We start from the raw sequence: 72089 nt of genomic DNA on the forward strand, positions 1-72089 counted from the left end.
GGTGACAAACTTCACACAGCTATACTACATGGAGAACCTTCCTAGCATGTATAATCCACTCCCTCGCTACAATATTGATGAGAATGAATCCAACCTTAGCCTTTTCCAAGGGCAACTCGGCAGGTCAAGTGGATCGACCAATAAGAGGTTGGAAAATGAAGAGTGGCGCATGATCATGCTATATATGTTCCACAACCTACCCGAGGTGAAGTCATTCATTGAGTAAGTTCTCAAAGAACTTGTTTAAATACGCTGTCACTATTCTTAAAGAACTTGTTTAAATACGCTGTCACTATTCTCGTGTGCACATGGAATTTATTCATGTATCCTGGCATCAACCAAGGGATCCTACCCCACGGCAAACCGACACCCTTCTTTCATGGGGTCCAGGAGCAGGGAGGCCCGATTTTATTTCTTGGTTCAAAACAAAGGTATTGTCTAATTTACCTCGTACCTAGTTCGAGATTCTGAGTCTCGCGTACTTAGTCCGGCAATCTTTTCTTCTTGCGCTTGTAGGCCCAAACCGATGCAACTATGAGTAAGGAGTTGAGACAGATTGCAAATGGCTTCGACAGTAAGGTGAAAGCTTATTCAGGTTATGATGTGAATGGATATCGCTTTCACACAAGAAGCTACGAGCGAGCTCGGCCCCATCAAAAAACCACAAACAACGGAGTTTGTACTCCCGGCACTGATGGCCTCGAGTATCATGGCATAATTGAAGATATCTATGAACTTGAATTTTATGGTTCGAAACCTCTTCATCTCGTCATGTTCAAATACCACTGGTTCAATCCTCGACTAACGAAATGGAGCCCTAATATTGGTCAAGTCGAGATTCGACACGATTCCATCTATCAAGGAAAAGATGTCTTTATTGTGGTGGATCAGGCCATGCAGGTTTATTATTTGTCATACGCATGCCAAGGCAACAAGGCTCTTCAGGGTTGGTCTATTGTGCACCAAGTATCGCCACATGGTAGACTAGCTGCCCCAAACGATGAAGATTACAACTTCAACCCAAACACATATGATGAAGAGTTCTATCAAGAAGATGGCCTACAAGGGAGGTTGGTGATAGACTTAACCAAGGCGATTGGAATGGAAGTAGACAATGAAAGGGTTGATGACGAGGAGAAGGAGATGAGGTGCAAAATGCCAAGGACATAGAAATGCTTGAGCGATTACATTTAGATGATGACGATGAAGGCAACATTGAACCTTCGGACAGTCTTGTTTATTTGGACAATTTTGATAGTGATGACGAGACATATGATCCAGATAATCCCAATAATAATGATTACTTCTAATACATGTAATACTATGTTATTTTGTAATCGTGTTTTGTTTATTTACTTAGCATCTATTTCTAATACATGTAATGATGTCTTGTTTGTTTCTTTTTAATTGCAGGTGATTGAACAAAGATGGCGAGCGACAGTGGGCCAAGGAACGTGAACTCGAGGTACTAGAGGGCACGTCAGGACACAGATGCCAGAGAGAACGCATCGGACGGGAGGAGGCAGAGGGCCAGGAGCAGCGGCAGCGGGAGCGGCAGTAGGAGGGGCCGGCCTCCTCTAGTCAGGCCGCGTGACATGCCGGAGGAGCGCCGTACCACGGACTCCTCGGAGGACGAGCATGTTCTGGCGACGGACGAGGTTCGGGCGACGGACAGCAAGGGAGAGGCACAGGAGGGCGGCGAGGCCAGAAGTAGTTCCACTGCCTCTACTGCGGCTAGCCCCTACTTGCGAGGTCCCTCAAAACTCCCTGGGCCTCCGCTTCTAATGGAGACGGGGATCCCGATCTTCCGTCAGGTTCAAGATAAACAACGATTTATTCGGAGAGCGACACACCGATCCGGCTTTAGATCACAAAGACCCAAACCCTGCAACCTTAGCACCACGTCTCCTCTGGTTATCAACCGTGTCACAATCCGGTTGACCTCGCCAAGAAGGTTAATCCCTGCTGCGAATCGAAGAACACAAGCAAGAACAAGTCGGTGGATACGAACAGCCTATCATTGTAAACACAAAAATAAGAAACAAACGGTGAAAGTTATCCCTACCAAATGACTACGTGGTTGCAGTGGTGTCACTTTTCACAACAAGTGGAAGCATCTTACCAAGCTCTTACAAAGTTCTTACCAACGCAAGCAGTGGCGGTACAACCGGTGGCTGGTTCGTGATACCTATGAGGCAGTGGTACCAAGATTGCAAGGGTCTTTTTCTGTACCGATCTGAAGTATATGTGGAGCTTGGGAGGCACGAAAAAGAACAAATATATATATGTGGCACGCAAGTCAGTGACAGACAACAATATTGAATAAATGTCCAGAGCACTTGTCCTAGTTGCTGGCCTATACGTGTTCCTATCACCAGTTGTGATAAACAAGAGAGGAAACAAGGATGAAAGGAAACAAATATTAAAGGTAGCAACGGATATGAAAAAGGCAAAAGGTACCACAAACAATAGAGCTATTGAGTGTTCCTTATGTGCTCCTTTTCGATATCTTCTATTCTCTTTTACTATTTTTTTTCTTTTATTTTTTTTGTCCATTCTTTTTTTCTTGCTTTTGCTCTTTTGATATTTTTTTCTCAGCAAGGAGCACACAAGAATAAACCACAAAAAATTTGAGCTCAATTGAATAAAAGATGTGGCCTATAGAAAATTAGGACTGTGCTCTAAAAAGCATACCAAAACTTGTGGGCCCAGAAACTTAATTTTCCTAATCGAATTTCGCAAATCTAATTTTTGCGAACCTAGCATTGCTAGGATAAAATAGATCTAAAATTTTCTGGCATTCTCCGTAGATATAAAATTTGTCCTGTTTCGAGTTCGGATGCAAAAGTTATGACTGTTTTAAGGAAGCTGCTCGAATCAGAGATTTAGTGGACACAAGATGCAAACCGATGGTGATACGGAATAGCGGCGGGTGGAGGTATCAACACAAACTAGAAAAGAACACAATCTAAACCAGCAACAAAACTTTGACCTAGGACACAAACTCAACAAAGCGAACTCTAAAACTGAATCATGCAAAGGCTATGGCGCGGAAGGTTTAGGATAGGAAATAAAAGTATGGCACTAGACTATAGGACGAATGCGAAACTCTCAAACTAGGGAATAAAAGTGAACCTGGCGGTATACCTTAGCTCTAATTACCACTTAATGGAGACGGGGATCCCGATCTTCCGTCAGGTTCAAGATAAACAACGATTTGTTCGGAGAGCGACACACCGATCCGGCTTCAGATCACAAAGACCCAAACTCTGCAACCTTAGCACCACGTCTCCTCTGGTTATCAACCGTGTCACAATCCGGTTGACCTCGCCAAGAAGGCTAATCCCTGCTACGAATCGAAGAATACAAGCAAGAACAAGATAAAACACAACTCAATTGAAGTGACAATTGCAGATGAATGATTAAGCACTCGAAGTTAGGGTCTTGCAAACCGATAACGGCGACTGTTCAATGATAGATTGATCCAAAACAAAACCCAAACCCTAAAGTAGGTGGTGGCTACTGATTATATAGCCTAAGGGACGTCCAAGGATCCCTCTTCACGTCCTAAAGGTGTCCCAACACGTTACAAGGCCCAACGGCCCAAAAGAAGGTGTTGCAGCACCCTAACAGATTCTGGATGCTGACTTGTTTCGATGATTCCCGTTGATTCCGAAGAGCTTTTGATGTGAAACCACTTGGATTGGCTTCCTTATCAAATTATCTTTCCATCCATATATGGATCATCGAAAACGGAGTTCGGATGCGTCTTGGGTGTCCATTTTATTGCAGACTGGTCCTGATGGCCGAGGCAGACTCGAAGTCAGATTGGACTGGGCCTCTGGCTTGGCTTGGACGTCCTTGCTGGCCTCCTAAGGTGGTGGCCAAGGAGAAGGACGTCCAAGGCCATCTCTTAGGTGTTCTCCATCTTCTTGGGGCGTGCTCCAACTTAGGCCTGGGTCCCAAGGATATCTAACAAGCCCATGACGACAGTGTAGCTCCCGCCAAAAATAGCGATAGAATTTATTGGTTATTTGGAGCCCTTGCCGACGTGATATTGAGATGGAACCAGATCTATTTGAAAGCTTATCAAACAAGCTTTCCATCAAGTGCTCATTGACCTCAATCGCACTCCAGATGGATGAGTTACGGCCTTCCCAATGAGGCACTGTCGGGCTGCCGACGAACCAAAAGTTCAACTTTGATGAACTTCCATTATGAAACACATTTGAACCTACAATCAAATAGTGACATGTACATGTGGAACCAAGTGAATTATAACCAAAGCCACTATGCAAATATAGGAATGAGCGCACCTTATAATCATTGTTCGTATCCGAAGGTGCCATGTCCTCATCAGCTTCCTCCCCTATGCCTAGTGATCCGCCCCCAGGGGGACAGGTAACTAACTTTAGATTTAATCACAGCTACTTCATATAACCTATTGAAAATTGTCAGAGAAACTAATAATGTTTGTTAATGACTTGTGCAGGCACTGGGAAGTTGTGTCGCCTGGTGACTCACGCAACCCCAACCACATCTTGGGCCTTGTGTGCAGGCACTATTACCCCGGCATTGTCACGCACAAGGGGACTGTGGGGCCGGCCAAATCGTGGGACCACTACAAATATGCCCCCGACGCAGATTATGAAGACAAGCAGGAGCGGGTCAGGAGAGAGTTCTAGGTAAGTCTCGTTCGCACAACTTTGATCAATACATTGCATTCATTTAACACTTTTTGATATAATGAATTGATACATTGTGTCTGTCTGCAGACTTTTTTCAGGTGTGAAGAGGGACAGGAGGAGAGGGCGGAGAAGAACTTGGTGAAAAGTGCCAGGAAACGCATCAGCGACATGCACTACGAGGAGTGCCTTACTTGCATCATCAAGTACTACGCCACGCAACTTGGTTAGAAAGTCAGCAAGACACAGGCAAGACAGATGCCTCTTACTCGGGAACAGTACATTGAGGTAAATGAAGAAGAAGAATACTGATTCGTTTTAAGATTAAGTAGCTTTCATTTGGTCGTCTTACATCTCAAATTATTTATGACATGTAGATGATTCCATGGTGGTGCAAGTCCTTTGCCGACTGCTGGGAGATGATCGTGGATAGGTGGTTCACAGAGGGTTATATCCAGGAACACGAAGTCCATCGGGAGCGGGCTTTGCAGGCGATAGGCCCCACACACCACCAAGGCAGCCGCAGCCTCGGCGCGTACAAGCAAGCTTGGGTACGTGAATTTATTTTTAGTATTCTAACGCTCCATTCTACATGTTTCTTCTAATCATCTTGTTGTCTTTCTCGCAGTCGGCGTCGTATGGTGGCCAGCCTTTATCCACGTTCATGGCGTATGGACTGGCCCATAAGGGAAAGGCGACTTCCGTTGTCACCTTCAGCCCGGATGACCCACCCGAGTCGTACAGCAACCCGAGCGCCCACACCCGCATCAGCTCCTACGCGTCGGATGCAAGGTTGGTCCAGGGGCCAGACTGGGATCTGAGCACCGATGACATTGATGGCACGACTGTCATGAGGATCGGACAGGGCAAGAAGCATGGGCGGTACTAGCTTGGTGATGGCACCCTCGAGTCCGGCTCTGTTCCCTCTCTCTCCCAGATCTGAGCAAGTACCCCGAGCGGAGGCCCGGCCATACGCCAACGGCCGTCTCCTTCACAGCAGCGGGTCGACGCACTCCAGGTTAGTCCCGTTTAACTCTTCGTACATTGATCTTTACATAACTTAGTTACCTTTACATTACTAAAACATTTGATTGAAATGTTGCAGGCCGATAACGAGAGGATGGCTCAGGAGCTGCGGGACCTGGCGGCGAGGACCGAGGTGGCCGAGCGAGAAAGACAAGCCGAGCGGGCCGAGCGGGAGAGACAGGCCAAGCAGTTGGCGGAGATTACGATGTTCCTGCAGAACTTTGGGCAAGTGAACGGTGTACCTGTGCCGATGTTCGCTCCAGCGCCGCCGCCAGTTGTAGCTAGTTCAGTGAGTATGAATCCATATTGCTTCGACTAGTGCTTTCATTAGATGACCCACTCTAAGCGCCTGAATCTCTTGTCCTTTATGCAGCCTCCGTCGGCGGGTTCGAATGACCCATCTCAGGCGCAAGCAGGCGGTGCCGAGTTTCCTTCACCAGGCACTCAGTTTCCTCCCCACCTTCAGTTTGTATCTCTTTTTCATCGCTTGATGGACATGTGATGCACTGTGATCCACTATCGACTTGTTTCGATGGTAATTGGACCTATTATGTTTGTGATGTCGTGTATGTGAGGTATTGTATTCGCGATGTGATATATATGTGTGGGATTGAGTTTGTGATGAGATGGATGTGATATATATGTGCTATATTGTCTTTGTGATGCTTCAGATGTGATATATATCTTTTATATGCTGTGTTTGTGATTATAGAATCAAAAAACAAAATAAAAAAATTAATTTTTGAGGCTTTGCCGGGTGCCCTGGCCTTGGCACTCGGCAAAGCTGGGAATTATGAAAGGAATTCCCAGCTTTGCTGAGTGCCAGGTCCAGGGCACCCGGCAAAGTTTTTTCAAAAAAAAAATTCTTTGCCGGGTGCCCCATGACCTGGCACCCCGCAAAGAAATTACGAAAAAAATAAAAAACTCTTTGTCGGGTGCCCCCTCGGTGCGACACCCGGCAAAGAAATTATAAAAAAAATAAAAAAATCTTTGCCGGGTGCCTCCCCGGCACGGCACCTAGCAAAGAAAATTTGAAAAAAAAATTAAATTTTTTTTTGCCAGGTGCCTCTGACATGGTACCCGGCAAAGCAAGGGATGACAGAGCCGGCGCCGTAACGACCACTTTTCTTTGCCGGGTGCCGGGTTTGCACTCGGCAAAGTCTTTGTCGGGTGCCTGATAAAAAGCACCCGGCAAAGAAATCTTTACCGACTAACTTTTTACCGGAGACTCTTTGCCGAGTACAAAGTAGCCGGGTGCATTCGACACCCGGCAAAGCGCCTGAATCCAGTAGTGACTACTATGCTGCGCTAGCACACATATTTTTTTTTTTGAAAGCACGGGGGAGTCTCCCGGATACTCTTAAGAAAGAAGGTGAGACGCCGCGCGGGAGCCAGCGCTCGAACCGTGGGCGGGCAGCCTGAGCCCCTGCTCAGCTGACCAACCGAGCCCCCGCTCGGTTCTCTAGCACACATAATATGAGCCACGAGTACAATGAGTGAAACCTTGCTGTTGTAGACACGTGGACAAGCACATTTGACCCGATCGATCAGTAAGCGAACAGATTGAGTAGAGATTGAATTATTGAGTTCATGTTATTCTAAATATATAATGTCCATTATTTGTTGTATGTATGGACCTATCGCAATCATGCGTGATACACATCACCCATCAACGTCGCTAGCTAGCGTAATGAAGTTAGCTCTGTCCCCTGGGTATGATGTTTGCCTATATATAATATCTTGTGAACCCCTCGACGACTCTCATCTGTTTGAGGTGAGAGTTTTAACCGCGTGAATTTTATATGTTATTACAACAAGCTTCATGTTTTTTAATGTATTTTATGTTAGCCTATACGTACGGAAGTTTCTGCACATTGTGCTATCGAGGACTGCGGTGAACTCGCATGTAGTAGTCTGTGGTCCCTTACTTGATCGAAATGAACACGAATTGTACGTGTTGCTCTTTTTTATGTATCGACTTGTTTAAAAACAAGATAATGATAATAATACTAATCTAATTTGAAATTTGTGTACACATCTTTTAATTTCCTTTTGACATATATGTGTCCACACCTAAAATAAGCTCAATAATTAAATGAGAGTATGTATATTTCTTGTAGCTAGCAAGAGGTCAATTCAAGCAAAACTCTGTTGCTCTATAACACTAGTAGAGAAACGACCTTCGATCTCGCCTTGAAATTTGGCTTTAGTCCCGGTATTTTTCGTGCTCGGGACTAGAGAGACCTTTAGTCCCGGTTTGTAGCTCAACTGGGACTAAAGGTCCCTGCCCAACGGCTACTGCGGCAGGCTTTTGCTGCAGGGGACCTTTAGTCCCGGTTGAAGCTACCAACCGGGACTAAAGATTAACTTTTACTCCCGGTTGGTCCCTCCGACCGGGAGTAAAAGTCTACTCCCAGCTGGAGGCTCCGTCCGGGACTATTAGATACCTTTAGTCTCGGTTTCTGTCTCCGACCGGGACTAAAGGTCCCTCAACTCGGTTAAATAGTGGACGGGCCACTCACATCCATCCCGGCCTGACAAAAACAGCGCAGCGCATCCCTCAATCCCCCCATCTCCCCATCTCCTCTCCCTCAATCGCGCAGCGCATCTCTCCTCTTCCTCCGTCTCTCCCTCCCTCCCCCACTCCTCTCCCTCCAGAGCGAGCAGCGGCCCCCTCCTCCCTCTCCTCCGGCGCGGCGGCGTTGGTGGCACGCCAGGTGCGGGGCGACCCCCAGCCCCCTCGTCCCTCTCCAGCGGATCTAGGCGCCGTGCGGCCCCAGGCCCCCTCCTCCCTTTCTACCGATGCGGCGGCGGAGGCACGCCGGGCGCGGGGCAAACCCCGGCCCCTTCCTCCCTCTCCACCAGATCTGGGCTACCTCACGGCGTCCCTCTCTCCCACGGCTCTTCAACAGCGCGCGGCTCCACCTAGGAGGGCGAGATCCAGTGGAGGACGGAGCCATCGGCGCAGGAGCTACAGACCTGCAAGCTGCGGGGATGCCGGATCCGATGGCGGGGAGGTCGGATCCGATGGTCGTAAGGCCTGATCTGGTGGCGGGAGACCGGACCCGGCGGCGAGCGACTGCAGCGGTGGTGCCCCGTGGATGGACTCGCTGGGAAATAGGTTTCTATATTCACTGTCTAGATTGGCACAATGTTCCCTAAATCTTATCCGAACTCTCAACGGTGAGACTTGATAGTACAATAGCTGTGTTTGGTTGGTGTGTTCTAGTTATGCTTGTCAGAAACTGCTTAGTCGTTGTATAACTCAAATATTTTGTGCCAATTTCTGAATCACTCCATCTGATTTGTCACTTTCGGTTCTTTCCACAATTGTCATGTGCATTCACAGCAAGGTCTGAGAATTGACCCATGTGATGGTGGTAGTGGCTTTTCACTCTGCCTGAAACAATTTGATCTATTTGAAGATTGCAGATACAAAGGAGTGAAATCAGATAGTTGATGCCATATCATGCAACACCGTTGAGAGTTCGCAAGTTTCACGGCGTATTCGAAAACCAAAACGAATTGATATCAATTAAAATAGAAACAAAAAAGAAAAAAAAAACTTTAGTCCTGGTTGGTAATACCGAAACCGGGACTAAAGGAGGAAGGGACCTTTAGTCCCGGATTCGTGCTCCCGGTTCCAAAACCGGGACTAAAGGGCTTTTCCAACCAGGGAACAAAAAAGCCTTGCTGCACCAGTGGAACAAGCAACACAAAGCGGAAGCCATCTCTTCGTTCTAGAATGATAAGCATATCTCTACCAGCAAAGAGCCATATAAAATAGATTTCGACTATTAATTTATATAATCTTACAATATATTGTTATTTACTACAGAATCAATATCATCTTAGAGACACTTATTAAGAATGAAGCCTTGCGTCCTAGTCATATATCTAGTTTGAATAATTAATAATTAAAAAGTATAAAATTTGACTTTTCTCTATATTTCGATGCGATTTCGTTCTAGGACGGGAACAATATTGCGTTCCGCGTACATCGTTGTTCTCGTGGACTCCAAAGTCCCCTCAAGAACTTAGCACAAATTCTAGAATACACTTTTTTTTCCTGAACGAATTCTTGAACACTTTTTTTCTGGTAGAACGGAACAATCACAAACGTAACGTCATATGGCCCCCACAAACCGTACAGAATAATCGCAGCTGCACAACGGGTCAAATGACTCGATTGCATAGCTTAATGTTTCGGCACGGCCGGGTATTTTGTAACTGTATAATGGAGAGGACATGGACAGCTTGCTTGTGACCCTGTGATATACTAATATATATACACTCCATAATTTAATAAATAAAGTATTATATAAGCCAATATAAGCAAAAAAGACAAAAGGGCGAACGCGATCGTTTGGACCTTTCTCTACGAGACAACAACCAGCTTGTTCGTTTGGTCGTATTTAGCTTATAAGTCATGGCTTATCAGTCAACGAACAATATTTTTCTTTCACACCAAATCAGCCGACAGTACTTTCAGTCATGACTTATAAGCCAAACAAGTCCAAACGACCAGGGCGAACGACCGTACCGGCCTACGTCACCTTTCACCTCATTTATTTACACGCGTGTGTATACTTTTTTTTTTGTTTGAGAGGTGCTCTCCGCGCTTGCCACGCGGTACACGCTGTGTATACTGATGTAATGAATGGTGGTTTTTGCCGCTGATTGCATAGAAGATAGAATTGTAGAAAGAACGAGTAAGCTACTAGCTTACTTTGTTAGGTAAGAAAAAAAAAACGAGAAAGTTTGTGGCTATATAGTAGCTGCAGCCTGTAGGTTACCCTAATAGTTTTTTTTAATAAAGACATGAGTTTAATGAGTTTGGTCCCTATGGTCCTTTTTTACTGAATGCTGATGACGGTGAGGTACTTATTGTGGCTTTGTTAATCTTAAAATGTGTCGGTTCAATTTTTCAAACGTGTTTATACTTCATAGGACCATTTCATAGAAATAGGGCCTAATACGTAATAGTGCGTAGGAGGAACAAAGAAGGTAGCCCACGTTGCGATATTAACTCTGGATAGTTGGTCTTATCGTTGATAGTCGCAGAGAGAACATATGTGCATACGAATAAAGTATGCATCCATGCATATAAGCGCCTTAGTTTTTACTATGACTAAAAAAAAGAGAGAGTCAGGTTATCTACAGGGTACGCATTGGATCAGGATATGATCACTGTTCCAAAAGGAGGAGTGTAGCTTGTTGTGTAATGCATGCCTTCTACTGAAAATTGTGACAATGGAAATCTTTGCTAGATATGGTTGGAGGTTTAGCAATCGATTAAGTTTATGATGAATTTCTTTTGTTTTATCTCAGCCGTTCTGTGAACACTATGTGGGCGACGAAATCTATCCCATAGTAAAAACTTTGTAATATTGTATGGTCACAAGCATCTCATGATGTTGAGACCGGTATGTTTTGTATTTGCTTGATGAAATAAACTTCCCTTTATCTTAAAAATAACGAACACCCTCGTCGTACAACTCGCCGCTGGCACCAATGACCAAACGGCTTAGAGCGACGATCAACGATACCGAAGGAAAAGAGAGACCGGAGACTTTGGCATCAGAATCAGATACTAGGTGGTTGGTGGCTTGGTGCACGTCACGTAACGTACGGAAGGAGACACTCGCAGTCGCGGTGTAGGAGTCCGTGGAGAACTGAGGCTGTGTTTAGTTCCCAGAAAGTTTCTCAAAAAATGCTACAGTAGTTATCACATTGAATCTTGCGATACGTGCATGGAGCATTAAATGTAGACGAAAAAAATTAATTACACAGTTTGGTTGGAAATCACGAGACGAACGTTTTGAATCTAATTAGTCCATGATTGAACACTAATTGCTAAATAAAAACAAAAATGCTACGGTAGCCAAATTCCTAAATTTCGCGAACTAAACCCACCCTGAAGAATTAAGCCCGGGCGTACGTACTCCTAGGTTGAACTGGTGGATCTCATCTCTTGCAGACGACATCGAAGACGGGCCAGAACAGAAGGTACGGTGGTCTCGGCTTTCGGCCGCGCGCGCCGTGGTCCGTGTTGGCTGCCAGTGCCATGGATGCTGGCCTGGCCCAGCTGGGGCCCGGGGCGGTGGCACACTTGCCCGCGCACCGAGGATTCGAGGATGTCACGCGCGTCGTGCGTGTCTCGATCATCATCTGATGTGATCCCACTCCCACCCCCGTGCGCGTACGGATCGAGCCTGACGCCGCAACGGAGACGGCAGACCCCCCGACCAGCCACCGTTGTTTCGTTAACACAAGTCTGTCTCTGTCTCTGTCTGTCTTGCTTCTTCTTCTTCTAGTACGTAGTTCCCCCCATCGGTCTGTTCTGGTTGGTCGATCGTAAATTTCGAATCAAAATAATATTTTTTTCTCACATTAAATCAGTCAGCACTAATAATCTACGGGCCGCATGGCGATGGCTTCGCTACTGGCTAGTCTAGTTTTGCTTGGCAGGAAGTAGGCAGTACTAGGACCAGTTCCGGTTGCAGTGGGAAGTGGAAGTGGAAGCCCACTCAAATCGCTGACGCGCAGCGGTTCCATATTTCCTTTCCCGACGACAACGTCTACTGATCCGTCCTCATCCATTGCACCTTACTTTGCGGGGGGACACTACGACCCATCACGTAGCCATACAATGCAGGTGTACTACATGTTATTAGTATTTTTTGTCCAGGCTCGCAAAGATCAACCATGCCTAATTTGACCGCACCATATCTGTCTTAAGTAAATGCTCCTTTCTAGATATTGATTGGCGAACAATCCCCCTACACACAAATGATAATTAACTAGTTCCTCCGAGAATTATAAGTCATTTTCACTTTTCTAGATATATAACTTTTGTCACACAACTAGATGTACATCATGTCTAGATACTCCTTACGTTTTTACATACATGTCGTAATAGGTTTATCCTAAGTCAAAAACATTTCTATCTTTGACCATCGATTTTTTTTTAAAAAAAATACATTCATGACATAAGATTCATGTTTAGATTCACTATGAAAATACTTCCATAATACATAATTCATAGGTTGTAAAACTTTAAGGATTTTTTTTTTGAAATAAATGGTCAAAGATAGTAATGTTTGACTTAGTACAAACCTAATGTGACATGTAAAAAAGAATAGAGTGAGTACATAGTATCTAACTACTTATGTATCTAGAAAAGCTAGATCAACTTATAATTTGGAATAGAGGGAGTACTTCCTCCATGGCTCCATTTCAAATTATAATCTATTTTTGTTTTTTAGCATATACTTTTTCACATTTGTGTGTCTGGGGGGGGGGGACGAAGGATGTTATATATACCTACTATGTATATATACATTGTAGAAACTATGTGATCCATCCATCCTGGAATCTAAGGTATCCAAGTAACTTAATGTGGTAAGATAAATGTCGCATATAATCCTCCCTGATTATCATACTCGGGTTGGCGATAGACATTAATATATACACATTTGAATATTGTCCCTTTTTAGTGTTTATTTTCCTAGGATACTTTATATTTTGATACAAATTTTGAACTCTTAATTTCTTATATATTAAGGACAGACGGAGTATATCTAAAAAAAATACAAACGACTTCTAGTCCGAAATGAATGGAACTAGTCCGTGTATGCTCAAGCTCAACCTACTCCAAGACAAAAATTGAAGTAGTTCATTGTAACCATTTTTCTTTTCTACCTACTCGCTTCGAGTTATTATATCTCATACATTCTTTTGTTTTTCTCCCCAACCAGCTAACCTACGCACATCCTATCGTGTTTACTTTAGTTTTGCATATTTTTAGTAGAATCATGGATCGTTCAGTTGGATAGAACACCCGAGCAAAGCTTTACGCACAAACAAAGACTAAACGTGCGTGAGTTTGCTACTTGCTAGCGCCTAGCCAAAGTTGCCACTGGTTTCCTCAATCCAAATGAAAAAAAAGTGCCCGGGTACTACTGGTTTTCAAAAAAAAAAAAAAAAAACTGGAAGGAATTATACATCTTTCTTTCACGACAGAATTGTACATCTTTAAGAACATACTACACAACCGTTCCAATTAATGATTTCATAAAATAAATAAATAAATAAATATACTACTAAAATGAAGGGCCAAAGTCCGATGACGATCCGGATCAGATCAGATGACGATGGCACACGTGCACTAAAAAGTTGCTACTATACTAGTAGTAAGTACTCCGTAGCTCGCAACGTGTTTATCCACCCCAAGCTGGAAGCTGCCTGAGATTAGCAGCAGCCGTGACTCTGATTGGAAGACGGTTCGTGGATGTGAACCACTGAGAGGCTCTCCGTGTCAGTGACAGGGACAACCAATATGCCACGCTTTGTCCTGATTCTATCAGGCTAGGATCACGTGAGGTGAGGAGAGGCAGCCGGAAATTAAGCATGGCGACTTGATTATGGACGATCTTTAGTTTCTGTCACCTTTCTCTTCTCCTAATTAAGGGCTCGTTGGCAGGACTAATTGTAAAATAGATGACTAAAGTTTGGTCCAATATTATTTGGATACCCATATGGACCACTAGATATAAGTTTGAGCTCTTTTACGGTGGTTGTGTAATAGATAAGCGTGGATATATTGCCTTACTTTTACCAGCGTTATCAAGAAGGAAGTGTCAAAATCATCTCAGGTACCGTGGTCACGAAGAGGCGCTCCACCCATTTAACGTCCACCAAACGAAACGAACAACCGTGAACGTCTCTGATGTTGACCCATCGCAAGAGGAGTCGTTAGTGGAAGCTAGATAGCAAGGGACATTGCACACGCCAGGAGTCTCATCCAGGAGGGTAGCTAGGAACGTTTAAGGATCTGTTTTGCAGAGCTGTCGGAGCAGCTTTCTAGCTGGATTTAGAAGGTACATAGTTTTTTTCACCGATAAGACTATGTTTGGATACAAAGTATTTTGAAAGTTTTAAAAAAATACCATGATTTTATAAAAATATTTTAGTTTTGGAGTGCCATGAAGTGTTTGGGTTCAACAAACTTTATGGTTTTGAATATCATGGTCTTGCTGAAATTGTAGTCTTTTTGGAGTTTTAAAAACTCTACTCTAGACCTCTTTTTTCTAAACCATGGTTTTGCACATCAATGATTCTAAAACTACAGTTTCTTCATACTATATTTTTTAATACTACACCATCCAAACAAGACCTAAATAATTTTATGTAATTATGTGAAGTGACTCTCTGAAATAAACTAGAAAAACTAGAAGCTGAAAAATAGCTTCTCATTAACTCCACATACATCATCATTATATATAGTTTAGGTGGCGTTTAAATCCAGCGCTAAAGTTTAGAGGTGTCACATCGGGTGTCACATGGGAGTGTTCGGATACTAATAATAAAACAAATTACAGAAGTCCTCGGAAATCCGCGAGACGAATTTATTAAGCCTAATTAATTCATCGCTAGCACATGTTACTGTAGTTTTATTGTAGCACCACGTTGTCAAATCATGGACTAGTTAGGCTTAAAAAATTCGTCTCACAGAGTAGTCGCAATCTGTGCAATTAGTTATTTTTATACTCTATATTTAATACTCTATACATGTGTCCAAACATACGATGTGATAAGGATTAAATCCTAGAGAATCATAGAAAAATATTTTAGCCAAATAATCCGTTTTCCGATGCTGGAGAAGCTCTGCCAAATACTAGGCCTTACTACCTTCGTCCTAAAAATAATGCAACTATGAGTTGCGTGTCACGAAAAGTGGTTCACCTTTGGCCAAGTTTTCAATGAATAATATTTATAGTTATGTCTTTGAATTAATTTATTATGAAAATATATTTCATAATTAATCTAATGATATTTATTTGGTATCATAAATATGGATACTTTTTGATCTATAATTAATTAAATTTAAAGTACTAAAATATGATACTGTGTTAGAATTACATTCTTTTAGGAACGAAGGTAGTAAGTTGCATGTTAACATCCACATTGCACGACTAGTCGTATTGCCTTAAAATTTTAACTCACAAGAAGGATGCCTAAATAAAAGAATATTGTAAAGGACGACTTAGAAAACAGCCAAACTGTACTAGACAATACGTTTGGCTTCACCGGTGTTTAAATAAAAGGAGTAAATAGAAGCTAATGCCATATACTCCCTCCGACCAAAATTAAATCAACTCTCAACATTATAAACTAATCCATAACATTTATGATATAAAATGAGTATATACTTTAAAAATATTTTTTTGTAGTGACATGCCATCAGTACTGATACTTTTAATTTATCTTGAGCCGGCACGAAGCGGTCGTGTTTGTTAAGTAGTGCACTCGCAATTTGTGTTCGAGATCTGCCCCTCAGGTTTTCGCACTAGGGTTTTCTTCATTTTCTTCGTAGTCTCAACCTCGGATGATCCATAATGGCTAGGGTGTCATACCCGTCAACGTTGAGTCTAGTGATATAGCCGTGCGTGTGTCTTTAGCTATCTATGCAGGTTTAACCTGTACACAGAATGTGTATAAGCGCGTGTGTGACACAAGTGTGTGTGTGAGGTGAGTTTAGATACTAAAGCTACATCGGGTAGCAGGGGAAAAAGAGAGAAGCTATAAAGGAGGCCGTTGCAACGCTTAACCGCACTCCAAGTCTACTTAGGCCTGGTTTAGTTCAAAAAAAATTTCACCTCAAACTATCACATCGAATCTTGCGGCACATGTATGGAGTATTAAATATAGACGAAAAAACTAATTGCACAGTTTGATTGGAAATCGCGAGACGAATGTTTTAAGACTAATTAGTCCACGATTAGCCATAAGTGCTACAGTACTAACATGCGCTAGTGATGAATTAATTAGGCTTAATAAATTCGTCTCGCAGTTTCCAGGTGAGCTATATAATTAGTTTTTTTTATTAGTATCTGAAAACCCCTTCCGATATCTCCGAAATATTCGATGTGACATCAAAAATTTTCATTTCATGAACTAAACATAGCCTTAAGCAAGAAACACGTGCACCAAAATCCTCTCCTCCTGTCAGGCGTCAGACCAGCCATCGCGCCGTCACCCGCAAGCAAGAGACCCAAGGGCCGAACGGACATTCCAATTATTCGCTGCTTTGCTCTCCTCCTCAAGACCAAAGCGAAAAGCCGCCGGGAAATTGACTCGCTGAATTTTGGCTAAAAAATATTATTACAGTTGAAATGTTACGAGAGAAAAGTATTCTTTTGGCTAAAAAAATAAAATAAATCGGATATTAGCTAAGGCCGAAGAACGGGATTGGAAAAAAAAAGAGCCGCGGGCCGCGCAGCAGCCCAAAAAAAAAAACCAGCGTCCGGCAAGGCTGGCCACCGCCGCCTGTCCCCTCCCAGCAGGCGTCCAGTACCGGCCACCCAGCTAGCCAGGTCTACCAAAACAGAAACGGGCAGGGGAGGCGAACGCGAACGCGAACGCAAGAGAGGCTGAGAAGACTACCGAGTACCGAGGGAGGCAGCCGCAAAAAGGCTGGCTGGCTCGCCAGCTTCCGCAAGACCAATTAAAAATTAAAATTTATTCTCGCGTGCGACGAAACCTCGAGACGCCGAGGCAGACAAGGGAAGAGGGGGTCAGGACAGAGAAAGAGGAGAGAGACCGAGGGCTAGCCTGGGAGGGAAGGAGGGAGGGAGCCCGCGTCCGAATCTCGCGATCCCCAATCCGGAGGCCTCGATTCGCCGATCCGGGCGCGGCAGGGGGAGAGATCCCGCCGATCGGGGAGCTCGTGCTGCTCCGATTCGAGCTCGCTCCCTGCTCTGCTCGCGCGGGGCGGCCGCCCTTCCTGCTGAGGTCGCCCGCCTCCGCGCCGGGCCGCCGGGAGCTGCTGTGTGCTGCCTGGTGGTAGAGGTAGGTGGTTAGGCGAGGCGAGGCGGGGTGCACCCGGGTGGATGCTGTCCGTGCGGCGGCGGCAGGAGGATGCGGGCGTCCGCGTAGCGGCAGCAGCGCAGGCGCAGCAGCCCCGTGGCGGACTCCGCATGGACGACGACGCCGAGCTCGAGGAGGGGGAGGCCTGCGGGGACGACACCGCCTTCGTCGACCCCGACGTCGCGCTCTCTTACATTGTGAGTCGCTCCCGTCGCGCGTCGCCCCACCTCCAGCAATGTCAGCGGCTATGTCTCTGCTTCCGGGCACGCTGCACTGATTATAGGTCATTTGCCTGCATCGTACGGTCGGGTAGACGCGCGTCCGATTTTGTGCTGTCGCTTGTTTCGTAGCTCCGATTATTATAGAAAGCGAATTAAGTGGTCTGTTTCGGTTTCTCCCTTGCTTCATGCGACCGGAGGAATGGTACTTTACCACCACAACTCCACAAGCAATTGCTTAGCTGGATCTCTTAGGAACCTGCTCGATCTGTTGTTTTGGCTGATAGGAATGGGGTACTACTGGAAGGAAGCAGGCAATTGCGTTGCTGGGTCATTTACTCTTTTCTTTCCTCACTTGGTTACTTGCCTGGAGGTTAGGATGCTAAATTAGTCAAGTAAGTACTATGGGTGACGCTGGTATAATGGAAATGGAAATGGAAAGAAAAACTGCTCTCTTGGTTTGTCCTGGCGTTTGTTAGGTACCCACTAGTGATTTGGCTGCTCTCTCTGTGAGATTACACTTAAGGTTTTTATTTTTGGAATGCGCCAGTTTTGAGTGTGGTATGGTGGGGGATCAGTCTTATCTCTCCTCCTGCCGTTTCTACTCCCTTCAACTACAATACCAAAGTCATACAACTAGTAGTACTATCCTACTTGGCTAAGTTTCTGCAAGTCGTGACAGTGGGATCGTGTGCTTCCTTGAGAGTGTCTTTTTTGCAGCGGTAGATCCTGCAACGCCTTTCGGTCTATGATGCTCCCATGCGTTACTGAGACCTGTCCTTGTTTTGAGCTCAAGTCAATCTTTATACACTTGTAACTCCAAACTTCTAACACGAAGTACATGCTGTATATGAAACTCTGTTGGTCCAGAAGAAAGGTTATGAGAAAGAAGATACATGAATGTTGTATACTTGACCAAATTTTGGTAATGGTAGCATGCTTTTTAGGCTATTTGAAAAATGACATATTCAGGTTAATTGAAGGGAGTAGCTGTAATTCTAGCCTTGTCTTATGCAGTTCACCGTCTTTAGGGTGACTCCAGCTTGAAAGGAAATCACAAGCAAGACAGCAATTTTGGTTTTAAGATTATATACTGTATACCGTACCACCAGTCAATTTTTCTGTAACATTTCTTTGTATCCTATGGTTTGCACGTTTTAGGACGAAAAACTTCAAGATGTACTTGGCCATTTTCAGAAAGACTTCGAAGGAGGCGTGTCTGCAGAGAATCTAGGTGGGGATATGTGAACAGTCCCTGTATCAGCTTGATTTGGGTTCATTATAGATAAACATTAAGCAGAACTTTAATCTTTGACAGGGTCGAAATTTGGTGGATATGGTTCATTTTTACCTACATACCAGCGCTCTCCTCTTCCTCAAACTAGAAGTCCACCTAAGGCAGCAAATGTTACCTCAAAATCTCCCTTTCAGCAGTCTAGTGAGGTGCCTAAGGTTCTGTTGGCTGTGATTATCTACTGTCGTAGAACAGTGTTATCATGAACATGCTCTCGTCTGGCATTGATGATGTAATGATTTGTAATGTAGGGCATGTCTCAAAAGCCTCCGGCTGTGGCTGTTTCATCTACCCCCCAAAGTAAAGGTCCTGTGGTGCCTTTTTCTGGTGATTCAATTAAAAAGGAAATACGCCCAACCACAAAGGCGGAAAGGGGTTCTGTCTTCCATGATTCGTACGGGCCATCGAAATCTAGTGACCAAAATAGACTTAAAGTCCGGATAAAAGTTGGCTCTGATAGTGTTTTGGCAAGAAATAATGCGGCTATCTACAGTGGTCTGGGCCTTGATATTTCTTCACCTTCATCCATCGAGGATAGCCCCGATGGCTGTGGGAGCCTGTCCCCTGAAGTTAACAATGTGCCACATGAATCTCCACAAACCATTCTTCAGGTAAATTATTCTGGTACAGCACAACTACACAAGGTCTTTATACTTCTATTTCATTGTCCATAGTAAAAGGGGGTTGATGACAAGTTTCATTTCAATGATCGAACAGATCATGACATGCTTTTCAGTTCCTGGAGGCTTCCTGTTATCCCCTCTACCAGCCAATATATTGCAATTGACAAAAAAGGTTGTGGCTTCGTCAAAGAAGTGGGAATCAAATGTGGACATAGAAAATATACAAGAACCACATGAAGGCCATGTGGCTAAAAAGGTGAAATCTGATGGTAAGAAAAAGAAGCTGATAGATGCAAAAACTTCAAAGAACAGAAATGATATTAGCGCAGTTATGAAAAAGGAGATTGATATAGAAACAGTAGCTGGTCAAAAGATCGTATCTGAAGCTCTCAACATATCATTGCTATCTGATCCCAGAGCTATGGATGCAAAAGGTGAGAATCGACTTGAAGAGGAGCCAGCAGAAAACAACTTGGGCGGAACTAGAGATGCTCGATTGAAAGAGCGGTCCACCAAGACTGACTCCATGACTATCAAAGTGGAACCTGTCAAAGCAGAGGCGATGGAATGCTTAGAGAACAGTAGTTTTGGCAGTTCAGAAATGGATCTTTCAGCAGCGAAAGGGGAACCAAAACCCAAGACAGAAAAGGGAGAGACAACTTTAGAAGAGAGGAATACAACTAATGATAAAGACCTAATACTGGATAGGAAGCAAGAAAAGAAAATAAAACCTGAGAGTAAATGTGATGCCTCTAACTTTGAAGGTAGCAATGTTATAAACGCAAGAGCCCCAGCTGTTTCCTGGAGCATGGGAAAAGTTTCTGGTAAAGAAACTTTACCTTCTGACACAAATGGGGAAAATAACTCCAAGAGTGAGGTCAAAAAAATTCAGAGAGAACAAAAGACCAACATTTCGATGTCTTCTGATTTCCTGGAAGATGAGAAACACATTCATTCTTCTGCTGCAGTTAAGGAGAGGAAAAGTGACATGCAATCCAAATCTAGCCATACTGGAAAGAAACCCAAAGCAAAATCACATAGAGATGTTAGGGACGACTTGCCCGAAGGATCTTATGGAAGCAAGGAACAGGACACATTGGAGAATGAAAGTGTCTTTGGAGATCCCCGACCAAAGGAAAAACCATGGAAATATGACAGCGAGAGGGATTCTGATGCACCTGGGATCTCGAGGAGGGAGATTTCTTCTAGTGTAAAGCATGACAAGCACTTGGCTTCTGAGGAGCAGAAGATGCATATACCTCCACCTGCCACTGTATCAACTGCAAATGCAGCTCCTACACATGCAGCCCCAGTTGTAATAGAGGAACATTGGGTGAGCTGTGACATATGCGATAAATGGCGTCTCCTACCTTATGAGATGAATCCTTCAAATCTACCTAAGAAGTGGAAATGTAGCATGCTACATTGGCTGTAAGTTTAAGTCCATTCATACTTTCCAGTTTCCACATCGTGGATGTTTTATGATTTTTAGATATTTTTCGCTCAATCTTCTTTTTGTGTTTTTTTCTGAGGGAAATCTTCTTTTTGTGCTTGTTTCTGTATGCTGTTCCTTGTTTCCTTTGTCTAACGTCAGTGTATGAACTAGGTAGCATGTAACCAGTGCCATCTTACCTGTCTGGGGTTGGTTGGTTTGATGCGTTTAAACCACTACAGTTTAGATATGAATTTTTGGAACACAGAAGACACATTCTGATAAAACATATGTTTAGAATTTTGATGATAGGTCTTACTGCATGAACTTTTGTGCTCAATTACATCGTCCTATCAAAGTCGTTATCAAATGACCCCCATTGCTATGTTCAATTTGACATCTTATCAGTTGTGCCGAACTTCATGAATTCTGATAATTATAAGCCTAGATATTTGTTTTCATATTTTTAATTTTGATATTTTATAGAGGTACTGATACCTTAAGTTTAAAGAGTTGACTACATGGGACTAAAGGCCAAAACAATCTTCACTTTCTTGTGTGTCTGGAGAGTATTTTATGCACACATACCAAGGAGTCATAGAATCTGAAACTTTATGGAATTGAACCATGTTTATCCCCTATAAAAATATCTGAACTGCTCTACATCTTTCATATCATTAAAAGCCTGGGTTGCCGCCTATATTTGGTTCCCTTCCGACTCAAATTTGGGTGTCTTTTTTCTTAAATGTTTTTTCATCAGGGCCTAGATAATTGGGAACTCTTAACTGCTACTCTTAAAGTTAGAAAGGTGACATGCTGGGATGTAAGAGCTACAAAATATTTCTCTATATTCATATGTGACGGACACTGATGATTCCTTGCTGAAATTATATTACTTGAAACTTTTACAGACCTGGGTTGAATAGGTGTGAGATTAGTGAAGAGGAGACTACGAATGCTCTGAATGCACTTTATGTCCCTGCCCCTGCAAATGGTATTCCTGCAGTTGGCCATCCTCATGTTGCTTCATCAGGACTAGTAACATCCAGCACTCCCAATATGAATGGACATATTGAGCAGAATAGAAAAAGAAAAAATGTTCTAAGTGATGGAAATTTTGTGGCTGAGGGTTCTCACCAAACACAGGGTTCAGGTCATCCAATGAGCAACCAACATGCTCCTAGTAAAAGTAAAACTTATAATGATGGTATCCAGTATCCAATTGAGAGAGATTCTGTAAGCAAATCAGTTGACCCAACAATTGAAAAGAAAAGGTCCAAGAGCAAGCATCACAGTAGCTATTCTGATGGAGGTTCTATACTATTTCTTCCTTATTATTTCAGTTTACCTAACCTACTATATGTCTTACCTCATTTTATACATGTATCTATGTTTCTTTGCTGACATATTTTCTTGACCAAACTTAGGAGATCTTGTTGAAAGATCTAAGAAGCATTCTAAAGTAAAAAGCAAGAGAGACTTGGATCGTGATGAATACAAAGCTTCTAAGAAAATTAGGAAAGAAGAGCGACGCCATTTTGATAGAGATCGGAACCTTGGATCCGATTTAGCTAGTGGAGATGTTCCTGATGAGGCCAAGGCTTTGCCTGTGAAGTCAGCAACCTCAAGGGGTTCAGGTGAAAGGAGTGATCTTTCTTCATCTAAGCAAAAAAGTGTCTCACGGCATAATCGTTTGGAAAATTCCAAGAAAGCAAGACAAGATGATGTAGTTGTTCCTGAAGACGAGAGCAAGGACTATTTTCACCAGTCAGATGTACAAAGATCAGATATGTCTAGTAAGAAGAGGATAGTGAAGGAATGGGAGGAGGGTCAGTACAATCCAGTAGCTCATGTAAGCAAAGGAGCTATCAAGGAAACCTATAGGGATCAGAGCTTAAAGGAAGCAAAGTTGAAGTCATTGAATTCTGAAGAACTGTTTTCTATGACGAGCTCCAAACCACCAAAAGCTCAACATGCTGATCAGGTTTTGTCTTGTGATGGGGGGCGTATGAACAATGAGTTAGTTGAGGATAACACCCTCTTTAGTGGCAAAAGAGGTCTGCCTGAACAAGAAAAGAGCCTTTCTGATCAGGCTTTGGACTTGGGTGAACCTGCTAGTGATGTCGCATATATTCAGAGTTCAGCTGTAACGTCAAGTTCTTCAAAGGCTTCATTCTCACAAAAAAAGAAGCAGACCACTCAAGCTGTGAAGACTTCGCCAATTGAGCCTCTTTCTTCATCACCACAGAGAAACTCCAACATTGACAAGGTCTCTGTCTCTCATAGTAGAATTTCAGGTAAGGATGGATCTCTGAATGCTAACTCAACCACTGCGCCGCCCATGGCAAAACAACTAAATACTGAAGTTGGCGTAGCAGGCAATGATCAGCGGTCTAATGAACCTGTTTCAGGTTGGTTCTTCCCGAAGAAAATCTGATAGAGATAATGGACAGGTTCAGTTAACTCAAGGTCATGCCTCTGATGGTATTCATCTTGAAAGGGGTTTGAATGAGGATCTGCAGCCTGAATCTGGGAGAAAAGGATTCCAATGTAAAGAGCTCCCATATTCCTAAAGGTTCTCACCATTTGCATTCTGGTGAAAAAAATAACTATAATACAGATGGCTCTCCTATGCAACCAGGAAAGCATCCTGTTGATCCAAAGACATCAGTCTTGGATAAAGGTGATTCAAGTATGCATGGAAATAACAAAAGCACAAGTTCTCTTCAGGATAGAAATGGATCAACTCATTGCCCACCAGATGGAAATCCTCTGCTCGGTTTACCATCTGGAAAAGAGAAATCATATCTCAAGAGCAACAAGCAAGATTCACAGAAGCCTAAACCCCAGATGGTCTGCTCACCTCAGAAAGAAAGCAAATTGGATTCCCATTCCACTCCATTAAAACCTAATGGGTCAAAATTGACTCCACAATCAAGACAATACAATGCTGAAAATGGAGGGCGACATGGCACTGCAAAACATGCAATTCCTAGTCCTGCTGATACTTCTAGTCCAGCTAGGAAGGACAATACGTCAACCGCATATGCTCTCAAAGAAGCCAGGGATTTAAAGCATAAGGCTAATCGTTTGAAGGTTGTTCTCTTTTGTTTTGCTCTTACAATTTGATGCCATGCCTGTACGACTACTTCGCTGTTATATTGGCTTTTATCTTGTAAGGTTCTCACCAATTTTCTCTGCAGGGAGAAGGAAAAGAGCTTGAAAGTACAAGACTCTACTTTGAGGCTGCCTTAAAATTTTTGCATGTTGCATCACTTTTGGAACCTCCTAGCTTTGATGGTTTGAAACAATGCGATGCAGCCCAGAGCATGTATTCAGATACTGCAAAACTTTGCAAGTAAGCTACTCTAATATATATATGATGTGTGTACCAGGCAATTCCATTTGCATAAGAAAGGAAACATGACCATAATATTAGAATCATGACTTCTCTTGTGACCTTATGTACATTTAAATGCTTGTTTAGAATTAGCAGCATGACTTGATGACATTAAAATATCAATACATTTGACTTGTTGATCTGTAACTCCATTCTGGACTATGCTTATATTTTCCTGTACATTGCTTCAAGAACCAGGTTGCACTGTGAATAAATGATTGGGAGTGTACCTCCCCAGGTTGTAAATAGCATTGTTGGGCCTTGAATTGAAGTGCTTCTGCATAGCCTGACTTGTATGGGTAGTACCACTTGATTAACTGAACGTGTTCAAAGTAAAGTTGATTAGCCCGGCAGCATTCACTGTGTAATTTACCTGATGGTTACAAGTAGATGCGTAAAATGATGCCTTAGTGGCAAATGTTGTTCAATTGGACTTAGGCCAAATTGGTATAATCATCATTGCTTGCCCCTAAAAAGTTTTAGATGATACTTTTATCAAATTATAATCTATACTTTTGGTTTTGTTTAACATTGCTCAAATTTGGTCGCAATATTAAGTGTCCATTTGATTTCCAGCTTTGTTGGTCATGCATATGAAAAATGCAAGAAGATGGCTGCTGCTGCTTTAGCATACAAGTGTGTTGAAGTTGCTTATCTGAAGGCTGCATACTACAAACACCCAATTGCAAGCAAGGATAGACAAGTGTTACAGGCAGTTGTACAGACTGCACCAGGTACATGATGTCTAAATGAGGAAATTTAGTGTTATATCCCATTGTGTGAATTCCAGTCCTTCAAATGTTCTTCGTATACTTAGATGATTTTCTGGTAAGGTGCTTCAAACCCGTTATATTAGTCATGCATTAAAAAAATCAGATTGTCATCAGTTTATTTAGGTCAACTCATATCAATGGAATTGTGGATATAATATGCAATTGTTGTAGCTAGGCAAGGACCGGATCTTTTTTAATATTTGATTTGATTTTTCATCCTGCATCAAAACTGGAATGCAGATGGATGCATTGTCTGAGTTGGCATGACATCCTTAAAACACATGTAGTACTAGTATAGTAGATCACGTCTGGTTATTTTGCTCTGTGTATTTTTTGAAAGCCCTTCTATTAACTCTCTGTATTTATTCAGCTATTATGATCAGAATTCAGTTCAAAATCATTTGAGTTTCTATAGATGAAGTGATAGACAAAGCTGAGCTTAATGTGGTGTTTTCTACTCATATATGATGTCCAATGTTTGCATCTCTACTAGGCGTGTTCTATAGCTTCCATTGCTCACAACCCTGCTACATGCACAAGTGAAAACGATGGTTTCCTAGCAGTCGTGAGTTTTCCTAGTGAAGTGTATGTCTTGCACGTAGTAGAAATCCTCTTTTCACCTCAGTAGCCTAGTCTTGATTGAAAAACTGTCAAAATGCTTAGAAAATATATTCTGTAGGTCATAGCTTCCTTTTCCTGCTAGGTGGCATCCACAAGTGGAAGAAGTGATAGTTTCCTCTCTGTCACTGAGTATTCCTAGTGAAGTGTATGTCGTGCACGTAACTGAAATCTTTTTTTTTTCTCCTCGTTAACCAGGTCCCTATTGAAAAAAGGTTCATGTTGTCATTTCATTGTTATTTCTTATCTGTTATAAAAATTTTCTGGTTGACACTGTATGGATCTTCCTTTCTCTCTCTTTCTTACTCTTGATCGTATTTTTTTGTAGGTGAATCACCATCATCTTCAGCCTCAGACATTGATAATTTAAATAATAATGGATTATCCAAGGGCTCTTCAAGCAAGGATGCTAATTCACCACAAGTGGCTGGAAATCATTTGTTGCTGGCCGCTCGAAATCAACCACACTTGATGCGGTTACTAGCTTATGTAAGTTGTTAGATATCTTGGTAGGCAGTCCAAACAATGTACCTGCTTACAACATGCCTTAGTTTTCATGATTTCAAAGATAGTTCATAATCTGTGGTGTGGACTATGCAATAAGGTAAAATGTTTTGTTAGTATCATATGCCTACTCATCATCTACTCTTATGATTTGTGTTCAATGGTGTGAGACTAGGGTGGTACCACTGCTATTTCACTGCTTGGGGTCCTTAATTTAGTGCTCCATGTTACTACCATGTTCATTGGATATAATGAATCGTCATCTGATTCTCGTACTTGCATGACAATTGTGTTATTTTGGATTTTCCTTTGCTGTAGTTAGATCACTCACTGACATCCTATGCAGTTTTATAGCTAACTACTACTACAACAACATAGTCTTTCAGTCCCAAGCAAGTTGGGGTAGGCTAGAGTTGAAACCCACCAAGAGCCTCAAGTCACGGTTCAGGCACTTCAATAGCCGCTTTCCAAGTACTCCTATTCTAAATATAGATCTCTAGGTATATCCCAAGCTTTCAAATATCTTTTTATTATCTCCCCTCATGTCAATTTCGGTCTTCCTCTACATCTCATATTATTAGCTTGGCTTAGGACTCCACAAAGCACTGGTGCCTCTGGAGGTCTTCTTTGGACATGGCCAAACCACCTCAACCGATGTTGGACAAGCTTTTCTTCAATTAATGCTATCCCTAGGCGATCACGTATATCATCGTTCCGAATTCGGTCCATTCTTGTGTGACCATAAATTCCATCGCAACATACGCATTTCTGCAACACTCAGTTGTTGAACATGTTGAATCTTTGTAGGCCAACATTCTGCTCCATATAATATATCCGGTTTAATCGCCGTTCTATAAAACTTGCCTTTTAGCTTTTGTGGTACCCTCGTATCACAGAGAATGCTAGAAGCTTGTCGCCACTTGATTCACCTTGCTTTAATTCTATGGCTAACGTCCGCATGAATATCTCTATCCCTCTGTAGCATCGATGCCAGATACCGAAAGGTATCCTTCTTAGGCACTACTTGACCTTCCAAACTCACATCTCCCTCCTTCTGTGCAGCTCCGCCAAAGTCGCTTCTCATGTATTCGGTTTTAGTTCTGCTCAATCTAAAACCTTTAGACTCAAGGGTCTGTAGCCATAACTCTAGTTTTCTATTTATTCCCGCCTGACTTTCGTCCACTAACACTACATCATCAGCGAACAACATACACCAAGGGATACCCCCTTGTATGTTCCTAGTAACCTCATCCATTACTAAGGCAAAGAGATACGGGCTTAAGGCTGACCCTTGATGAAGTCTAATTTTAATCGGGAAGTAATCTGTGTTACCATCGTTTGTTCGAACACTAGTCACAACATTGTTGTCCATGTCCTTAATGAGGGTTACGTACTTTGATGGGACTTTATGTTTGTGCAAAGACCACCACATAACATTTCTTGGTATCTTGTCATAAGCCTTCTCCAAGTCAATGAAAACCAAGTGCAGGTCCTTGTTCTGCTTTCTAAACCGCTCCATAACCTTGTCTTATTAAGAAGATTGCTTCTGTGGTTGACCTTCCTCGCATGAAACCAAATTGGTTTGTTGATATCTGCGTCGTTTCTCGCAGGCGCTGCTCGATGACTCTCTCCCATAACTTCATAGTGTGGCTCATCAATTTAATTCCCTGATAATTAATACAACTTTGGATATCTCACTTGTTCTTGTAGATTGGTACCAATATGCTTCTTCTCCACTCCTCAGGCATCTTGTTCGATTGAAAGATATTGGTGAACATCTTGGTTAGTCATACTATAGCTATATCCCCGAGACATCTCCACACCTTGATTGGGATACCATTAGGGCCCATCGCTTTGCCCCCTTTCATCCTTTTCAAGGCTTTTATGACCTCCGATTCTTAAATCCTTCGCACAAAGCACCTGTTAGTGTCATCAAACGAGTCGTCCAGCTGAACGGTGTTCTCGTTCTCACCATTGAACAATTTATCAAAATACTCTTGCCATCTATGTCTGATTTCATCCTCCTTCACCAAGAGCTGCTCCCTCTCATCCTTTATGCACTCGACTTGGTTGAAGTCCCTTGTCTTCCTATCGCGATCTCTAGCCATCCTATAAATGTCATTTTCTTCTTCCTTCGTACTCAAACGTCGGTAAAGGTCCTCATAGGCCTGCCCCTTTGCCTCACTCACCGCTCGTTTTGCCTAGTGCTTACCCCTGTATCTAGTTATCTACTTAGCTATTTACTATTCATTGTCTAGCTGTTTTCAGGTGCCTTAGCATCCAAGCTGGCATCTACTTTATACACTAGAATATGCTGTAGTAGTTGAGAACTTGTATCCCAAGTTTGCTTTTCCTATATAATGCAATCAAGCAGCTAAGTGCCTAAGCTGCCCTCTGGCAGGAGAAATTTCACTTGTCTAGCTACTTACTTGCAACACTTCTTTGCCATCTTGTACTTCTCTATGTTGTTTGCACACCTGTCATGATACAAGCGCTTATAGCACTCCTTTCCCTTAATAGCCTTTTGCACATCTCCTATTCCACCACCAAGTGTCTTTTGAGTCGCATCCGCTCCCTTTAGTCACGCCAAGCACCTCTGAAGCAACCTTCCGAACGCATGTTGCCATCTTCTCTCACATGCTGTTTGCATCGCCTTCATCAATCCAATGGCCCTCTTTAATGACCTTTTCCTTAAAGACCTTTGATGCCTCTCCTTTTAATTTCCACCACTTCGTTCTAGCAACCCTAGCTTGTTTGTTCCCATGAGCTTGCACCAGAAAGCGGAAGTCAGCCACCACCAGCTTGTGTTGACCGACCACACATTCTTCAGGTATCACCTTACAGTCCACGCATGTTCGTTTATCCCCCCTTCTTGTAAGGACAAAGTCGATTTGACTAAGCGGGAGCTCTCTGCACTAGGTACTGGCCGCTACTAAAGGTCACTAAATAGAACTGTCTCTTACGGAAGAAAGTGTTAGCTATCATTAGATCAAAAGCTATGGCGAAGTCTAAGACTTCCTCTCCCTCCTGGTTCCTACTACCATATTCGAACCCCCATGAATCGCCTTGAAACCTGCACTTGATGTACCTACATGGCCATTAAAATCACCTCCTATAAAGAGCTGCCCCCTACTAGGGACAACTCTAACCAAGCGATCTAAGTCTTCCCAGAAAAGTCGCTTAGCACTCTCATCATGGCCTACTTGGGGGGCATACGTACTAATTACGTTTAAGACCATATCACTAATGACAAGTTTAACTAAGATGATCCTATCCACTTGCCTTCTCACCTCCACCACACCATCCTTGAGGCTCGTATCAATCAAAACTCCTCCATTTTTATTTGGAGTTGTCCACCTCCTTCACCTTCTGCCCCTTCCATTTAGTCTCTTGGACGCATAAGATATTTACACGCCTCCTAACCGCTGTGTCCACTAACTCTCTTAACTTACCTGTAAGGGACGCTACATTCCAGCTACCTAAACGGATCCTAGTTGGCTCGACTAGCTTCCTTACCCTTCACACCCGCCGAGGTAGGTGTGAAGACCCTTGCTCATTTTGCACCACACCTGGGCGCCGATGTGGCGCGCCACTAAGGATGCGACGACCCGATCCTTGCTCACTTGACACCGTGTCCAGATCGCGACACGGCGCGTCACAGGGGTGACGACCCGGCTTTTGCTCATTTAACACCATACCAGGGTTCCGATATGGCGCGTCGCTAAGAGGGTTACGCCCCAACGGGATTCTTTTGGGTTTCATCTCCATTAAAGTGGCTAAGTTTTTACATTGGCTCGCCGCGCCTAACACAACCCTCCTCCTTTACCAGGGCTTGGGATCTGCTATGCTGGGACACCAAAGGCGCCCCACCATAGGCGGAGTTCAGTTTTATAGCTAACTAAAATTGATAATTTTGAAGTTGGAAATGGCATTGAATCTTTGTTTTCTCAGCAGTCCCAGGATGTAGAACCATTGGTTAGATTTTTTAGTGGTGACTATTTGTGTGACCTTATCTGTTGCAGCATGAAAGTCGTCTTGGCAGCTTGTGATCTTTTGATTTTTAGGATGGTGAAGTTGGGTGTTGAGCCTAATTTCCTATAATGTTTTGCATTTTATCATGGCAGCCTACAAGCACGCCGGAAGTTAATAAGTTAGGAAATTGGATAGATTTTGGCAACCTTTAGCAAGTGGTTCTGCTTCTCGGTGAATATCTGAACAATCGTGTCCTCATAGAGTGCTAGTGTCTTGTTTAGGTGGAGGAATAGGCTTGTCCATGAATATTTTTGTTTGTCATTTCATGGGGTTCATCTGAATGACATGACCTGACATCTTTTATTCCATTGACATTGTGTCCATGAATGGTACGGGAATGGATCAGTTCATACCATTACTCAACTCAAATCAGAAGGTTAGGCATAGAATGTAGGATATCCTTAGGACTTGCCCATTGCTCAGACTAATACCTCATACGTTAATGTTATATGCCACATTTCAATTGTTAAGGTTCATAAATTCTATAGGGGGATCTAATGTTTCTTTGGTTTTCATAGACAAATGATGTCAATAGTGCCTTTGAGGCTACTCGGAAGTCACAAATGGCAATTGCTTCTGCTGCTGGCAATCATGAAAATGGAGATGATGGTCTTTCTTCAGTAAAAACAGTACTGGATTTTAACTTCCGAAGTGTGAATGATCTACTAAGGCTTGTGCGGATTTCAATGGAGTCTATCAGCTGCTGATGTGTTCAGAATCTGAGAAAATGCCATCCGGTGAAAGTTCCTGTTGGATGTTTAATCCAATTCCAATTAACTTTGTTCTTGATGAAGTAGCACGACAATAGTTCAACAGTGCAAAAGCATAGGTCTTCTCATTTGAGCTTGCTGGTCAATTTGTACAGAGACTGATCATGGAATTCTTCTTCCTTTTTTACTTTGATGACACCCAGTTAGTATACATAGTTGCATATCCACTTGGATGATTTAGTTAGTGAGGGACACACGTGAAGATGAGCTTTGCACTGCTCAACGCTTGTAATAGTTTGGAGGAAGGATGCTCTTGCGCCTGCAGTTGATGATTCATTGTTATCTGGAAAGTGGCTTGCTACTGAGCATTCTCTTCCTACATGATGTAAATTGTGAATCTCCATCAAGGCTAGCTTATGGCTGAAGAGTCAGTATCATAGTTTCCTTTGAGCAGTACAAGATGATGTGTCGCCACTTGACAATTTTGATGGTAACTCTTAGTTAAGGACAAATGAATTCTGTGCCCTTTTTTAAGTGCTACTCCTTGATGCTGCTATCTATATTTTTGAGCAGGGAGAGGACAGCAAAGCCAACTAATTGTGCTAACCAAGAAATCGGCTAGTAATTTTTCTTTTCTTTTCAACCTTGCCATGATGCCATGTCTTCTGGATAAAGTTCATGCAGGTATCTTTACAAATATAATATTGTTATCGTTAATGGGAGTGTACATATCTATATTTGCTCTTTACTTGAAGTATTGTAAAATGAAATTGAGTTCTAGTTTACTGAATAGATCTGCTGCTATGGTGCAAAGTAAAAAAGTGACCAGTAAGAGCATTTGCTGATACTACTAACTCATTGTGGACTTAGGGTCTTGTCCGACCTTGAATTATACCATTTGATATGTGTTTCCTTTCGCTGAAATCAGAATTAACAATTTCTCCATTGTGTATGGCTTGCTTTCATTTGTTGTAACTTGTTTCTTTAGAATTAAACTTGAATGCTGCATGCACAATCAGCTGCTCTTATTCTCATGAATGGGGTACTTGTAACTTTTACCTAATATATTGCTTTTAATATTTTCTTTTGCAGCTGTTAGCTTTCATTTATAAAAAGAACTAATTTTCAGTTATAGAAGTGTAGAAATTCTACTGATGCAGTGAATTTCTTTTGCAGGTTTCAAATAAGAAATCACTTGGACTATCAGGCTTGTATGGATGTTGTACAAAGATTTCTAATGTACATTAGTCTAACCTTTTTTTTTCATGATCACCAATACACCGACTGTTACCAGCGCATGTACATGTATATATACACACATTAAAGGTGGGGGGGCATTTGCTACCACGTGCTGGTCTCTATGTATGACGCCTTTGGTTCTGCCAAGCCTTTTAGTCTTTATCATTTCTTCAAATTTTGTGACATTTAGTTGTTTATTAAGATAGATAGCATCCTGTACTGGGAATTTGTTGCAGAATGCAAAATAAATTCCATGCTGTACAACTTGTAGCATAACTTGAGTTCAGGTCGTTGAGTAAAGTGATGCTAACTTCTCGCTGAATTTGTACTATGTAATCCTCTTAATGTTGGGACTGTGGATGCTGATCGAGGCCAGGACATCATTCTGATGCAAAATTCGAGCTGGGCTTTCACTAAGTCGCAACTGGATGAAATTCACATAGCTGTTTGAATGGAATTTTTAATTCCCATTTCGCTTTGCAATGATACATAAGATGGCTTTTCTGAACATTATTCTTTTTTTTTTAAATGCACACATCTCGTCGATGGCCAAACATCTGTGCTTACGTGCCAGATGCTGCACTTTCCGGACTCTGAATTGATCGAGACATCAAACGAGGCATTCCATCTCGACCTGTAGACAGTTCTTCGAAAACTTCAATCTCCCAGCCTAGCCCCTCAGCCACTCGGTATATCTCTTCCGTCTGCGGGTGCGTCGTGTCGTCCGACGAGAACTTGTGCAGGGAATTGCCGGCACCGCCGGCGTCCACACAGCTGAACCCGACCTCTTTCTTGACGCCCCTCTCCTGCATCTGCCGCCGCACCCTCGCCACCGCGCCCCAGTCACCCTTCTCGGCGTAGATGTTGGACAGCAGCGCTTACGCTCCGGATTCCGTAGGCTCCGTCTCCGTCAGGAAGCCGGTGACCATCTCGCCGACGTCCGTGTTGCCGTGGATCCTGCAGGCGCCAAGAAGGCTCTGCAGAGCCGAGACACTCGGCCCGGAAGGCATCTGCAGCATGAGCTCCTCAGCGTCCTCCAGACTCCCCGCCCAGCCTAGCATGTCGACGACACACGCGTAGTGCTCTGGCCTATATATATGGGCATGCAGCTCGTGGCACGACGACCCGGCACGAAGCCCTGTATTTTTTGGCCCGGCACGAGCACAGCCTGGTACACAGGGCCGTGCTTGGGCCGCACACTAGGCACGCGGGCTGGCCCGGCACGGCCCGCAATTTGGTGAGAGGGCCGATGACCAATCTGGCCTGCTAAGAGCCGACCACCCTTTTGCTAAGAAAAAGCCCACCAGGACACCAGCTCCTTCCCCCTAACCCTAATTCCTTTCCCAAATCCATCGTGCCTCTCCCAGCACCGCACGCCCGCACTTGCGAGCCGAGCGTCGCAACGATGCGCTCCTGGCCCCTCTCACTCGACGACGCCGCACTCGGCTCCTGCCCACTCCTGGTCGCACCGCACTCCTCCCCACTCTCGTTGCACCGCGCAGGCCTACCGCCGGCAGTCGCCCTCCTCCTCTACGCCCCCCACGCAGCACGTAGCTTCGAGCAAGCCAGCGGCCGGCCTCAAGTAGTGTGGCCGCCTCCATGCCCCCTACGCCGGTGGCTGGTCTCATCCTCCACTCCCCATCGCGAGACGACCGGCTTCAACCTTCGAGCTCGCCGACAGTCTCAAGCGGCAGCGACTGCCGCCTCCATGCCCCAGCGCGGCCTCCCCTTCCCTCCCTCTTGCTCCCTCTCTCTCTCTCTCGGCATTTGTGGGCCTTGGGCTCGCCCAGCCCATTGGCCACGGCGTGCTTTTTGGGCCAGCCCGGCATGAAAATCAGCCCAATAGGCCGTGCTTGGGCCGTCGGCCAGGCACACAGGGTGGCACCACCCGGTAGCACGATGGGCCCTGTCGTGTCGTGCCGGGCCGGCCCGGCCCGTTGCCCATCTATACTCCGGCCACAGCTCGGCGCCGTGCTTGGCGGCCATCGAGTCGAAGATCTCACGGCCCAAGCTAACAAACCCGCTGTACCGGCAGGTGGTGAGGACAGCGCGCAGAACCACACCGTCAGGAGCGACACCGGAGCGCACCATGTCACTGAAGAGGCTCACGACGACGTCGTAGTTCCCGTGCTTTGAGTTCACCGAGATGATGGCTGTCCAGGCAATGAGGCTCCGGTGGACGGTCTCGCTGAACGCCTTCCAGTACTCCTCCAAGCTGCCTCGCTTCGCGTACATGTCGATGAGAGCACGGGAGACGTACTCGCTGGCGCCAAGCCCCCACCTTCAGCTTCTGGCAGTGGTACATCTGGCCGTAGGCCATGGACACGGTCTCGACCGCAGTCACCGCGCTTAGGATGCTTGCGAACGTCGTCTCGTTGGGCTTCATGATCTTCACCATTGCCAAGAAGGCCTCAAGCGCGTCCTGGCACATCTCGTTCTGGGCATAGCCGGAGATCAGAGCGTTCCAACTTCCAAGCGATGATCTCCGGGTGAGGCATAAGACTGAAGACCACCCTGGCATCATCCATGCGCCGCAGCTTGGCATACATGGTGATGAGGCTGTTCGCCGCCGCTGCCTTATCAGACAGGCCGGTCTTGAGGCACACCGCGTGGATCATCTGCCCTTCCCTCGCCGGGCAGTCTCCTGGCATCGCCGAGAGCATGGCCACAAAGGTGACCTCGTTCGGCGCCACCCCATCTCGCCTCATGCAATTGAACAGCGAGACGGCGTCCTCCCCATCCATGGACATCACCGTGGTCCATGAGATGACGTCGCGCTCGCCCATGAACTCGAAGATTCTCCGGGCGCAGCCGGGGGTGCCGCACTTGTAGTACATCGCGACGAGCACGTTGGCGATGGAGACGTGACCCTCGACGCCCAGCTTCACCGCGAAGCCGTGGATTTGCCGGCCAAGCTCGAGCTTTCCCTCGGCGCCACACGCCGCGATCACGCTGCAGACCGATATCCGGTCAGGCCGCACGCCGCCGTGCTTGAGCATCCGAAGGAACACCCGGACGACCTCCGCCGGACACTCGCCGTCCTGCGCGAGCCCGCAGACCAGCGCGTTCCAGGAGACGAGGTCCCGCGCCGGCATCTCCTCGAACACCTTGCGGGCCGCGTCCAGCGACCCGCCCCGGGAGTAGGCCCTGACGAGCGCATTGCCGACGAAGACGTCGCCGGCGAGCCCCGCGCGCGACGCCAGCGCGTGCAGCTGCCGCACGAGGCGGGCCTCGCCGCGGCCGGCGGCGAGCGAGAGCGTGACGGTGAACGTGACGGCGTCGGGCCGCACGTCCCCGGCCCGGAGCATCCGCGCGGCAAACGCGAGCGCATCGTCGGGGTCGGGGGTCGCGGAGAGGATGGTGTTGTAGGAGCTCGCGTCCGGGCTCCGCGCGGCGGCGAACACCCTGGCAGCCGCAGCGAAGGAGTTGCCCTTGGCGTAGTGCGCGGCGAGGGAGTTGGTGACGGGCGCGAAGCGCGAGGGCGTGGAGCGCGGGCAGGGCGTCCGAGCCGGAGCGCGCGACCGCCGCGGAGAAGGCGGTGGGAGAGAGCGGGAGGCCCGCCTGCAGGCGGACGCGGAGGGCGGCGAGGGGCGTGGCGGCGCTTGCGCGCGGCGGGTGGGGAGTTTCGGCGAACGGGAGGTGGGCGGCGGCCGCGGTGGAGAGCACGTGTGATTTGCCTTTGGCCGTCGCACGCGCGGGGCAAAGCAGAGGCAGCCGCCGCAGTGGCATCTAGAGACGAGGCGCCCTATCGCTGGCTGGACAGTGGACTCCACCACCAACTCCCCCAACTCGCAAACGAAACGGAGGGGGGGCTCTCTAAATAATTCCACGGCCCACGGGCCGCTTTCTCCTCCCGCCGGCCGTTCCGTCTCTTGGCGACCTTGCCCATGGCGTGTGGGCTGCTTCACCCTGTCCCTGCAGGGGCTGCCACGGCCGCCGCCTTGTGGCCGTGCTTCCTTCCCCCGGCTCCTCGTCGGAGCTTCCCAAAGGAGGTACTGACCTCTATACCTAGTACACTATTTACCTTTTCGTGGAGTGGGCAATTCGTCGAACAGGTTGTAGGTGGTAACTGATAGGAGCTCTGTGCGATTTTGATTCGGTTCTTCAACTCAGAGTGGATGGCGTGGTCTACGGAACTTGAATTGTGCCATCGCCTTGTTCAACTTCCGAAAATTGAGCCATAATTCCTGGCAAACTGGGGCTCAAATGATTTGGGTAATCTGCATAGTTCAGGATATGCTGTTAATGAATGCAGTACATAGGTGGAATTTTGTTTCATTGGAGTGAATTCATGGATTCCCGTCGTCCAAAAAGGATGATGGATGCCACAAAGCATTTCTCCATCTTGCGAACGAATTGCTGGCCTAAAATAACTCAAATGCCAATTGCAGCTTGTGACTAGTTGTCCCTATTTGCCAATTGCAAATTCACAGTGATAAATCATGTCCTAGTTCCACACAATCCTTTTTGCTTGTGTTCCTCGTACTGCTCTGCATATGGTGCCCCTTATCAGCATCTCCAGTACTAGAACCGAACAATCCTTTTGGTTTGTGCGCTCCTCTCATTGTGTTTCCTTGTACTGTTCTGCGTTTGGTGCCTGTAGCTCCTTATCAGCATCTCTATATAAAGTGTCCTTTCGTTTCTGTGTTCATCGCATCGTGTTTCCTTGTACTGTTGTGCATATGTCACTCGCAGCATGTTTTCAGCACCTCCTGTAATAGAACACTGAATCATGTTGCTGTTATTTTCAAAAGTTGCCGTGCTGTTATTCCCTATGTCTGAATTCTTAACTTCTGTTCTGATAATCTTGTGTTACCAGGAGCAGCTAAATCAGTTCCAACGTTGGAAGCTACCTTTGAGCGGTAAGCAGTTTATTCCTCAGTCATCACAACTTATGCAACATCAGTGTCAGTGTTGTTGTTCTAATTCAACCTTGGAGCTCACATCATCCAACTCTTAAAAAGTACTTGTGCTTGCAGCTGCCATGTCACAGAGGTCAAGGAGCCTTGTTGGCCGCTCAAGTTCAGGCTCATCTGCAGGAGTTGCTGCAGTTAGCAGACCCACAGACGCTTCGACTTCTCAGAGTGCTCTGTCCATTACGCATTGCATGGATTCGCCAGGTGCGCCTGTTGTTATTTCTGGATACTGGACTGGCCCCGATGTGGATGATGGTTGTGGTAGCGTTGAGGCCATGCTCCAAAGGGTCGTATGATGTTTGCGCTTGCGGTTAACTAGGGCAATTGTTTCTGGAATCTGAAGATAACCTGTATTGAAGCATCATCTGGACCATATATATGATGGCTATATTTTGCTTCTTTCAGAGCAGTTTTTTTCCATGGGGTTATAAGTTGTTTTGTTTGCTATTAACAACATGCTGTTTTCAGCGTGCCCAAAGCAAAATCCTAGAAATCCTCTCATCAGTTCAGAAAAACAAAAGGAATAATGAAGAACCTGCATCGGTTATTTTGGTTGGCCCAAATTAGAAGGGTGTGGCATTAATCAGAGTATATTGCTATGCATGTCGGTGTCAATCAATTTGCATAATATTTATGCTAATAACAACATGCTGGCACCGTGCTTGCTTCCTTGATGTCCCTGAGCCTCTCGCTGTCTTACGTGCTCTGCTTGTGCAGCGGGTGTGGGATGCCATCACCAATTCTTTGGAGTGCGTTGAAGGAAGTCTGCTGCAAGTTCATACTACACAAGGCACCAGCAAAGCGTGCACATGCCGTTGTTCTGGATAAAGTAAGTAGTTTGGTCCAAGGTTGTGCAATGTCGTTGGAGTTGATGTGATCATGGCATGGAGGGGCAAACAATTTGGGGGTTTCATGGATACGTAGTTCCAAGAAAAAGGTTTTTTTTCCCTATTCTACTATACACTAGACGTGCTGAATTACAAAGAAAGGAAGTGAAACCTAGGTTTGCTTCCCATTTTCTTTCTTCTGCTTGTTACTCGTTTCTATCTCTAAAGAAAGGGACAGCCCTCCACCGAGGCATAAGATACTCCTGTACATTGAAGGACGAAAGCGGGAGAGAAAGGAGACGCAGAAGCATCTGTAGACTGAGATTACACCACTCAGAGTGCTTTCTTTTTAAACTGCTATTTCTCTCTCTCACTCAAGATCGTACGCACGACTTTCTTGCTTTGAAAAAAAAAACACTACGGTTTTTTATTGGTGCATGTATGGAAATGAGGGGATTGGTTTTGGAGCTGAGTATTATATCTAGAGCTAGAGATTCATCAAGAGCATTCAGATGAACCATTCAGTTTTTTTTTTATAACTGTTCTGTTTATATTTAACCTGTGAATGATTACACACATCCTATATCTATGAACGGCTTGGAAAAAGACTTCACATGTGACAAGTCAAGAACTTAACCTGGGTGGACAAGTTTCACCACAATAAAACCAACCAGATAAGCTACACTCAATTTTATCTATTGAGGATAACAAAAACTGAAGATATTGCATTATTAATTTCCACTTCTGACCCTGTTTAAATGTTCCGACATAAGACAAGTTGCTGTATTATTACATTTAATTAATATATTGATTTTTTCCTTAAAACTAGTACTTGTGCATGTCATGGTATGGACACATACTGTGAAATGGAGGAAAAATAATTGTTGATCAAAAGTTAGTCCTAATTAAACCAAATATGCCTTATATCTTTAGACAGAGTGTAAATTATGTTTATGAAAGGACCAGTTTTTCATTTGTGTTTTCATATTTAGTATGCCCTAAATTATTGAGTAATGATAAAAATCAAGCAATACACTATCGACAAGATTCGAGTGTAGGTTCATCCATTTCAATTTTTTTGGGTCTTTTCTTCGTCGACAAGTCCATGGTTATAGTTATGATTGCACATTCTTTTTCTTTTTCTTTTCTAAAAGCAGATTGCGCAGTCTATTCCAATCACCTTGAGAGTGTCTGTTAGTTTATTTTAATTTGGTGAATCAAAATCTTGCCTGCAGTGGGAGAGAGAGAGAGGTAGCACGATGTTTTGTTAGAAGCTGTTTTGATGGTCTTGTACAATTCTCTACAATCAGTTACTAACAAAACTGTGTTCCATCGTAATTCCGTTTCAATGACATGATTTTTTTTTTTTTGCTCGAACCCCATAGAGCTGTGCATCTTTATATTAAAGAACAAAGAAGCACAGTTCAAATATATGCCGACTCCATGACTTGGAATAGTTTTTTTTTATCCCCTCACGCCGGTTTACAAATTCGTTGTCTGCCCCAGCCAGGCAAACACGGTAAGACCCCCCACATTCCTCTGGGCATCAACAGTGTTATGGGCGTCGTCATTTACCATACATGGTGAATGCGGTAAAAACCTCCCACATGCGTCTAACATAGACAGTATTGTGGGCACTTACCATCATCTCGTACCCGACAGCGTGGGCAACAAGACTTAGTAGCATATGTACTCTCTCTCTCGCTTGTAAGGCCGTCCCCTTCATCTATAAAAGGGGATGCGCTCTCTCCCAACGAGGGATGATCAATCACACAGATACACAAAGCACACGCTCAAATACTTAGTGCACGTAGGAGCTCCCGTCACTCTTGGTCCTTCAGTCCGGAGTCTGACCGGGCCTCTTGCATCCCCATATTTCTCCCTCTCGTTTGTAACCCCACAGCAAACTTCGAGCACCTAGGCTTAGGAATAAAGTCACCGACCGACTCAAACTGGACGTAGGGCACGTTGTCTGAACCAGTATAAACCCTGTGCTATTGAATGCTAGGCCACATCCGATCACAACGTACGATAAAACTACAAATATTTACGTGTTTGTCACTTTCTGCACCGACAGTATGCATTCTAGTGAGGCTTTGTCCATTCTCCACTTGATGGCTTAGATAAATATGGCACTCGGAGTGTTGAAAAACTTGGTGAAATCTTATATGACTAAAGCACTAGTACAAAAAAGATTTTTTTGGAGGCGGTTAAAATCGGTTTCAGAGGCGATTTAAAAAACCGCTACAATGCCACTGATTATAAAAATAAGTGATTTTAAAAATCAATTTTCAGAGACGGTTCTCTTAGGACAACCACCCCCTAAAAATCGATTTTCAGAGACGGTTGACTTAAGTCAACTGTCCTTAAAAATAATTTTTAGTTTTTTAAATCATTTAGAGTCTAATAAAAATAAGAAAAAAATATATTTAGTGTGGCTAGAGACCTAGAGGACCAACCAGCCACTTGTAGAATTTATTTTTCACCACCATCCGGTATAGTGGATGCAGTTAGGATTCAAACCCACAACCTCTCGCTCCGCGCGCTCCGTCCGCGCTCCGTCCCTACAATTACACCACACAATCACTTGAGTTGAGATATACAATGCTATTCATTTGTACTAATACGTATAGATCTTGTAATCAATATTTGGACTATTAAAGGATCTTAAATGGAAAAAAATTTCAACTACAAAGTTTTAGATTTCTTTGAGCACTACAACGATATTTCTCCATCCAAGGTCATTTGAGAAATTCAAAATTTTGAAATGAAAAATCCGAGACTTAATTTATGTATTTAGAATACTAAATGATCTCAAACAAAAATTTTATCAACTACAAAGTTTTAAATCTCGTCAAGCTCTACAATTTTGATATAAACTTTGTCTTCATCCGGCTTCATTTAAAAAAGATATGAATTTATTTGTTCTGCAGCTATTTTTAAGGCCGTCTCTGAAAATCACTCATTTTTAGAGACGGTTGACATAAGCAACCGTCCTTGAAAATAACATTTTCAGAGGCGGTTCTCTTAACGGAATCGTCCCTAAAAATGAATACATTTTTAGAGGTGGATTTCTTAATGGAACCGCCCTGAAAATGGATTTTCAGCGACGGTTACAAAGCTACAGTGCTCTCTGACGAAGTTAGAGGCGGCATGCTAGTTTAACCGCCTCTGATAGAAAAGGTAGGCGTTCCTAAAAATCTTTTCTGTACTGATGAATGTTTTACCTTAAGGACTGCATTTTCGTACAACTCTCTCATCGCAAAGGCCATCCCATGGGACGAGTTTAGGAGTGATTTAAAAAAAACTGTTGGAGAAACCTTCGTTTGGTGCTCCCAAAATTTTTTGGCGACTTGAAAAACTCAATAATTTTGAGAACGAATATTCGGGAACTCTTAAAGATACTCCTAGTCAACACTTTTCCCCCCTTAAAATAGGACTTCAGTAATATTGCAGAAGAAGGTAATTGTCATATTTTAGATAAATATTGCAAAGCCAATTTTATTTACAATAGTGGTTTAATATGTTTGTCTTATTCAATGCAGGTCAGACAATGACCGGACAACGTATGTTTGAATCAGACGAAGAAGATGATGATTGACAGGTTAGTGCCCCGATGCAAATATTTTTGTTGGTTTACTGTGATCAGTGCATGGGTTCAGAACACTAGACTGTGGTTTACTGGAATGAGAAGATGTAGTACATTACTCCGTATGTTGAGTACTGACTGCAAGCTTCGTATGTTGAGTACTGACTGTAGTTCAAGAAGTGAATAGAAGCATGATAGTATAATGAGTTGACATGGATTTGAAACTATAGTTGTAGCACAGTACCTACTACCTACTATGCACTTGAAGCATGAAGTTCTCCTTTTCACTTGTGCCTCTGCCTAGTCATATAATTGATGAAGCATGAAGTTATATCATAGCTGCAGTTATTTGTTTTAATAAAATGCCTGTTAGTCAATGAAGCATGAAGTTCCCTAATCTGTGTTCTGTTATTTGTTTTAATAAAACGCCTGTAGGGGCCCATAGCCCCTCCAGTTTCATAAAAAAAAGTTCTAGCATAGCTGCAGTTGACATCCCAAGTCCATTCATTTATCTGCAGTTAACATGTATATGATCAAATAGTAAATTCCTAAGTTTGAGTTTTGTGCTTGGTGTCTTTGCAGATGACATCTTTGTAGATTGTGGGCTTGTGGCAGATTGTTGTCGCTAGCCCACAATCTGCATAGATGAAGTTCTAGCATAACTGCAGTTGTAGGGAAATACTTATTACTGGAAAGTTTACTGATGAATTATTTTAGCTAGGAATGTTCTGAAAGGCAGAGTTCAGTTTCCTATAACTCTTACCTTCAGAGCTAGCTAATGAAATGTTTGGATTGCGATCATGTGATGCGTTTGATATGATATTCTCTATCATGAGTAGTGCACTGAAAAACAGTTGTGCTTTCTAACAAACTCTTACCAGAAATAACCTTGTTGTGCCTTTTGTATTTCAGGCATTCTGCTTCCAGCAACTCAGGCCTCAGATAAGGTGTTAATGCTGAAGGTAAACATAACAAAATCGTAAACTGATGTTATCCGATCTTTAACTTTAATCTTTCTTCGTCATGAGAATGTGAGATGTTAATGCCAATAACCCATACGGAACAACAGGACGGTCAATAAAGTTTATAGAATTGATTCTGGGTGGTGTCAATACAAAGATAGGCAATAGTCTTCTTAGGACAAAGATAGGCATGAGTATTTCTGTTCATGCTTTACATGTTTCTTGCATTTTAGATTTTGAAATAAGATTTTCAGTGTTGCTATGTTTGAGGTGCAAGGATCAAATTGTTTTGGAAGAAAACTGGTAGTTCTACAAGATGCAGCAGGCAGTCTTACAATGGCATTGTTACTAAGAAATTATGACTTATGTCATTCAGAGAAGGACAATACATATTTGTATGACATTATTTCTTATTTTCTTGAATTAAATCAATTTGCACGGACATATGTAGCAGATGGATGGAGAAATTTGGATCCGGCTACATGTTATTTTTTATTATTTCTCATCTTTTTAAATGAAATTAACATATTAGTGCTAGTGTCCGTGCTCGTGATTTGGTTAATCAAGACCATGTACTCATTGCATTACTGTACATGTGCTTGCTTGTGAGAGCCCTCGGATTGCATTTAGGATCCGGCCCGAGGATTCATAAAGGGCTGGGGCTGGATTAGGATGGTGCGACGTGTAGGATTGAATTGAACTGAGCTGAAACAAATCAGTAAGTGTTAGGATCGGGTTGAGTGCTACAGGATTGGAGTGGGGTTGGGGCCGAATCACAGCCCATTATCAGGCGTAGACGTCTCTCGTTCTTAGAAAATAAAAGTGACTAGCTGTAATGTGCAATGCAGAATCTCAATGGACGTACTAGAATGATGGATGTTTGTGTAACAAAGAAAAAAGATGATGTGTGTAATAAATTTGCAATGCATGATGGAAGGCTGGATGAATAAGATGAATGGACTAGGAATGTTATGTCCTATTGTTCTGTTCAGGGCTTCATGTGTATGCGTACCAATGTACACTGAGTAGTTTCTATTATGTGATCACTTGGGTGTATATGGTTCAGATTATAGGTTCTAGATTGCACTAAATTTATCATGCAAAGTAAGTCGTGGTGTGGAGCTGTACTAGTGCTTCAACATTTTACTGTTCTGCTGAAGAAATCATCTACAGTTATCTATGTATGTGAAGCAAACTTTAAATTGAGTTGCATAGTCGAAGATGTCACTACATTTATGCCAAAAGATGGTGTTCAGTCTTTTAGTCTTGGCACCCTTGATAAATGGACATACTTACACTCTCACGTTTGTCCCTGTGATACATTGACTTGCCTCACCCCTCGATGTAATACATACAAAACACAGTTAAAAATGTGCCCTTAAGGGCATGTGCCCCTACTGCACTGCATCAATGTAATACATACAAAACACAGTTCACGCCTTCACGGTAACCAAGACCAAGGCTCGTACGTAATTTCGTTTCACCGTTGGCGAGGGCAGCAGTAGACGAAGCAGTGGACTCCTTTCCCAGCTCCTCATCCGTGACCGTGGGCACGGCCACAGCGGCAGCAGCTTGTCAGTTTCTCCCGTGCTTCTCTCGCCTTGCCCCAGCCAGAGCACCATGGACAGCTAGCCCCGCCACGATCCGGACCAAGGATCAACGAACCGTGCGTGACGTCCATGTAAGTAGGAACAACTGATTCGATGATAAGTAGTTCTGCTTTTAATTACCACCGCGTACTATTGCTGACGCACGCACGTCAACGACCAGCTCCACCACCGCGTGCGAGCTCCTGAGTGAGACAGCCTCCTAAGAGACCCGCCACCGGCCCCTGCCTTCTCCCCGGCGAGCTCGCCGGCGACAGGGCAGGAGGGCTGGTTCCCCTTCCTCCTCTCCTTCCCCTCCCTCCATCTCCTTGTAATATTCCCTAGTGAAATAAGCCCCTTCATGGGAGTTTTGATGACATCTATCCTCCTCATCTCCGTCGCGTTGGAGTCGGGCGAACTGCTCGCAGCCATGGTGGCCGGCGAGGGTCTCCTCCAAATCGACGCGGTGAGTACTTCAATAAAGCTCTACTACTCTCCCGTGCTTCCTCCTTCCTCGCTCCCTGGCAGTCTGGGCGGCATGGCGCCGCTCTCATCCAGATCGAGTGAAGGTGAAAGCGTGGACAACGACAGCTTCAGCAACACCGGCGACCTCGACCTGCCACGCGCAGACATGGCGGAGCAACCGTCCTCGTCGTCCCCACGTCTGAGCCTGCTGCGCAACCTGGACTGCTGGATTTCCATCCGGATCTACGGCGTCCAGGTTGTGCTCGTGGCTAGGGGCAACGACGGCGGGAAGGTCGGGGCGGCACCAAGAAAGGGCGAGGAGGACAAACACGACCTTGGCGATGGTGCGCCACCCGAGTGGGCGCTGCTGCTCGTCATGACGGAGGCGTACGCAAGAATCCTCCGCCTCGCCAACCGAAGATGGCGCCTCTATGGAGGCCAGCGGGGCCTCCACCGGACCCAGGCCAAACCAGTTGGCCTTGCGGACCACCATGACGACTACGGCGCCGGGGCGACGCTCTTCCCCTGGGGAGTCGTCTATGTGCTGCTCGTCGCCGTCCGAGCGCCCAACTGGGGCGGACCAAAGGGAAGCCACTGGGCTTCCTTCCTCCTACGCGGTTGGGCCAGTGCGGACACAAGTGTGGGTGCAGCAGGGTGCCGATTCCTTGGCCCTCTTCCCCGGCGACGATGACATGCTCGGTGGCAGCCCCGTTCTCACCGTGCGAGGCGCTCCTGGAAGCGACTGGGTTCAGATGTGGATGGGAGAGGATGGTTGCACTTCGGATGTGGTGTGCAGCCTGTCTACGTGGTCAATCTTGAGCCTCTTCCTTTGAGTGGTTCAGGCTATCCGCACCCGTCCACCTCTATTTTCATCTTTAAAAAGGAATATTCTATCCTAGTCATCGAGATTCTCTACTCTATACTCATTTCTCCCGCACCCATGTTATCTCTATCCCCATACTCTATACCCACTATTCCATATTTTATTCCCCTCTCTCCCCCTTTCTCTCTCACCAACTCTCTTTCTCTCTCTGTGCTACAGTGTTGCTACAGTGTTCAGCGTGGCTCTCCCGCGTACGCGGTCTGTGGTGCTTTCCTGTGCGACCGGTACACCACCGCTAGCATACCGGCCGCTTTAGCGGTCTGCGGTGCGGACAGCCTCACGAGGTGCTGCCGCGCGAACCTGTGCATCATGCACGGGCCCATGACCTGTGCTTTGAGCCTACCAAGGCAATGTGTTCTACTTGCAGGAGTGAGTGTTGTACTCCTCCCACCTCCCATGGTGACATGTGCCATGTTACAATTTGAATGCCGTGTCAAGCATGCAGAGCACTGTCATGGTTCCGACGCCAGGTGTGTTCAACAGGCACGACAAGTCTTTCATTTCTGTCAATATGCTTTTCTATTTTTCTATGGACATGGAAGTGGTAAAGCAGCGATCAGTGTTCGGGTTGACCGCCAACAACAGTTGATGTTGTTTCTCAGATTTGACACTAATGGCTGTGGACCCATTCTCTTGAGCCCGGTGAAGCCTTCATTCTATCTACTGCTCAAGACTAATTATCCTCGAGGACACATGCCGATCAGACAGTCGAGGGGAGCGCCGACTGTGCTACCGGAGTGCGAGAACGAGGACCCTCGATGCTTCTATCGTGGCCACTTCTCGTGGGCCTTATGGCTCCGAGGGGCCCGCCCCCTGACGGAAGCATCACCCATGCCTTCAGAAGCAGTTCAGCAGTAATCTGAGAATTCTTTTCTCACACCGGTGTAAAGTACATTAACGTTATATATTAAAAGTTATTGTTGTAAAAAAAAAAAATTACCACCGCGTAGCGAAGGCCGACGAGTAGAGCCGGATGTGGAGGCCGAGGCTCCAGCGCGGCATGCATGTCCCTGTACTGGAAGCAGAGCAGCGCGGACTGGACGGCGCCGAACAGGAACACGAGCGCGGCGATGACACGGGAACACCTCTCTCTCCCTAAACCTGGCCTGGATGGACAGCCAGACCGCGTAGCTGAAGCAGATGGCGATGGCGATGGCGATGGCGATGGCGAGGAACGAGCCCACGACGATCCGGCCAGCGGCGGCGGGAGGCGTCGTAGATATAGATTTGAATGGGAAGCACTCCTTCGCACGCGCGCCGACCGCACCCAGCGAGCCAGGCTCACGTTTGGTCGCTGTCGCCTGTCGGCATGCTAGCTAAACGTGCTGTACGGCGCCGCCTTAGCCCACGCGTGTCGTCACTCGCCGCCAACGCCTCCGGCCAGAGCCGTTGTTGGGTTCGGCGACCTCGTCCTTCGCCATCTGTTCGTTGCAACTTGGAAGTGCTGTGCATGGCCGCGCGCGCTGCCTGCTATTCTCATCCACGGTCTGCCGGCCACCACGCTCCGCCGGTCGCCGAGGACGCCACCAAGCTGGGGGCTTGCCCTCGGCGTCTGCTTCGTTGGATGATGGATGCTATATGTCCGAGTCTGACGCGGCGCATGGAGACTCCGGTTGCGGCGAGGTTTTGGCCGATGGCCCGCGCAGGGCAAAATTTCTCGCGCACTCCGATGTCCGATCCAATTCCTTGGATCAAGATGATCAAACCGTAAAAGATTCCTCGTGTCAATACTAGTTCGATACGGTTAAGTAATCATAATAATAATTAATACCAGTTACGAGCTAGCGTCGTGGTAGAGGTCTTCGACGACAGCACGATCGATCGATGAAAATGTCGGCGTCTTCCTCTGCCGCCGCCGCCGGCGAGGCCGAGCCGCTGGTGCACGCCGCGTTCAACAGCAACGCCACCCATTTCGTCGCGGCCACGGCGTCGGGCATCCGCGGCTTCTCCTGCACCCCGCTGAAGCACGCGTTCAGCATGGGCTTCGTCCCGTCCCCGGGCGCCGGCTCCCGGGTGATCACCGCCGACCTGGCTCCCTCGGGTACGCTCGCCGCCGTCGTGTTCAGGCCGGCGCCGTCCGCACCAGACGCAGACGCCGACGACGAGGGCGACAGGATCAGGTACTGCAGGTACGTCCTGCGCGGAGAGATGCTGGGCGACGACATATGCCCCTCCACGTCCTCCTCGTGCCGCGTCCGCGCCGTTCACCACGCGGGCGGCCACGTCCTCGTCGCCGGCGACGGCAAGGCGGCGCTCCACTACACGACGTCGGGGCGCGCTGTGAAGCGGTGCCTCGAGGTGGACACGGGTCCTAACCCGCTCGGGGTGTGCGCGCTGGCGGAGGCGCGCGACGGCAAGACGGTCGTCCTCGCCTGCCCGCGCCCGGCCAAGGGGCAGGTGCAGGTGCAGGTCGGGCGCCGGGGCAGCGGCGGTGCCCGCGTCGACGTGCACGCGCATAGCTCCAGCGTCGTCTGCGTCGCGCTGTCCCGCGACGGCAGGCTCCTCGCCACCGCCAGCTCCAAGGGCACCGTCGTCCGCGTCTTCACCGCCGCCGACGGCAACAAGGTCAACGAGGTACGCACGCTATATATGTGCATGGCACACCCGCTAATTCGTTAGTCTTTTTGTCCTGCAAAAAAAAAACTTTTTTCGATAAATTGTTAATCTTTTTGGGACACATATTAGTTAGTTATAATAATGTAAAAGAAAACAACAAAATCTTAACCGACTTTTGGAATATCCACTTCTACGTATAACAACGCCCGCAGCTTCGCCGCTGATTCCCTCTCGACGAGAGAGGAAACCAAAACAATGGCGTCCTCCGTCGCTAGGACGTGGACGAGGCCGACGCCCACGCTATCTCATCCTCTCGTCTACCTATCCTTTAGCCACGACGCGTCCTGCGTCATAGCGGCGGACGCCTCCACCGTGCACTGGCTCAGCTGCGACACCTTCGCCCTGCGCGGCCTTTACCAGGAGAGACACGCCAGCAGGGCCGTCGTCGCCGCTTGCGGCGACATGCTCAACGAGAAGGCGTCCACCTGCGCCGTCGTGACGACGACGCGCGCCGCCGCCCGCCTTGCTGGCGGCTCCGAGACGACGACGTTCGCCGTCAGGCGCTGGAGGCCAGGCTACCTGAACTACCACTGGCGCTACGACGAGTGGGCGACGGACATCGAGGCCGGCGAGGTGCGGGCGGTCAGCGTCCACGGCGACAAGACCATCCTCGTTCTCGACGGCCGCGTGGACGTGTACGGGCTCGGCGGGGACGGCTGCGTGCATGTGCTCCACCGGGTGGAAACGTGCAGCGCCAGGCCCCTCTGCGCCGCGTCGCGGGCCGCGCCGGTGGCGTTCGCGTGCGCCGGCGCGGAGGTCGGCGAGGTGCTTGTGGAGCGGTGGGCGGCGGCGGCGGGCGGGTTCGCGCCGCTGTCGTCCTTCCGTGCGCATTCGTCGCGGCTTGAGTGTGTGGCCGTGTCCAGGGACGGCCGGTTCGTTGCCACGGCCAGCTTCAAGGGCACCATCGTGCGCGCCTTCCACGCCGCCGATGGCATGTTGCTTCGAGAGGTCAGATCGTCTCATAGTTTAGGTGACTTTGACTAGATCACAGTGGCTGCGAATCTAGCCGAGAACATAATCGGGCCATCAGGGTCAAATTCATCATCATATCACAATAGTATTTTTACCCAAAGGTTTCACAGATAAATAGCTACTGGATCTCATCAGCCACATTGTTCATGTCGTCGTTGGTTGCAGCTACGAAGAGGCGCTGACAGAGCAGACATCTACAGCATGGCGTTCTCTCCCGAATCCAAGTGGCTTGCCGTCTCCAGCGACAAGGGGACGATCCACGTCTTCAGCGTCAACGTGGATGTGCCCTCGACGTCGCCAGCACAGGAGGACAGCCACAGCCCTGACACTGACAGTCCCAATGCTGGCTCTGCACTGAACGCCAAGCAAGGCTCATCGTGGTCTTTCTTCAGTGGTACAACAACTTCTTTGCGCAACTCATCTATGTTTAGACTGTAGATAGAATGTGTTGTTTCTGCATTTTTTTATATGTAAATGTAAAGATGGACAGATGGTAATGCTAAGAGTGCCTGGGACTTGAATACTTGCAGGTTTCGTGCCAGGATATTTCAGGCAAGATGGCTCGCTTGCCAAGTTCCGCTTGCGTGAAGGCGTCAAGTACGTGGTGGCCTTCAGCCATGTGCCAAACACCATCCTCGTCGTCGGCATGGATGGAAGGTGAGTCTTGTGAGACTAAGACTGCTCTCTGAATTGACATTTGGATGCTGTTTTCTCTTCAGATAAAGTAGCTTCTGATGTTTTGTGGCTGTACATCGTGCAGCTTCTACCGCTGCGAGTTCGATCCGGTGAAAGGAGGTGACATGAAACAATTGGAGTACAGGAACTTCTTGAAGATGAAATGATGGCGGGCCAACAGATGGCTATTATGTTACTGATCAAAGCTACTTGTAGTTTGTGCAATCTTCTGATTGGAATCTGGCATTCATCAGTGTGACCAAGAGTCCAAGCAGAAAAGCAATTTTTATGGTTGTACATACCGTTAGTTTGTCTAAAATCTTAAGTAGAAGATGAGACACCAAGTACATCAATCTACGCTATCGAAATTGCCACTGCATTGTCGTCTATCTGAAGTCTAAACAGAAGATGAGACACCTACATCAATCATTGTCGTCTATCTGAAGTCTAAACAGAAGATGAGACACCTACATCAATCTATGCTGATTATATGGAATTGGTCAATCAAAGTAGTTTGTAGAAAATAACTGTTTCAAATGGTTTCTGTGGCATTCCATAGTAAGCTGTTTATAACGTGAAGAAATTTGACAGCACGGAGATAGCCCGGTTGATTGAAGCAATGTGTCAATAGACTTCAAACCAATTGGAAGGCGGGATGAATAAGATGAATGGACTAGGAATGTTATGTCCTATTGTTCTGTTCAAGGCTTCATGTGTATGCGTATCAATGTACACTGAGTAGTTTCTATTATGTGATCACTTGGGTGTATATGGTTCAGATTACTACATTGCACTAAATTTATCATGCAAAGTAAGTCTTGATGTGGAGCTGTACTAGTGCTTCAACATTTTAGAGTTCTGCTGAAGAAATCATTAACGATAATGATTTCACCCAGGCATCCGTGCCGACAGACGCGTCTCCCCACTCGCTAACACGTCTTTGCTCCGTCTCGTCCGCACCACGCCGAAAAAAATAAAATTCTCCACCGTCCGCCCCCACCACGTAGCCCACCCCCACCGCGCTGCCCCTTCGCGCGCGCCCGCCTCCACCGTGCGGATGTGCTCGCTGCGCCGTGCTCACCGCGGTGCCCCCATCATATGTGCCCGCCTGCACCGCACGACCGTGCTCGCCGCGCCCGTGCTCACCGCGGCCGCGCTGCCTGCTCGCCGTGGCTGGCCCGCTCGCCGTTGTCGTCTCCACCGAGTCGGCGAGTGTCGACGAAATATGGTCGGCAGTCCACAGAGGGGGGTGCCCGTGGTGGTAGATTATCGGTAGACGGTGCGCGTAATCAGGAACCAGATGGTGACACAAGACGCAGAGACAGCGATTTAGACAGGTTCGGGCCGTCTGATCGACGTAATACCCTACGTCCTGTGTCTTTGGTGTATTGTATTGGGATGTATACAGATTAACCTGTCCTCTAGGGGACCCTTGTCTCTCCTTATATACTCCGAAGAGACAAGGTTACAAGTAAAGTATCTAATTTGGTACTATTACAATATCTAGTACAACTTGTAATCTTGATGTGTACGCCTTGATCTTACGGGCCGGGCCACCTCGGATGGTGCGGCCCATGTACCATCTTGTGGTACCCGGGGGTATATCCCCCACAGCTAGTCCCCGAGCGCCATGTATTCTGATGCGACACGCCGTTTCAACCTTCTCCGAACAGTGAGGCTTGAGTTCTTGACATCTTCAACCACCGTTGTCGCCGGAGAAGTAGGTTGTCCGAAGAATGTGGTGCTCTTAAGAAGAAAGAAAAAGATTTCCATCCTGGGAAGTGTGCCCACTTGTATTTCTGAAAAGAAATGTAAGTGCGTCTTGAAGCGTAGCGTCTTTGATCATCAGATCGAGCACATTCACCGCAAGGTGAAGTGTGCCCACTTAGTCCCCGAGCCTGGTAGTAGGTGATGTAGTCACGTGGTGCCAGGGTCTAAAAAGAATTCTCAGTTAAATTGAGAATCCAATCGTCGTACAGGCGATACGAGATGCACCGGCAGGTGCATCGTACTGATGTAGTCCCCGAGCTTACTGGAAGGCGAGGTATGAGCCTTGTAGCAAAGTCTAAATGAGAAAGAATATCCCAACTGTATGCGAGTCGCCCGTCGCATGTAGCCAAGACGCAAAGTCCCCGAGCCGTGGTCGGAGAGTGGTCGAGGCAGTCCCCGAGCATAGGTCGAGGAGCGAGCGACGAAGTCCCCGAGCCGTGGTCGGAGAGTGATCGAGGTAGTCCCCGAGCACAGGTCGAGGAGCGAGCGACGAAGTCCCCGAGCTGTGGTCGGAGAGTGATCGAGGTAGTCCCCGAGCACAGGTCGAGGAGCGAGCGACGAAGTCCCCGAGCACAGGTCGAGGAGCGAGCGACGAAGTCCCCGAGCCGTGGTCGGAGAGTGATCGAGGCAGTCCCCGAGCACAGGTCGAGGAGTGAGCGACGAAGTCCCCGTGCACAGGTCGAGGAGCGAGCGACGAAGTCCCCGAGCCGTGGTCGGAGAGTGGTCGAGGCAGTCCCCGAGCACAGGTCCAGGAGCGAGCGACGAAGTCCCCGAGCCGTGGTCGGAGAGTGATCGAGGCAGTCCCCGAGCGTAGGTCAAGAAGCGAGTGACAAAGTCCTCGAGCATAGCTCAAAATTACTGCAATATAAACATGTAGAAAGGTAGTACATGATGTACAAAATAATAAATTACGGAGAAAAATCAGCGGTGAAGAAATAGCGTATGACGCTCAACAGTCATTTGCAAATGAGCATGATGTGATAAAGCAGTTGGTGCTTTGTAAACATCAGTGTTAATGTGAAGTTTGTGTTTATACTTAATATAAATCGTCCGACCAGTTAGTATGTAGCTGAGCCTCCAGCCCTAGCTAGCCCGTTAACCATAACGCGGGGCGCGGAGCCCGTGCACGTGTAGGAAGAACAAAGCGTCACTAAGGAGCCGCTGCCGACTACCCATAACGCAGAGGGCAGACGCTCGTGCACGTGTAGGGAGGAGCCAGAGACAGGGCCGTCTCCGGAGGCATCGAGCGTCAACATGACTGGTCGAGGATTTGCATTAAGTATAGCTGTATATTATATTTAAGATGGTATCCATGGACAAACATTATTTGAAGAATAATCATGACGAGGACGTTGTGGAGAAACGTCGTAATGAAAATTATATTAAATATAAATATTAGAAGTGTACTTATCTTTGATAGAAATCTGATCGGTGGCGATGAAGTCGTCCGGTCCTCAAGCTTTTCGACCTGTCGTCATGACTGTGGTCGCGATTGTCGTAGCGCCGTTCTTCGCGGCGATCATCATTGCGACGTGGTCTGGTGGTCGAAGCTCGGCGGAGCCGCTCGGGATGTTTTCGACGTGGTCTGGTGGTCGACGTGGTCGGAGCTCGGCGGAGCTGCTCGGGACGTGGTCGACGTGGTCTAGTGGTCGAGGTGGTCAGAGCTCGGCGGAGGCCATCGAGCGGTGACGACGAGTCGACGGCGAGGGACATCGGCGAAGGCCGTCGAACGGTGACGACAAGTCGACGGCGAGGGACATCGGCGAAGGCCGTCGAGCGGTGACGACGAATCGACGGCGAGGGACGTCGGCGAAGGATATCAGCGAAGGCCGCCGAGCGGTGACGACGAGTCGACGGCGAGGGACGTCGGCGAACGATGTCAGCGAAGGCCGCCGAGCGGTGATGACGAGTCGACGGCAAGGGACGTCGGCGAAGGATGTCGGCGAAGGCCGCCGAGCGGTGACGACGAGTCGACGGCGAGGGACGTCGGCGAACGATGTCAGCGAAGGCCGCCGAGCGGTGATGACGAGTCGACGGCGAGGGACGTCGGCGAAGGATGTCGGCGAAGGCCGTCGAGCGGTGACGACGAGTCGACGGCGAGGGGCATCAGCGAAGGCCATCGAGCGGTGACGACGAGTCGACGGCGAGGGACATCGGCGAAGGCTGATGAGGGCAGCGACGGCGAGTGGTCGGCGAGGGCTGACGAGAGCAGCAACGGCGAGTCGTCGACGAGGGCCAACCAGAGCAGCGGCGGCTAGTCGTCGACGAGGGCTGATGAGAGCATCGGCGGTGAGTTGTCGACGAGGGCCAACCAGAGCAGCAGCGGCTAGTCGTCGACGAGGGCTGATGAGAGCATCGGCGGCGAGTTGTCGACGAGGGCCAACCAGAGCAGCGGCGGCTAGTCATCGACGAGGGCTGACGAGAGCAGCGGCGGTGAGTCGTCAACGAGGGCTGACGAGAGCATCGGTGGCGAGTCGTCGACGAGGGCCAACCAGAGCAGCGGCAGCTAGTCGTCGACGAGGGCTGACTTGAGCAGCGGCGGTGAGTCGTCGACGAGGGCTGACGAGAGCATCGGCGGCGAGTCGTCGACGAGGGCCAACCAGAGCAGCGGCGGCTAGTCACCGACGAGGGCTGATGAGAGCAGCGACGGCGAGTTGTTGGTGAAGACGACCTCGGAGGTGGTTCCGAGATCGGATCTGCTATCGCAGGGGCTGGTGTAGCAGTGATGAATCGTCGTCGTGGACCGGGATGGATCTCCACGAGATTGACGATGAGAACGCGTTGTTGATTTGAGGTCCATCTGGCTCGCCATGGATCAAGCGCACACCCCCTACCTGGCGCGCCACTGTCGACGAAATATGGTCGGCAGTCCACCGAGGGGGGTGCCCGTGGTGGTAGATTATCGGTAGACGGTGCGCGTAATCAGGAACCAGATGATGACACAAGGCGCAGAGACAGCGATTTAGACAGGTTCGGGCCGTCTGATCGACGTAATACCCTACGTCCTGTGTCTTTGGTGTATTGTATTGGGATGTATACAGATTAACCTGTCCTCTAGGGGACCCTTGTCTCTCCTTATATACTCCGAAGAGACAAGGTTATAAGTAAAGTATCCAATTTGGTACTATTACAATATCTAGTACAACTTGTAATCTTGATGTGTACGCCTTGATCTTACGGGCCGGGCCACCTTGGATGGTGCGGCCCATGTACCATCTTGTGGTACCCGGGGGTATATCCCCCACAGCGAGCCATCACGATGGATGCTCCATCAAGCAGGCGAGAGGGGGGGGGGCGAGCTTCGTGTGAAGTCGTCCCATCGGCGAGTTGCCCGCACCATTGGCGCACGACGAGCTCCATGTGCCGCCATCGAGATCCACAACAACAAGCGTCCATTCATCCGAGCAACAAGATGACATTGCGTTGAAAGCCCATGTTGCAAAAGGTACGTTTCAAGTGTTTTTATCTGGATGTTGCAAGTGTTTCCTCTTGATGTTGCAAAAGTAGATCGGGATATTGCACATGTTGCAATGGCTGTACATGTATGTTTCAAGTGTATGTTCTGAATGTTTCATCTGTTTTTCCAGACGTATGTTTGCAAGTGTTTCATTTGGTTGTTGCACATGTTTTTGCAAATGTTTCAGTTGTTTTCATACGTATGCTGCAAGTGTTTCATCTGGATGTTTCAAAAGTAGATCTGTTGTTCCAGCAAGTGTTTCATATGCATATTTCAAGTGTACCTTTAGACGTATGTTGCAAGTGTTGTATCTGAATGTTTCAAAAGTAGATTGGATGTTTGCATATCCCTCATCGCTTTCTGCCTCGCATCGGTGTCTCTTCTTCCTTTGGCGCCAACTAGGCATCCTCCGCCCCCTCCCCCTCTTTCTCGATGGTGGTGATGCTTGGGCTGATGCGGGCCCTATGTGGCGTGTGAAACGGCGCGAAAACAACTTGCACGCGTGGGTGTCCGGACGTCCGTTCGTTCGAACGTCCGGACGCTAGTCGTTTCAAATCATCAACGGTTATCTTTATATGTATGTGGTGGGAAACTGGTTTTTCAAGGAAAAAAATTGGACTCATTGCCCCCCTCGCATCGTCTCCCTCAAGGGCGACTCAGGGGTGACTCGAGGGCGACACCACCTACGACTGGAGGCCCCCCGTGCGAGTGCTCCCCGGCCACCGCTGCTGCTCGTCCGCGAGTGGCGGCGGTGACTCGCGGTGAAGGGCTCAAAAAGGCTGCTCCCATAATACCTTTCCTCCTTCTCACTTCCTCTTGTTTACACCAAAATTTGGAGAGAAAAACGCGGGAACTCGAAGCTTCCAAAATTGTGTCGATCAAGAAACCGATTGCATAAGGATTGATATCAACTGATTCAGATACGACTCTAGAATCGGATCGCTTTGGATGACGTCAGCAGATAGCGATGATGAGCTACGGTTGGCGCCAGGAAACTATATGTCGGACTCTACAAAAAGGGAAAGATTGGGGTCCAAGTTATCTTAAATTAGGAATATTTTCGTCTATGCCGAAGATTGTAATGAGTCGTGCTCGAGTAGGATTCATGTCTAGGCTCCGGGTATAAATATTGGACCATCGGCCATTGTAAGGACACACAATCAATCAAATATAAGTTCCTTACTTTTTTCGGCTCCGGCCACCCCTTAGGAGTAGGAGTAGAGTAGATCTCGACGAGTTCTTCAGCGAGCAGGGCTGCATCGATCTGGCCGACCTCTGGCTTGTCTGTAAGTACCGTCATGGCTTATACTTCTGTTCGTACGGCTGCATCGATCCGGTCGACCTCCACTGTGACTCTGGTATAAGCTAGTTATCGACTCTTATTTAGTTCAAGTACGGCTGCATCGATCCGATCGACCTCCACTGCTCGAACTAGATTAAGGTCAAGTTATCGGCTCTATTTAAGGATGGCGTCCTTCGGATAGATTCATCAAGTTACCGATATTGCTTATTGCTTTTATTATTTATTTAAATACAGCAATATCACTTCGCCCAATTGGGATTCATCTAGATCGGCCTTATATCTTGTTTAACCCATCGTTTGTTAATCTAAACTGATCTAATCTGCACCCTAAACAATGAGTTATGTTTTACCGGCTGTTTTATGTAAATCTTGATCGCGCATAGTGTGTGGTTAAGGCATGTTTTTGTCTTGAGTAGATCTGTTGGCTAACGAAAACTGTTCCGTGGCCCGTTATCACGGTCTGTGTGATTCTGCCTCACACCTCACTGTTAGCACCGTGGAGTGAGGATCGTTATTTGATAGATCTATTCCTGATATGGCATGACCTTAACTGTGTGCTATGCCTGAATCAGCTGTTTTAGCCGATATCGAGTGCTTTCACATATACAGTTCATGTCACGAGACCGTTGAAGTAGAGATATGTTGAAAGATATGTTAGCCCTATGATCTTATTATTGTATTACGGCCTACATGATTCTGCCTCATGCCCCACTGATATTAGTAATGAGTTAGGGTCGTCAAATCTATTGTTGTTTCTACGGCCTGCATGATTCTGTCTCATGGCCCACTGGTCATAGCGATAGATGAGATCTAATATGTTCATTAGATTTACCTTTATTAAATAGTTAAATGATGATGAGCTGCTTCTTTTATATAAAAAGGGATTCGGTTACTTGCAGTCATTGGCTCAGCATAAACTGATTATTGTTGATATCTTACTACCAATGACTAATATTTGTCTAAATAATGATATTCATCCTGAATGATAACTGATTTTTCTTACACAACCCCATGAGCTTTAACTGATTTATTCTTATGAGTATGCTAGAATCGACTCTTTAGTCGATCTCCTTTCATATCGGCTCTCAGAGCCGCATATTCGGGACTGTATGGCAACACCGGCATGTTCCGCCTTAAATTACTGATTAGCTTTCTCTCCTTGTCAATTGCAGGGTCAAATTGACTGGCACATCTCGGGAGAAGTACGTAGGATCGACCACCCCTGTATTAAAGCCAGGTGGATCTACAACTCCATCGAGCAGACCCTTCTGGCTTGCTCATGTGCCCTCGGCACGGAATGGAATTTCGTGCCGACACATGTTGTAGCATGCCCGGTGGGACCCCACAATCGTCATGGCAGTTTACAACAACAACGACATCCTTATGGTACATTATGAAGACCTACCTGATGGAGATAAAGATGTCATCGGCAAAGCTATAGAAGAATTTCAGAACAAGTGTTTGTTGTCCTACACCAAAACACGTGACAATACAATTGTTCAAAAATATTCACTACCAAGAGTTCTATTGCACAGGCAGACAGATGTAGATGAAGCTAAAGACAAAGAAGCTGTAAACAAATCTGTTCGTGATGCCATATCAAGCCATAATGAAGCTTTCTTGGACACATTCCACAACGCCATGAAAGAGGTGTTTCATGGGTTTCCAGTTGGTTAGATTGGGCCGGCTTATTATAATATTCCACATCCGTCGACCTAAGAGAATAATCAAGTCGGTACCAGCCATCAAGAAGCAGCACCAGCTGGTAATGATGATGTCCAGGCACTTCAGAGTTCATCTGAACAAGCTCAAGGAGTTACTACAAATCAGATACATTATAATCCTGGATCGTCAGTGCAGCATGTGCAACAGTTGGTGGGGCTAGGTCAGAACCAGGTGATCAATTTTGGCACATCAGGCCACATACCATCGTTGGCTCAAAAAATAGCACCATCAATTCAAAGGATCCGTAGAGATATAGATCCTAATGTCTATAATCAAAGACTTCAAACAGCAAACCAGCAAAGTACCCAGTAGATAGAGATTTCACAAGGATATCATTATGGCATAGATTATAACACCCTTCACATGATTCTGAATCCAGGGTATCAAGACACATGTGATTTCAGTCCACAGATGGGTCAGCAAGTGCAGAGAAATCTAAATTCACATGCTGATGAGTTATTGCTGAAGGTGACCGAGATGATGAAGAATCAGTTCGATCTGAAGCCAAAAGGGATGACCTTCTCGTACAAACATCCATATCCAGAATGGTATGATTTGGTCGCTCTTCCTATAAATTACAGGCTCCCAGAGTTTGCTAAGTTCACTGGCCAAGACAGTACAAGCACGATAGAACATGTCAGTCGGTATCTTACGTAGATGGTTGAAGCATCAGTTGAGGAGGCCCATCAAGTTCGTTTCTTCTCCCTGTCACTGTCAGGGCCAGCCTTCACTTGATTTTCATCACTGCCAGTCAACTCTATTACCAATTGGGCTGACCTAGAAATTAAATTTCGTACATATTTTTATACTAGGACTAGAGAAAAGAAGATTACCGATTTGATAACTATAAGACAAAAAACTAATGAATTGAGCACTGAGTTTCTTTAGAGGTTCTGAGAGACTTAGAATTTGTGCTTCTCATTAAACTTGGCTGATGATCAAGTAACTGCTTTGGTCATTCAAGGAATGCTGCCGACATAGAAAGAAAAGCTGTTGGGACAAGAATTTAACAACATGGGTCAATTGGCTCAACGAGTGGCGACGTCCAATAGCCATTTCTAGAGTATGCGCAGAGATACTCGATTCAAAAAAATACCACAGTGGCCGAAGCTTATAATCCATACTTAGTTGATGATGGCTATGAAGATGAAGAAGAAGAGGTTGCCGCGGCTGAATGGAATTGGGGCAAAAAGGTAGTAATTGTGCCAAATCCTTGGGGAAGAGGAGTCAAGGAGAGCTATGACTTTGACGTCACAAAATCAGACAAGTTCTTCGATTTCTTACTTGAGAAGGGACAGATCAAGTTACCCGATAATCATGTTATGTTGCCCCCTGATCAGTTGAAGAATAAAAAGTTCTGCAAGTTCCATAACGCTACTTCTCATTCCACTAATGAATGCAGAATTTTCCGACAGCATATACAGAGGGCTATTCAACAAGGAAGACTCAAATTTGATACGCATCGGAAAATGAAAGTTGATGATAATCCTTTCTAAGGAGATCAAAATATGGTCGATGCTAGGCTGCTCAAAGGAAAGACTAAGGTCCTGACATCAACCAAATCAAGAGAAGCTTGAATAGTCGATCTCAAGATGCAAATATCGGCTGATGAATACAGAGAAATTAAAAGACGTCACGACAAACAAAAGAGCCGATATGAGCAGAGAGAAACGTCAAAAGAAGGGGCAGCAAAGCCGCGAGTTGCATCTTGAATTCTATTGAATAAATGGCAGTGGCAGAAGGAAAAGGATTACCAGCATTGGTTAGAAAAGCAAGAATTCTAGCACCAACAGGAAAAAGAGAGGTATGAAAGAAAGCAAGCTGAATCACATTAGAATTGTTCTTTCTTCAGACATTGCTGGAACGAAGGTTTAAAATTGCCTACCAGGAATGACTGTCCAGAGTATAGTGATCAATATTGGGAGTTTAGGCAATCTCAAATCAACCGTTGGTCTATCCATGCTCAAGATACATATCATCATAATAACATGGATCGACGCTTAAAAAATGGAAGTGTTCATAATCGGCTTGGAAAAAGAGTTGTTGATCAAAACTAGGCTGATTATGAAGAAGAAAGTAACGAGAGAGAATATGTTTGGTAGGAAGGTCAATGGTATCCAGGAGGTTTGATAAGAAGCTAGAAGAGAAGGGTGCAACGCCTAAGGAATAAAGAGTTGGAGCAGGCTCAGGCATCTAGTAAACCTCAAGTATGGCGTACTAAGCAAACAGTCGATAGAAAACAACCATCGGCTAATATTCAGATGACTTTCCTATTGCCATTAGAGTTTAGAGCTCCGGCAGATCAAGAAGTTCGTTCGAATTTTGATGAATCGGGAGTATGAAGAAATAGTTGCCAAGCTAATGGTTATACATCAAGCAATATTTGATAAACCAATCAAGCATCGACACTTAAAGGCTTCATATGTAAAAGGTTTGGTTGATGGGAAGCCGATGAACAAGATATTGGTAGACGGAGGTGCTTCTATCAATCTCATGCCTTACACCACTTTTCGTAAGCTTGGCAAGGGACCTAGGAGATCTGATTGAGACTGATATGATGCTTAAGGACTTTGGGGGTAATGCGTCTAAGACCTGGTGGGCAATGAATGTTGAACTAACAATTAGGAGTAAGACTCTGCTCACCACATTCTTCGTCATCGATGGAAAAGGGTCATACAGTTTGCTCCTTGGTTGTGATTGGATTCATATGAACTATTGTGTACCATCAACCATGCATCAATGTTTGATTCAATAGCATGGAGATGATGTTGAACTGGTCCTGCGCTGATGAGTCTGCGAGCATCGCAATAGCCGATCCAGTCTTTTGGGAACTAGGAGACTTCGAATGCTTTTCTGGCAAGTTATGGGAAGGAGGCTTCATTAAAATCAGCAATGAAAGCCAACAGCTGATGCAAGCAATAGGTTCTGAGAGTTTGTTTTAGTAAATAGTCATGACTTCACGTCGGCCATTGGATTAAGGAAGAATAAGCATTGATCCTGGAGATAGGCTTAGGCCGACGTATGTGAACACTGAGTCGAATCATGAGTGCAATTCAGAGTTGATAGATCTATTAAAGGAAGTTTTGTTTCGCTTAATGAGGTGCTTGGCCTGGATTGATCGATCGTTTAACTTTTGGTATGAAAAGTTCTTGTGCAATCTATCAATAGCGGTCAATAAAAAGTATTTAAAGGGATGTTGTCCTAGCATTTGATCAACACTTGATAGCCGATTCGTTTAGTCATCAGCTCTAATAGCCAGGTACCGGAAGGTATCGCCTCTAGTTAAAAAAATAAAGATCTTTGAATATATAAAAGACGATACGATATATATCGCCTCCTAGAGCAAAAATAAAAACAAAGACATTCATGATACATACAGAGGCATTGCACTGAAATACGTTCATGGAAGAGCAAGAAACTTTGTTCATTGATTCACCCTAAGTATAAGCTAATCAAAGAACTTATTCACCACTATCCTGAGCAGATGTGATGTCCACAATGGCCCCCGCTGCAACGATGAATTCTTTCAAGCAAGTCCTCATGTTCCTCAGGGCCATCACCCATCAGGGAAGCCAATTTTCATGGCGTGGAGCTCATATCCAATCTAGACTTACGCTGCGGTCAGCGCCATCGATGTGCCATGACGAACACCATGGAGGGCGATTTCCTAAACGCGGGCCGGGATGTCTTGAAGGCAAGCGTTGAGGAGGGAACCCCGAGCATTGACGGCGTCCATGGCCGCGTTCGCTGCGACTCCAACTGCACTGTCAGGGCTGATGATCGTAGAAAATAGAAGAACTATCAAGCTAAAAATAGTGGAAGTCAGAACAAAAGCGTTCATGAAACTCATCTTACCCGCCACCGTGGTGTCAGACTCGGCCAACCACGCTCGAACGACACTGGCCTCCTCCTCAGCCGCATGAAGGGTCGCCTAAGAGACCCCGAGGCAGATCTTGAGCTAGCCATTTTCCCAAGTCGCCTCGGCATAGCGATTCTGAGCCATCCTCCGCTCGTGAAGAAAACGCTGGGCGTCGTCGCCGTTGTACGAGTCGGAAGAATCCGACAAAGAGGCCGTCACAGAAGATGCAGCGTCAGTGGGCTCACTAGCCCTGGGAAGAGGACGGAGACTGTCATTCAAAATGAATCTATAGACAAATCAGAGCAGTTCGTCGTCACAAGCAGAAGATGTTGATCTCACCTCATGCGTCGGAGGCGCTGATTCACCGGCATGTTCTCCTCCGAAACCTCCTCCGCCGCGCGCTTGCTGCGGTTCTCATCGGCCATGAAGTTGATCAGATCTACTAGAAGGGAGGAAGGCCGCTACAGAGTTCTACGAGGGTGGAGAAAAGCAAAGGAACAAGAGCGGTTGTGAGTGCGGATGTGTTTGAGGCTGGAGCCCTCGGCTGGTATTTGAAGCCATGGAACGAAGAGATGGACACCTCGGGACGTGCAAAAGGCAACCGCAATTAATAGGATGTGAAGCACCACCTCGCTAATACTGAAGAGAATACGACGCCGGGTGACTAAGGAAGGAAGATCGAAGGGCTCTCTTAATAAAGGCCGTGTTTTCAGACATAAATTGGATTAAGATTAGGAGTCTGGAATCGACTATTTTCAAAATCGGCTCTTTAGCCGAGACAAAGAAAAACATAGTGAGACAACGGAAAGTGTGGTTGTCATTGGTTCTACACAAGACATCCGTCGATACACGAATTACAAGTCTAGAACATCCTAGATCGCTTTCAACACTTCTAGCCAAATAGCATCAGGTTCTGCGATCTGTTGTTTATCTTCTTCAGTTGATCTAGGAATGCTCTCGAGGCTACTTCGGGTGGCTCTGCCTTCTCTGACTTTGGCCAGCAGTTCCTGTTTCTTTTGTTGAATGGCATCAGGTATTTGAGCCAGGGTAGACTTATGATGATCAATGGTAGCCTTCATGTTTTCTAGCTCCTTCTCAAGTTCTACACGCCTGGCTTCCAGTTAAGACAATTCTAGGATCAATACCGAGGGAGGAGTTCTTCAAGTGATCAATCGACTAGTGATAATTCTTTAGCCTCTTGCTTGTTAGAGTTCCCCTTGGCCAATAAAGTTTCACGATCAAACAGATTCCTCTAAGCCTATTTCACCTTCGGGACCTGATCTTCAAAGATAGAAAAAGGAGACAAGGACTCTAGAGAGAGCTAGGGATGGATTACCCTTGATGGCCAAGAAGACTCTATGCATTGGATCAGTGTCTTGGATCAAATCGGCTATATTTTTCCCAAATATTGGCTAGAATATCTCTTAGCTGATTTTTTGTCTCTTCTAGCAAGGTTTCCTTGGAGGAAGTGGCTGACGAACTGATTTCATCTTCATCAAAATACTCCTCAAGATTGAAAGAGTAACTCAGGGCTAGAAGATTGAGTGCCTGTGTATAAGGAAATCTTGATTAGGAGGCTTAAATCAGTTTATAACAAATGGATGGCAAAGAGGATACAGTACCTTCTCTGTAGTAGCCTCTACCTAGAGAGGAGGAACAGCTAATGATGTACCAGTGATGTCTGGTTGAATCGGCTCTGAGCTCTCAACTGTTGACATCTACAAACCTCAGGGAGGATTTTTAGTTCATGTTTGTTGTAGAGAAATGAGCTAAGCATATGACTTTCTTACCATCAGTTGTGTGCTGAACTGGGGAATCAGCAGTTTGTATATCAGCAATGGTAGGATTATTTTCAATAGGGAGACTGTCAAACTCCTACTCCTGTATAGGTGTTTCCTTAGGAAGTATCTGACATGGTAAGGAATCAGATGAAGGATGGAAATTGAATAAAATCAGGAACTTTTGAGAAAAATACTCCAACGAGCATCAAGGATAAAGTGGAAAAGACTCACATTTTTTGTCGTTGTGGGAGCATCGGTTATTGCCACTAAAATCGGCTCCTTGTGAGAATCAGCCGATGAAGGTTCAGTTGGCACTAAATCAAATGCTTGGGACAACAGCTCCGCACCTTAGGGCAGATTGGGACGCAATGGTTGATAACTGTGAAAAAGAGGGATCAGAAGTTGAACATCAGTTTGAGGAGAATATGGATTGTTTACCTGAGCAGCTGATGGTCTCGTTCTACGAAGTCTTTTCCTAGTACCAGCTTTCTGAGTTGTCCCTTGGACCGCCTTGCGCTTTGAAGATTGGTATATCACGATCATGGGGGAGCATGAGTTTTCATCAATTTCTTCAGTGAAGGTGCGACCGACCCTATTCTTAAGACTGGGCATGGTGGCTGATAATCTATAGGATGCCCTTTCCTATCCAAACTTAGGAGGATCAAATTAAGTATCCTAAAAGGGTTGGTTAGAACAGTTGGCTAGGAGAATTCACCAAGTAATTTCTCTGAAAAGGGAATAAAAAGTTACCTCACTATCAGAAGCAAATTCTCCATCCTAGAGCTATGCATAAAGGGTGAACCTAGCCCACAGAAGAGGTGGGAGCGCCATTCTTGCCACCAGAAATAAAAAAGAGTGGAAGATAAGATAGCCCTGATCCAGTCATGCAAACAAAAGGAAGGAAGATCTGATCCCAAATGAAAGACTCTGGAGGCTTCCATCACCTCTCTGATATCTTCCCATGGCTTCAGTGTGTTCTTGAAGAACAGTTGAGGAGGCAATTGACCAAGGCCAAACTGATGAGACACAAATGAAGGGTTGTAAAACTCATAAGTTGGAAGGTTGTCTGGAGTGAAGGAACTTGTAGCCATTTTGCCGTGGCCATGACAAAATTTGGCTAGAAGGATGTAGGGCTTGATAAAAGAATTGAAGATTGCAGCCGCTGTCTCATCCGAACAGCTTGATTCAAATCAGAATTTGAATGGAAGGATCAACTCTTTGTTTTCATCCTCATCGTATGGCAGCCAAGTCAGGACTTCTGCATCAAACCCTCTGTAAATTTTTTTGAAGAGATGGTCAACATCGACATCAATTACTATGACCGATGTAGCCTCGCCATAGCTCAAGCACTGGCGGGTTCTTCCTTCTTCACCCTTATATTCCTCATCAAAGTTGGAGGAAGGAAAGCTAAGGTTTCTAAGATCAAACCTTACAATCTTGTGTATATACAGGTTCAACCATAGCTGTATCAACCACCAAAGGTCATTGATAGTATGCACTAGGTTTGTTCTTCAGTAATTAGGCAGTTACCTGATACATCAGATGATAAGCAGTCCCTAGCAGATACTTTCTAAGGGAGACTTCCTTGCCTACTACCAGATGCTCTGCCATAAGCTTATGGTTGTAAGTCGGACCACAAGATGACCCACAGAAGACGAATCTCTCCAGCCACATATTCAAAAAAGCTACATATTCCCTCTCACTGACAGTTGATTCATCACCAATATGGTTCATAATATAACTTGCATATCCTAAGCAATATGATATTTTGGCTAATCTCTTGGAACCAGGTGCTCAATTATTCATAAGGCTGCATTGATCTAGTTATTCTAAGGCAGGTCAACATGTAAACATCGGCCAGAGTAATGGTCATCGAGCCATGACCAAAAATGAAGGCGTTCAGGGCATTGGACCAGAAATAAGATGCGGAAATCAAGAGTGAATCATTCCTCTCTATCCCAGACAACTGAGAGTGTCAAACATTGATTTAAATCATACACCTCCCAATCTCCGCCCTTCTTCTCGGATATCCTACGAAACTAATCTCTCCACCCCTTAGGCATTTTAGGCCTAATTTCTAAAGGGAGTTTTGGTATTCTAAGAGGACAAATCCACTGTAGACTGTTTGAAGGGGATTTGGTTGGTTTCTTGATGGATGAAACCTAGATGGATCAGGATCACCCATAGGCCTAAGAAAATAAACATTGGAAGCAACAGTTGATGGAATCAATGATTTTGTTCCTCATTTCCTAGAAATCGGATAAAATGAATTTAAGGATAAAGGAAATATAGGGTAGTAACCAACATTTCGAGAATGGAAATTTGAAAGCATACCTTGGGGACATGGTCGATGGTCACCATCAAAACCAAAGTAGATTTGAATCTAGGGAAGGCCACTTGAATAAGGACTTGACGGGGCGAAAGATTTGCTAGGGTTGAAGCTTTGGCAATGGTGGTGTCGGCTGTTGAGATTTGTTCGAGAAAGAAGGGAAAGCAAACAGGCCAAGTGAGTCGGAAAGGATACTATTGGGGCATTATATAAGACTCAGGCCCGAGAAGTCAGGAGTCACGCGTATATCTCGGAGCAAAACGGTTGCAGTGTGGTAAACAGATAAATAGGAATTTTGGAATAAAATCACTTCTATCCTAAAATTGGGGGGCATGTGTTTACACCAAATTTGGAGAGAGAAACATAGGAACTCGAAGCTTCCAAAATTGTGTCGATCAAGGAACTGATTGCATAAGGATAGATATCAACTGATTCAGATACGACTCTGGAATCGGATCGCTTTAGGATGACGTCAGCAGATAGCGATGATGAGCTACGATTGGCGCTAAGAAACTACATGCCGGACTCTATAAAAAGGGAAAGACTTAGGGTCCAAGTTATCTTAAATTAGGAATGTTTTCATCTATGCCGAAGATTGTAATGAGTCATGCTCGAGTAGGATTCATGTCTAGGCTCCGGGTATAAATATTAGACCCCCGACCATTGTAAGGACACACCATCAATCAAATACAAGTTCCTTACTTTTTTCGGCTTCGGCCACCCCTTAGGAGTAGGAGTAGAGTAGATCTCAGCGAGTTCTTCAGCGAGCAGGGCTGCATCGGTTCGGCCGACCTCCGGCTTATCTGTAAGTACCGTCATGGCTTATACTTCTATTCGTACTGGCTGCATCGATCCTGGTCGGACCTCCACTGCGACTCTGGTATAAGCTAGTTATCGACTCTTATTTAGTTCAAATACGACTGCATCAATTCGGTCGACCTTCACTACTCAAACTAGATTAAGGTCAAGTTATCGGCTCTATTTAAGGGTTGCGTCCTTCGGATAGATTCATCGAGTTATCGATATTATTTATTGCTTTCATTATTTATTTAATTATAGCAACATCACTTCGCTCGATTGGGATTGATCTAGATCGGCCTTATATCTTGTTTAACCCATCGTTTGTTAATCTAAACTGATCTAATCTGCACCCTAAACGATGAGTTATGTTTTACCGGCTGTTTTATGTCAATCTTGATCGCGCATAGTGTGTGGCTAAGGCATGTTTTTGTTTTGAGTAGATCTGTTGACTAACGAAAACCGTTCCGTGGCCCGTTATCACGGCCTGTGTGATTCTGTCTCATACTCCACTGTTAGCATTATGGAGTGGGGATCGTTATTTGGTAGATCTATTCCTAATAGAGTGATAGGGCATGACCTTAACTGTGTGCTATGCCTGAATCGGCTGTTTTAGCCGATATCGAGTGCTTTCACATATGCAGTTCACGTCACGAGACCATTGAGGTAGAGATAGGTTGAAAGATATATTAGCCCCATGATCTTATTATTGTATTACTGCCTGCATGATTCTACCTCATGCCCCACTGATATTAGTAATGAGTTAGGGTCGTTAAATCTATTGTTGTTTCTATGGCCTGCATGATTCTGCCCCATACCCTACTAGTCATAGCGATAGATGAGATCTAATATATTTATTAGATTTACCTTTAGTAAATGGTTAAATGGTGATGAGCTGCTTGTTTTATATAAAGAGGGATTCGGTTACTTGCAGTCATTGGCTCAGCATAAAATGATTATTGTTGACATCTTACTACCAATGACTAATATTTGTCTAAATAATGATATTCATCCTGAATGATAACTGATTATTCTTACACAACCCCATGAGCTTTAACTGATTTATTCTTATGAGTATGCTAGAATCGACTCTTTAGTCGATCTCCTTTCATATCGGCTCTCAGAGCCGCACATTCGGGACTGCCTGGCAACACCGGCATGTTTCACCTTAAATTACTGATTAGCTTTCTCTCCTTATCAATTGCAGGGTCAAATTGATTGGCACGTCTTCGGAGGAGTACGCAGGATCGACCACCCCTGCGTTGAAGCCAGGCGGATCTACAACTCTATCGAGCAGACCCTTCTAGATTGCTCATGTGCCCTCAGGCACAGGAATGAAATTTCATGTCGACACCTCTCCTCTTCCCCCAACCTGCTCCTTTGTTCGCTTGCTCTAATGGCAGCCAGGAGAGCCGGAGAAGCCAGATCCGCGACCTCCCAGCCCGGATCTGGTGCCTCCCCTCCTTGATCTGTTGGTTCGCGCCCTCACTTTGGCCATGGCATCCTCATAGTGTCCATGGCGCTAGGCTCCCGTGCGTGGAGCATGGTAGGCCGGGGGTAAGCACGAAGCGCTGGATGCGGGTACTGTGGGCCCAGATCCGGTGACCCCAGCCATGGATCCGGCTAGCAGCACGCGTTCGCCTCGGCTTCGGCGTTGGGTGTTCGACGAGCTGCACTCAGTGGTCCTTCAGTCGATTCCCGTTGGAGCGGAGCACACACGGGCAGGTGCGACCGTTACCTAGGCCCGCTGGACCTGGCGTCACGGGCCAACATCACCAGTGCCTGCTCATTCACCTCCACTCTGGCCGGAATAGGCAGGGGCGGTGCTCGTCACGCCCTTGTGCAGGATCTCTGACTGGATCCAGCTGTCGTGGCAGCTGCCGGAGATCGTCACCTCATGGTGGCGCGTGGCAGGCAGGTGCGCGCACCCATTGCCCTCGCCAGGTTCCATGCGGCGGCGCGTTCTTTGTGTGACCTACTGTGCCCCCAAGCTAGCGCTCCTAGGACATCCTTGCGTCGCTCGGCTGCGTACAGCGACGAGGGCAGTCGCTGCGTTTGTTTGGAGGGCAGACGCACGTCTCGACCCCAGTGCGATACACCACTCTGGGTGGATGAATGCAGGGCAACTCAGGGATTGTATACATTATTTAATATATTTTTAGGGAGCTAAGTGTGTATTTTGAAAATATTAATACCGGGATGAAACTTAGGACAAGTTTAGGGGGTTAAATTCACAATTTGAAAGTACCGGGGTCTGAATGAGAACTGGGGACAAGTCTAGGGAGCTAAATGTGGCAATTTGAAAGTAACAGAAGTTTGACGAGAACTCAGGCTAAGTTTAGGGAGCTAAATGTGTAATTTGAAAGTATAGATGATAATTTAGGACAAGTTCGAGGACCGCCACTAAAACTTGCTCTTATACTAATTATCTTTCTTAAATTAAGTTTAGAGTAAAATGCACCGGAGGTCCATTAACTTTCGTTGGGGTGTCATCTAGGTCCATCAACTTTGAAACTGCATTTTTAGGTCCACTGAGCTTTTAAAATGGTTCACCTGCAGATCCATGCTATTTATTTAACATTAAATTCAAAGTACATTTGCAGAAAATCATATACCTTTCTTTATCTTCTGACACTGTCACCAATCACTGTCCTCCTGCTCCTAGACAGTGGCGGCAAGCCGGCTCTACCTCGGCCTCCGCGTGCTCCCCGCCGGTAGCAGTGGCGGTGGCGGCAGCAGGGCGCGCGCACCTAGCGAGAGCAGGGTAGTCGGCGCCAAGCGGTGTGGGAGCGGGCCTAGCGCGGCCTATGCCAGTGGGAGGTGCAGCAGCTCGTCCAGCACACAGAGGAGCACGCGAACGTGCGCTAGCGAGAGCGGGTACTTGGGGCCCGGGTTGGACATCCATGACCTCCATAGCAGTGACCTCAGCGCTTGGAAACTTGTCACGGCCGCCGCCCCGGCCATGTCCCCGGCTGCCAGGGCGGCGTGCGCGACGCGAGCACGCGAGGGCGACCAGGGACGATAGCCTGTGCTATGACGCGCAGCTTCGGCCTTGGACAGCAGCTGTCGCGATGAGGCCGTCGAGGTCTGCAACGAGCTAGACGCTAACGACGACGACGAACGACGAACGAAGCCAACGAATGACGAGGAGCTCCCACGCCGCACGCAGACGCACGGACGCAGACGCAGGGACCTGCACGAACCTCTAGGCGGAGGTCGCGGTGGCTCTGGCCGCCGCGTCGTACTCCCCGGCGCCGAGGTTGCGCGGGCGCACCTCCATCCGGAGCCCGTGCTTCATGAATAGCATGAGTGAAATCTTCTGCTCCACGCAGTGGCCCCGCGCGACGGCGAGGCGGTGGCGGAGGAGCACGCTCCCGGTGATGTTGTTCATCTGCAGGTACGCGAGGTCCTTGCCCAGGCATATCCTCGGGCCGGCGTTGAACACCATGAACCTGTACGAGTCGTGGGGCACCGAGGCGTACAGGGCCGCGGCTGCGCGGCTCAGGTCCTGGCGCCGCAACACACCAAGGACGGAGTCTGCAGCACCTCAGGGGACGCGGCCTGGCCGCCCACGGCTGCTAGCCCGCGCACGCGTCGGTGGCTATGGACATGCGCTGCGGAGCCACTAGCCGGCGGCAAGCAGAAGGACAACAGCGACAACGCATCCATGACCACAGCTCCAGGAGTTGGTCGTCCATGTCCGCCAGCAGCGGGTGCGTGTGGCACGGCACGCTCGCCGAACGCACATGCCCCGCCACTGCTAGCGGCCTCGCTGATCTCGCCGGTGGCGGCACGGTCATCGTCGTCGGCGCCATCGATATCGTCGTCGTCACATACGAATACGACCGATCTGTACGTACGTACGTCTTGATGGCTTCGCTAGTTGTGTGATCTGCTGGCCCGATGGAACTGATGATCGACTGATCGAGCTCGGTGACAAGCCAAGCGTGTGGATGGATCACCGACGAAGCTTCTGTGAAGTGGACGGCTCCACATGCACAGCACACACTGACACGCACGCACGCAGACTGCAGGAGCCTCACTGTAGCTTCCTCGTCCTGGCCGATGCCTTCGGCACGTTCCTGGCGGCGCTCGTGTCGCTCCGGCAGCACGCGGCCGAGCTCTGCGCCGCCGTGCGCAGGCGCGACGGCGCCAAGCTGGCCTCGGCCGCGCGCGCGCAGCAGCAGGCCGGGAGGGAGTTTGAGCATCTCGCCGCCGCCGTCGCGTGCAAGGCTGCTAGGTGCGCGCGCCCTGCTGCCGCCACTGCTACCGGTGGCGCGCACGCGGAGGCCGAGGTAGAGCCGGCTGCCACCGCTGTCTAGGAGCAGGAGGACGGTTATTGGTGACGGTGTCAGAAGATAAAGAAAGGTATGGTGTTTTCTGTAAATGTACTTTAGATTTAATGTTAAATAAATAGCATGGACCTGCAGTGAACCATTTTAAAAGCTCATGATAAAAAAATACAGTTTCAAAGTTAATGACCTAGATAACACCCCCAACAAAAGTTAATGGACCTCCGGTGCATTTTACTCGTTGATATATATAGTTTTTTTCATATAGTATATATATGACTATATCCAGAAATTTGCAATTTTCCAATCCTAGAAATACTCCAACGACGTAGATTTGTTATATCCGCCGCCCGTGGATCAGAACGATGCACCCAACCTAGAGACATGTTATTATTTTATACGTACCAAACAAAAGGTCGGTAGGTGTGGTCTTTGGGGAATTTTCTGGGTTGCTTCGTTGCTTCTTTTTTTCTTTTTAAAAGCGTGCGTTGCACGTGCTTCATTAAGAGAAGATAGAGTTGTTACACAAACCGGGAGCACATCACGGCGAGTTGCCGAGTTATGCAGACCCGTCACACTAACATGGATCGTCGGCTCAAATGGCGGTGCTAAGCAGGTGTACTAAGAAGTAAACAATGTTTGCGACCGAAGGAGAGAGTTGTGCGTTCTAGCCGCCGACCTCGAACAGCGACGCCAAGCACCTGTACCCTGAGTTGATGTAGGAGTCGATCTCGTTGCTGACCAGGGCGAGTACCTGGGTCGTCGTCTTGGCAGCGTTGTTGAAGGTTCTGTTGTTGCGTTCTTTCCAGATGACCCAGGAGGCTAGGAGGACCAGCGAGTCGAAGGCCCGCCTGAAGTT

General features: G+C 46.4%; 2 protein-coding genes, 1 long non-coding RNA gene and 1 pseudogene across 4 annotated transcripts; 3 read left to right on the forward strand and 1 right to left on the reverse strand.

Annotated features, from left to right (window-relative positions):
- The first annotated feature begins 17228 nt into the window (after window positions 1–17228).
- Window positions 17229–32801, forward strand: LOC136542788 (cysteine-tryptophan domain-containing zinc finger protein 7-like). The gene is given in 15 exon segments (XM_066535387.1): window positions 17229–17779; window positions 18962–19034; window positions 19119–19243; window positions 19346–19705; window positions 19812–21148; window positions 22061–22461; window positions 22577–23561; window positions 23563–23695; window positions 23697–24245; window positions 24353–24507; window positions 25126–25283; window positions 26269–26429; window positions 30995–31676; window positions 31760–31870; window positions 32363–32801. Coding segments are annotated over 13 exon segments (4800 nt in total). The 5' UTR covers window positions 17229–17605; the 3' UTR covers window positions 31184–31676; window positions 31760–31870; window positions 32363–32801.
- A 234-nt stretch (window positions 32802–33035) lies between these two features.
- LOC136547440 (pentatricopeptide repeat-containing protein At4g32430, mitochondrial-like) lies at window positions 33036–36257 on the reverse strand (annotated as a pseudogene).
- Window positions 36258–36294: 37 nt separating this feature from the next.
- Window positions 36295–38614, forward strand: LOC136547441 (uncharacterized). Of its 2 annotated transcripts, none has more exons than XR_010781566.1 (4): window positions 36295–36417; window positions 37251–37287; window positions 37390–37545; window positions 38059–38614. It is a non-coding gene; the product is annotated as an uncharacterized lncRNA (long non-coding RNA). The 2 variants fall into 2 exon arrangements; XR_010781565.1 differs by having other exon boundaries at window positions 36322–36417; window positions 37245–37287.
- Window positions 38615–47477: 8863 nt separating this feature from the next.
- Window positions 47478–50138, forward strand: LOC136547443 (autophagy-related protein 18a-like). Its single transcript, XM_066539389.1, has 4 exons — window positions 47478–48227; window positions 49407–49635; window positions 49772–49898; window positions 50002–50138. Exons 1-4 carry the CDS (start codon window positions 47478–47480, stop codon window positions 50081–50083), a joined length of 1188 nt encoding a protein of 395 aa, XP_066395486.1. The 3' UTR covers window positions 50084–50138.
- The last annotated feature ends 21951 nt before the right edge of the window (window positions 50139–72089 follow it).

The sequence above is a fragment of the Miscanthus floridulus genome, chromosome 3 (genome assembly GCF_019320115.1).
Source record: "Miscanthus floridulus cultivar M001 chromosome 3, ASM1932011v1, whole genome shotgun sequence".
Taxonomy (NCBI): Eukaryota; Viridiplantae; Streptophyta; class Magnoliopsida; order Poales; family Poaceae; genus Miscanthus; species Miscanthus floridulus.

Coding starts and splice junctions, on each gene's coding strand:
- LOC136547443 (XM_066539389.1), top strand. CDS start 47,478: ATGAAAATGTCGGCGTCTTCCTCTGCCGCCGCCGCCGGCGAGGCCGAG. Junction 48,228..49,406: donor ACGGCAACAAGGTCAACGAG/GTACGCACGCTA, acceptor CGTTGGTTGCAG/CTACGAAGAGGCGCTGACAG. Junction 49,899..50,001: donor GTCGTCGGCATGGATGGAAG/GTGAGTCTTGTG, acceptor TACATCGTGCAG/CTTCTACCGCTGCGAGTTCG.